Consider the following 72,089-nt stretch of genomic DNA (forward strand, 5'->3'; position numbering starts at 1 on the left):
GACCCGCCAATTCCAATGAGCTTTCGCACCTGGGAATTGTATGAATATCCGATGCTACCTGCTACAACGAAACATGTATGGTCTGTTAAGACATCGACACAGCTGGAGAAACCTCGATATGTAATCTTGGCATTTCAAACAGGTCGGAAGAATAATAAACGGCAGAATGCAAGTAATTTTGATCATTGCAACGTGAGCGATGTGAAATTATACCTCAATTCACAATGTTATCCTTATGGCAATATGAATCTAAATATAGCACAAAATCAGTATGCATTGCTCTATGACATGTATACAAATTTTCAATCGATGTACTATAATAAGGAGGCTGAGCCGTGGCTGACGAAAGCAAATTTTTTGACATATGCTCCTCTCATAGTCATTGACTGCTCAAAGCAAAATGATTCTCTCAAGTCTGGACCTGTCGATGTACGTCTCGAATTTGAAATGAAGGAAAATGTGCCAGCGTCAACGTGTGCATACTGCCTCATACTGCATGATCGTATCGTCGAATACACTCCCTTGAGTGGTGGGGTAAAAAAATTAGTATAAGATCATTGTTACGAGTTGACTAAACATCAGTCGCGATGGACTTTATCGTGGATCTACAAGGTTTCAAGGGACCCACCAACGACTTTATCCTCAAAGAAATATCAATTGTTCGTGCTAACGACAAAAATGCTGAACCTCTTACATTATTCTTCGAATCGCCATATGCATGGCATACTCTACCAGCTAAATATAAGACAATGAACAAATGGTTGGAACGAAACTATCATGGAATATCATGGGACTATGGAAATCTACCATATGATACAACAAAAGTTATAATTCAAACCACCTTACAACGAGCCCGAGTAATATATGTGAAAGGATGTGAAAAATCTTTGTGGCTGAAAAGTTTGTTGGATCTATCAACGGAGATTATCGATTTAGAGACTCTGGACTGTCCATCGCTGCAGAAGTTGCCAAAAGTTCACGTCAATTGTCCCCACCACCACCACCACCACCACCACCGCCGAAATGAAAATTCAAAATATAACTGTGCGAATGAAAATGTGAAATCTCTAAGGAATTGGTTATATGTATATCTAACATTATGTGAACGTGGGATTCTTCAATGAAAAATAAAACATTTTTTTCCGATGATAATATGTGACTTTTCTTCGTTTTTATTATCAACTCCCTTCTCATCAGCGTAGCATACAATATTATGATTATTAAGATTATTCACAACGATGATACACTTCTTCTCCTGTTTTCACTCTGAAGATTTTGCAATATGTTTAAACTCAATTTTACTCCACTTGTCGGCAAATGTTTCCATATAGAGTTCCCTTGAACGAGCTGCCTCCAACAATTGATTGAATCCCTCCACATCCTGGTCAAAAGCCTCGGCAAGTCGTCCAGGTAGAAAGACTGAGAACTCGCCTCCGATGTCAGCGACGTATCGTTTGCCAAATTTGGTTTTCACCGATCGAATATTGTGGATTGGATAATCTGTTTTAACTTCAAGCTCGATCAACTTCTTCCACGGTAGATTCTCCAATGTGGCAACTTTGTTCAGAGATTTGAAGTCCATTTTCTTTTTTTTTTCGAAGAGTTAAAAAGATTGTGAGCGAGAGTGAGATTAACGTCCAACTCGGAGCTGATGTACAGGCTGAATGACAAAGCTCTCGATTCCCTTTTTCATTTTCAAAATCATCCATTTCCGCTCCCCCTCCACCTTCTCGATGCGCAGGTTCAAACATATCACCAAACTTCCACCTCCACATCTCGCACCCATCGTTATCATAATACGGCTCGGGAAAACAGGTTTTTTCCACTTTCTTGGATTTTCTTCTTTGTCTCCATTTATATACTTTTCCCTACAAAGATATTGACTTGAGCTCAGTTAGACTCTTCACTCTCTTCTCTACATTTTCTACAATTTCGACGTAGAGGTGCAGGACCATCTATATGATTGCCCACCGAATTGGTATTCCAATGTTCATAGCATCGACGAAAAAATTTAATTTCACTGTCAGATTTGTAATATTCCGGCAAACGCTCCCACAATATGTCGGTAAAGTCGCTGAAATATTTCTTAAACATTGTTGGCGATATTATTTGAAGTTCTTCAGACGATATTTCACTAGGATCTCGAATGCGATAAACCACATATATATTCATAAGTTCTTCCATCATGTAACACTTTTCACAATTGCGACGTATAGGCCATGGAGCATCAATATGAGTTCGTACCCATGGAGGATTAAAATGATCTTGACACCAATGATATGACTGCACCTCACTATCATTTTGCAAATGTTCAGGCAATCGATCCCACAGAACGGGAATATATTTATTATAATATTTTACAAGCAAAGCCTTGGGAATCCATTCAAGTTCATTTTTTGTCAGTAACCACGGCTCTTTTGACGGATGGACTGCATACATACTTGCACATCTATCCATTTTGAAATCTACTTTGGAAATGATTATTCTATGAAAAAAACGATACATAAAATGCATTTTCTATTCATTCATACTGATCTATCCATCCCTCTCTTACACTTACCATCTTTCTAACTATCCCTCTCTTTTTCACACCTCCCTTCCCCCTCCCGCCGAACCTACAGACAGGTCAACTGAACGCACGGGGACCCTCGGTTGCGGGGGGGGAACACGCTATAGTAAGAGAGCTATGGGGATTCTGGATCAAGTGGAGGGGCCGAGGGGGGAAGCGGTGCGGGGGGACCCCGCGCCGCTTCCCCCCTCGCCTCCACTTGGTCCAGAATCCCCATAGCTCTCTTACTAACGTTACTGCGTGGAAGGTTCCAGCGCTTAATACCTCATTACATCAGAAGTTAACTCGAGATTTTCGAAATACTTGAGCGGAGAATATTTTAATCAATTAACGCGAAGACCAAATGAATGGTGAGTTCGGTAGTCAAGTCGAGCCACGCAAAACTGCCGTACGAAAGAATAAGCACAGGAAGTATCGGCCACAATCTCGCTCGATACTTTGGCCCCGTGCCAGACTACAACGGCCAAAAAGAAAACTCTACAAAAACCGGAACTATATTCCGAAACTCAAAAGGACTCGATTTAACTAGCGAACTCGATGGAGAAAGAGAAGTGGACTTACCGAGGAACACGCTCGACGCACCAGGACCAAAGAGCTCGACTTCGGGAGGGCTCGGATGCGGACTCGCCGGGACGGTGTTCGGAAAAAGACTCATGGTGCGTGCGAGCGGTCCTCGCGATTCGGCGTTGTCCCCACCACGGGGCCCACGCACTGCAGCGCTCACGCGCTAGGCGCGAACCCGAGCGCGAACTCTGGGTTCGCGCTTTCGCGCGGGATTTTCAAACGAGGAGTGCGTCAGAGCCATAATTGCTGCTACGCCTGTCGCACGATCGGATAAAATACTTACTCCTCCACTGCTCTCACCTCTCCCGCTCACTTGAAACACCCCTCACTACTAGATAACCGTGATCCGGGTGTCTTTCCTCTTGGGGATCCGGCGGGCAGCTCCGGGAGGCTGAGGGGAGGCCTCCCTCACGATTCCTGACGTTTAGGATGCGTGGTGAGCCCACAAAACAACCACCAGGTAAAACAGCACCTCACCTCCGGAAAACTCACCCAGATCCCACCTGACGAGGCGCCGGTTCCCGCGGACTTTGACACCCGAATCTACGGTATTGCGGGCGGTGCAACTCGGGGTTGCTACGGCGGGAAATACACGGGCGGCGTTCATAAAATGGCCAATGCCAGCGTGTTCTTTCAACCGCCCGCAGGTCGAGATTGTTTTTCGGTGCTCGTAGACGGTGTGGGAAGAATGGTTCTTGCGAGCGAGATCGGCTCGAACAGTCGGAGAGCAAGCCGACTAGTATTCATTGCTAGGCCCCTGTGGCAGCGACAACACCAACTCGTTCCAATATCGAACTCCACTGTCAACACGAAACGTCATTAACACTCAAAATAGGCAAACTAAAATTCTCTCTCTCTACCGTGCACTCGGAGGTAAAAGGTAGTCACAGAAGGTAAGTAACGCTCGGTCGGTAATATAGGCGCATTCTAAACTAAACTTAAGAGTTACGTGGCGCTGACTCTCACTCCGAACATCGCCCGACGAGTCGAGGGGCGTCAAAATGGGCCGTAAACCCGGTCCACTGGTCGACAACGTCCGTACGAGTGGCGGGGCAGAAATGTCACGTCACAGTTGAAAAATAGAAAAAAACAGATAAAAGTTGTGAATATCACAAGTTAAAAATTGGTCAGCACGTGTGAAAATATCCATTAAAAAGTGGGAAATTAAAAAAATATCAAAATGGTTCGAAAAGAGTGCTGCACGTAATTCAAGTGGTAACTTTTTTCAATTCATTCGAAAACACTTGGCCTCGAATTGATATAATAAATTTTATCGCTGCACGTAGATTGGATGAAATTTTTTTCAATTGATTTAGCTGTTCGAATCGAATAAAAAGAATGAGGCATCGGTTTCCAAAATGACTTCGAGCGCGATTTTTCGGATTTTTTTTTACTTGTTATTTGATTCTTTTGACACTTTAATAAATAGATACAGATTAGTTTTTTTTTAAATATAATGTTTTTTGAAGATTTACGAATTTTTTTCTATTTGTTCTGTATTTTTTTTTATAAAATAATTTTTTTTACAATTGATAAAAATAATCTTTTTCGAGTTTTTTTATGGATCGAATTATCAGCAAACAAGAGACCAACAATGTACTTGTCCGAGCCTTTTTTTCCTAGGGGAAGTTTATGGTTTGATATCACGTCTTTTTTCTCAAAAGTTCCTTATTTACGTTCAAACAACTACAGGATTTTAGTGTAAATTTCTATGAATTATTTCTGATTTTCGGCTTATAACGTTGGTTTTCACGAAAAAAGATCTAAATTTCGTTAAAATTGTACTGGAAATATTTCGTCACAGGTCAGTCCTCAGACTTTGGCGATTTTTTTCCTTGTACTCTAATATGTTATGCTTTTTGAGAACCCAAGAGCACGGTGGAAGGCGAGTAGCGGTCCGAGATCTGATTTTCGGCTCATAACGTTAGAAAAAAGAAAGGAAAAGAGGAGAGATAGATCAAATTCAAGACACAACAAATCCAACAGAATTGGCCATTTTTAAATGTCGCTTTTGCATTCTGAATCTGGACATTTTCCTATCATCCAAAACGTGCCGCCGATGAAATATATTTCCAAAGTTCGCAAGTGGCCGCTGAGATCCAATTATCTACAGTTTGATAGTTGCCGAAAAAAGGCACCCGGAATCTCACTTAATTTAACAGAGCAACGGAATTCAAAGACGTTCAAGGTACCTGCATTGGTTGTGGAAGAAAACAATTTCATTTCAGGATAATTTCGAAATAATTTGAGAAATTCAGAAAATTAGCATAAAATTTAGGAAAAGGAAAATTAAATTAATTAGTAAAGCTGAAGACTTTTGTGATGAATTTTTGAAATTACAAGTTACGGTTGGAGTAAAAAACTGAAATGATTGGCACACATGCTGCGACATAAAAATATGAAAGTTTGAAGGTATTCGCTTCCTACCGCAGTAATACAAACTTCAATACTATTTGAAAAGAAACACTTTAAAACTTACTAAACAAAGTTCCATTCCATATTACTATAATCAAAGATAGGGAGTGATACTAACACATATGCTTATCCACAGTTTCATCGGTTCACTTGACCACGGTTGTTGAAAGTGGATTCATCACTGAACATAACGTATCGAAAAAAGTCCCTGGATCGCTCGATTTGTCTCAACGCCCACCGACAAAACGCCACCCTTCGCAACGGATCTGGATTAGGAGTGTCTTGGTGGAATTGTAGTCGGTACGGGTGAAGTTTCGCACCTCTTAATACACGGTGCACTGTCGATTTGGGAAACCCCAGTCGTTCCGAGATCACTTTGGCACTCAAATGAGGATCAATTGCTATCATGGCTAAAATAGCCATGTTTCGGGCTTCATGCAATCCGCCAAAATTATTGACGTTCGCTGCTCAAGGACTCGGATTGTCTGCCGTGATGGGTGACGACGATCAGGATATTCACGTCGATACAAATTTTCAGCTCGGAAGTAATTGCCCCGACACCTCCTTAAAATAAGGAGCATATCAACGATTTCGTTGGGACTGAAATCAGCCATTGTTGCTAATTTTCAGAATTTTCCTCTAATTTAAGAACTTTTAAAAATTTCGAGAATCAAGAATTTTTCTCTGATTTCAGAACCTTTACACATTTTCGATTTCGTCTCTTGCTAATGGCTGTGGAGTCAGAAGATAAACGTTTCAATTAATTTTTCATCCGTGGGCGATCACAATGACTTTTAAAATAAGAAATTCTTCCCTGATTTACAACTCAAAAGTAGGCGTAAGTCTCGCTTGCGTGTACTTATCTTTAAGCGTAAGCCTCGCTTGCGTGTACACTGTACTTATTTTTAAGCGTAAGCCTCGCTTACGATTAAAGGTAAGTTCACTTTGTAAGAGATTAAAGAAAACATCATTGACAGTACTGACGTAGTCTGACTTTGCGTAGTTCTCTTACTTTAGAGTTTTAAATCAGAGAAGAATTTTTTATTTTAGAAGTCATTGTGATCGCCCACGGATGAAAAATTGATTGAAACGTTTATCTTCTGACTCCGCAGCCATTAGCAAGAGACGGAATCAAAAATTTGTAAAGGTTCTGAAATCAGAGAAAAATTCTTGATTCTCGAAATTTTTAAAAGTTCTTAAATTAGAGAAAAATTCTGAAAATTAGCAACAATGGCTGATTTCAGTCCCAACGAAATCGTTGATATGCTCTTTACACGCAAACGCACTTGCACTTGGTACGTTAAAGATCTCTTCGCGGTACATCCTGGATATCTCTAAAATAGTTGAAAATGATGTTCTTACTTGAAAAATATGAACTTAATCAAAAAAATTTTTCAACAAAAGTTTTTGGTTTTGCGCTGAAAAATTTTTTGGTGATGAAAAAAAGTTATGTTTCCATTCGAAAAAAACATGTCGGCCATTCTAACGCCGCCATTTTGAATTTTGGATCCACAAACCAATTTTTATCATACGTCCCCCTTCAACCCCTAAAAGATTTGTTGCACATAATATTTGATCCGAGCAATATTTTCCGAGAAAAGTCAGGTGTAAGATTAAAATGGGACACCCTGTATATTTATCCACAGGAATTTCAAAGTTTGCAGGTATCTGCTGCGATTCAATATGTATCTGCGCTATGAGTTTGGAAGACAGCAATTTAAATCCATCCATAAATGAGCAACTGAAGACTTTTCTAATGATTTTTTCACTTCATATTTATGTTACAGTGAGAGTCAAAAAGTAAAATTAATGGCATAGTATATAAATTTTATGGTTTGCAAATTTTTGCTGTATTTCAATGATCCATTTCTGTAGTATTATAGTGAAAAGTTGTTAAAACTCATGATGTTACATTAAAATGACATAGCGCACATAACATTCAGAAATTCTGTAGGTTTCCATGGATGTTGGTAGACATTATACTTAATCACATCCAAAACTAAGTAACTGGTGACTTATCGTAATGAATCTTTTCACCAATAATTCCACATTTGCAGTTTGCAGAATAGAAATACTCAACATACGTCATTTCATCAGTATTGTTGTCAAAATTTGTGTTTACCTACCGCATTCGGGAGATCCAATTTTTCATATTATCAGCAAAAAAAAGCATCCAAAGACTTTTTGGAACAAGTTTCAGAATTTATTACTCGACAGACCAGGTGGAAAAAGAATAACTACACTTAAATCAAGACCAGAAACTGTTCTGAGAATCTGATGTACAAAATGTGCGATTGATGATCATAGTTGGAAACCTCTTGAATCACGTTACCACAATCAGCATGAAAAAGTAGTAGAAAATCATAGGACACATATTAACGACGCTGAAGTTTCCAACGTTGGAATCGAACGAAATGAATGAAAAAAACTTTTTAATTTACCAATTTTTTATTTCACGAATCATTGGTGCAGCTTGTAAAACTACGAATCGAAAATTTAGCAGGGAACAAAATAGGAGAATTACTGGAATTATTGGAAAGTTTTTTCGATCATATCGTTGAACTCCAACTTTGGAAACTTCAGCGTCATCACATATTAGGCAACCAATTTATAATATGTATCGATCCGCTGCAAACCAATGGAGTCAAAACAAAGGATCGGAATGAGCAGAGCCAAACTCAATAGGAAGTAAACTATGGGAATATTAAAAATTAAAGATGACACAAGAAATAAATTAGAAAACATTTATTCAATTGGAGTTTCTCACATTATACTAACCATTCCGTTCGCTCTTGTATTATTAGTTATCAACCATAATGTTTCACATCGCAAAAAGAAAATTTGACGTTGTAGGTTGACGACGAACGTTTTACCTCACAACGTCCAGACCTATTTTTGATAAACTGATTTGCCTTATTTATATTATTCACTAACTATGCGAACGTTTGTTACATTTGTTGAGCACTTCGTAACGTTGTTACGTCCCAGGAGGGAGGATTAGTTGGGGTCACACAGTCGCCGATTTAGAGAAGCAGAGTGTACGTTGAGTACATCTGCCAGTGAGTCTTCTTTGGGACTTGTGCAAGGCCCGAGAAAATATCCTATATTTTCGGGTATACGTGACCTTTTTATTGAGGTTGTACCCGCGAATTGGAAGGATTTTCCAATTGTTGAGCGGTGTCGAAGGCTTCTTAAATACATGCTGATTGTGATATTTTGTTTACTACAAAATATGTCGATGAATTTATTGATTGAAGTTTACACTTATTTACACTATATACGATTCATGATGAATATTATAACTTTAGGAGTTAGTGATTTAACTGAAGAGTTTGAGTTTTTGGGTTAGTTTTCAGTCTTGATATTCTGAAGGTTCGCTGCTAACTGACTACAATTAGAGTTTTTTGAGTAGATCGGAGTTAAAGGATAAGATGCATTTTTTGGGGGTTGAATGCTCTAGAGGAGAGTCATTTTCTGTGGTTTTTTAGTTTGGATTGGATAATATATGATTAGGTGGGTGAGCTGACTTGGTGATTGGATTTGAATATGGGGGAGACTTTTCCGGAGATATCATTGGAGGAAAAGTCGCGCGAGGTTTTCTCGGAATTAGGGAAAGTGTGTTAAGCGGAGTTTCTGGGATCTGCACGTGTTGCACTTGAGATAAGAGCGTGTGTTTTCGGGACTCGTGGGAAACACGAGTTTTGAAACGCGGCTCTGGAATTTTGTGTGGATTTAAGAAACGTTGCATTGATAATAAATTCAAGGATAAGGAATCGGTTTTGGAATATTTATTTGTGATTTTCCGTGCTCGTCTTGTAGGATTATTTATGGCGCCGGAATGTCGGGGAGAGTCTAGGGCACGCGTTATGCGTGTTTAAAGAATGGACAGTTGAGGAAAAAAATATGTACGAGCGCCGGGTGTCTCGCAGGATGTCTCTGTTTACAATCTATGTATTTGTTAGAGATGGTCTGGGTATGCTCTGTGTTTAAATATATTCTCGAATAAGAACTATGTATCGACAAATGATGATAAAGGTTAGAAATATGCTTGTGATAGCGATTGAGTTAAAGAGAAAAAGTGAGGGGCGTTTAGCGTAATGCTAGGACGTAACCACGTCAAACCCCGACGGGTTCGTTACCACACAGCTATATCAAAGAGAACTCGTATATATAACCTACATTATTACACATGATATATAATCACGCAACTGACGATATAATTACACTGGACAATAATATTCCACGCACTCTGGTTTAATTAAAAGATTATCTCAATTGACACTTATTTCCAATCAAACGAAATAATGAAATATTGAAAAGTTTCGTTGACATATGCATCGTGCATTTTTCATATTCTTTTTCACACACAGATCACAAACTACATTTACGCGGCCGCATTAATACCGGTTCAGTTATACTACAAGTTTAAAAAAAATAAATACTAAGATGCTCTCCGTTAAATGACGAAAATTATTTTTATGTATCCCGCAAGCACTTCATAACATCATAACCCCAAACGTCAACATGACGTGAAACTTCGGCTGGTGACTTCCGAGCTCTCGAGCTCCTTGGCTTTCCGCCAATCTTCCTTGCTCTTTTTATTGAATGTCATTGGCCCAGAAATTTTCTCACCCTTCATTGGTTGCAACAAAATTTCTCTCACCGAGGATGTTGATCATGGGGGTCAAGGAGCCCATGTTTGTAGCGGTCGTAGTACGCGTATACAGATACGTCAAATCCTGAATGTGTTAGTAACTTTTGCATAATCTTAAGCCCGTGCAAAGTTTTTTCTCAGAAATTACGACACCGATTATACTGATTTTGGGTTCATTCGACAGAGAACTTCTTAATTAGCTGAAAGTTCAACTTTCAAAGTCTTACATAACTCATGAGCTTCGCAATTAAAGAAAATCATAAGCCAATTTTACCCCCACCACCGCGAATCGTTTTATTCAGAGAAAGTATAGTCTCGGCGAGAGCCTCAGGCCAGCAGACGGCAGGGCTGTCAATGTACTTGTCCCGAGACTCTACCGAGTCTCTTGGTCTACAAATAATAAAAAGTATACATGAAATATACGATTTGGATATGGATTATAAATCCCTAGGGGAAAAAAGGTTGGGACAAGTACATCGATGGTGTCGTGTTAGCTGATAATTCCATCCATAAAAAAAACTTGGGAACCATTCTTCTTATTTGGTTCGAACAGCTAAATCAATTGAAAAAATTCTATCTCATTTACGTGCAGCATTAAAATTTATTATATCAATTCGAGGCCAAGTATTTTCTAATGATATAAAAAAAGTTACCACTTAAATTACGTGCAGCACTAAAATTTATATGATATCAATCGGTGGACAAGTATTTTATTAGTAACTCCAAATTTTGACATTATTAAATTGTTCTATGAGTGAGGAAAGAGTATTTATACATACTTTCATAATACTGGTTACAACCAGTGTTTTGGAAAGGTCAGACAATGAGAACACTTTTGCTGGCGATGATATGGTTATTTGAGTTCAGCAACAGTAACGAAAATCGATTTGAAGGAACAAAAAACGGCAAAAATTGTTAACTTTCCAATTCAAAATGCAAATACTGAAGATTTTGATTTAATTTTACGAAATAAATGCCAGATTCTGAAAGAGCATCCTAAAAAACCCCCTATTTCAGATTTTGGAGAATTTTTCTTTTCTTCCGTAGTTAAAAATACTTACTTGAAATTGTGTGTCCAAAATTATTGTTTTGCGCTTTAATTAGGTTAGTATGGTGATGCTATACAACATTTTAAGGGTAGGAGTATTGGAAATTTTTTCCGTGTAGCAAAATGCTTGTGAAATAATTTCTGAAAATTTCAAGATTTTCCAAACGGATTGAGGCCCACAGTAAAATCGTGACCACAAACGTAGAAAAATTCCATGTATTATAAACGAAAAACTTCAACCCCCGTGGTTGAGGGTTAAGCATTGATTGAAAAATCTCAAAACATTGCAGCATTACTTTTTATGTATTTCGAACCGGTTTAGGGGGCAGAAAGGTCAAAATAAATTTTGACCCTAAATATAATGACCATTCTGATATACACACATATACACACGCGGACATATTTTATTTCGAACTTAAATTTTACTTTGTTGGAATTGAAGTTAAAATTCTCCGTTATGATCAATTTAATATTTTTAATGGAAAAAAATTCACCAATGCAAAACGAAAAAAAATATTGATTGCCTCAGTTTCGAATTGCCAATAGAAATTTTGTAATCAAGCACTTTCGAATAATCTGTCATGTATTTACAGATTATGCGTTTATACTGCCTTTCTATACTTTTGTAGTCCCTTGCTCTCCTTCGACATTCCTGTTTTGGGTTATTTTATACCATCAATCCGAATGTTGTTGACAATTTTCGATTTGTCTCCATTACATATAACACTGTTGAATTCCTCGGCCTTTATTTCTCTTTTTTTTTCTTCACTTTTTTTCACCACTTTTACCAAAGCATTGTCCTGCATTTATCTATTTTCTACAGAATCGGCAAAATTGGTACAGTGTCGGTGAACTATCAAATTCCCGATCTTTATAACCTTATCTAGTTAGCATTTCTAACATACCATACGTCATATCATAACGAAAATATATAGGTATTGTAACGTACACACTTATCCATACGCACGATCCAGTGGAGCACGCGTGCGGGAGAGAGAGAAACAGCATCCCGAAACCCGGATAAAACTGGATTTCGGCCGAGTCATCGACGCTTCGCGTCGAAGCGCCCATCCATCTCACGTACGCGAGCGAGAGGAAAAACAAAACCAGATAAATCTGGATTATTAGGCTTGAATCAGAGGTGTATAAAAGGCGGACGAAATCACTCAAATGGATCCATTCTTACAAACCATTCCGAACTATCCAGTTCTCCTCTCTGCCTTGTCAGAGTTTCAGCATCGCGTCTGAAGCTCGACACCCAAGGGCCTCCGAATTCCTCTAGAGTGCTCGGTGACCGTATTGCACGATCGCCAAGCGAAGTCCTCTCCTGTTTAGGCCCCCTTCTTCTCGTACCAACATTGCGTTGACGCGTAAGAAGACTCCTAACGAAACAGAGATCATTCCCTGTTTCCCCGGATTGAGGTTTCCACTTTATGAAATCCACAGGCACGTTGAAATATTTCCCTCTTGTACTGGTACAGCGTCCAGCGCATTTGTAAAGTATTTCAACATAACTTAAGTATAAACACGCCTAGAGGATTCGAATTGGCGAGCCTGAGCACCTCGTCTCTGAGAAGACCTCGGCATAGTCATACTAACAAATGAAACGACTCGATTTCGGTCCCCTATGAAAATTTATAATTCAATTCTTTTGGTTTCTCGAAAGAGAATTTAGCCGTGACGGATCGGCGATAATCCGTCAAGCATATAACAAAAAAACATATAATTCAATCTCTTTTAGTTAATTCGTTTTCTGATAAGTTCGAAATTCTTCTTTGTATCTTCAAAAAAAAAATAATAAACAGCCAATGATGAACTGATCCAGGTCATTGTCACCCCTCGAAGGATCATAATCTGAGGCAAACAAAAAAAAAGGAGAACAAATAATCAATCCAAACCCCAGAAATAAGTATCTCGTGTTTTCCCCCGTCTGAGACAAAATAGAGTCCAGCACACGAACCAAACTCCCAATCTAGAGTAACATAGAAAATCATTTCTTTTGAAACAAAAGAAATCGAAACGTTTCAGTATATACTTGTGTTACAGACCGGGATATCGGTGAACTGTCAAATTCGCGATCTTTATAACCTCATCATCTATCAGCATAAACAACACACCATACGTTATACGTCATGAAAATATACAGGGTGTCCCATTTTAATCTTACACCTGGCTTTTCTCGGAAAATATTGCTCGGATCAAATATTGTGTGGAACAAAACTTTTAGGGGCTGAAGGGGGACGTATGATAAAAATTGGTTTGTGGATCCAAAATTCAAAATGGCGGCGTTAGAATGGCCGACATGTTTTTTTCGAATGGAAACATAACTTTTTTCCATCACCAAAAAATTTTTCAGCGCAAAACCAACAACTTTTGTTGGAAAAATTTTTTGATTAAGTTCATATTTATCAAGTAAGAACATCATTTTCAACTATTTCAAAGGTATCCAGGATGTACCGCGAAGAGATCTTTAACGTACCAAGTGCAAGTGCGTTTGCGTGTAAGGAGCATATCAACGATTTCGTTGGGACTGAAATCAGCCATTGTTGCTAATTTTCAGAATTTTCCTCTCATTTAAGAACTTTTAAAAATTTCGAGAATCAAGAATTTTTCTCTGATTTCAGAACCTTTACAAACTTTCGATTTCGTCTCTTGCTAATGCCTGCGGAGTCAGAAGATAAACGTTTCAATCAATTTTTCATCCGTGGGCGATCACAATGACTTCTAAAATAAAAAATTCTTCTCTGATTTAAAACTCTAAAGTAAGAGCACTACGCAAAGTCAGACTATGTCAGTACTACCAATGATGTTTTCTTTAATCTCTTACAAAGTGAACTTACCTTTAATCGTAAGCGAGGCTTACGCTTAAAGATAAGTACACGCAAGCGAGGCTTTCGCTTAAAGATAAGTTCACGTAAGCGAGACTTACGCCTACTTTTGAGTTGTAAATCAGAGAAGAATTTTTTATTTCAGAAGTCGTTGTGATCGCCCACGGATGAAAAATTAATTGAAACGTTTATCTTCTGACTCCGCAGCCATTAGCAAGAGACGAAATCGAAAATTTGTAAAGGTTCTGAAATCAGAGAAAAATTCTTGATTCTCGAAATTTTTAAAAGTTCTTAAATAAGAGGAATATTCTGAAAATTAGCAACAATGGCTGATTTCAGTCCCAACGAAATCATTGATATGCTCCTTATTTTAGGGAGGTGTCGGGGCAATTACTTCCGAGCTGAAAATTTGTATCGACGTGAATATCCTGATCGTCGTCACCCATCACGACAGACAATCCGAACCCTTGAGCAGCGAGCGAGGGCAGGTCGGATGATCCGCCACCGTCGACATTTCCCAAACTTCAATAATTTTGGTGGATTGCATGAAGCCCGAAACATGGCTATTTTAGCCATGATAGCAATTGATTCTCATTTGAGTGCCAAAGTGATCTCGGAACGACTGGGGATTTCCAAATCGACAGTGCACCGTGTATTGAGAGGTGCGAAACTTCACCCGTACCGACTACAATTCCACCAAGACACTCCTAATCCAGATCCGTTGCGAAGGGTGGCGTTTTGTCGGTGGGCCCCTGACGGTTCAGCAACCCTTCAATAGGGTCGTAAATGTTCAAAAAACGACCTCGTTTATAGAGGGTTGTACAACCCGAGCGCACTTCTGTTGGGGGTTGTCGACCCTCAGATTAGACGGTAGTCGACTTCTCCGCAAGCTCACTCGGCGGTCGTCAACTCTCCGTCTGGATGGTGTACGACTGCTCTTGGGCTTCTCGATCGCCGGTCATCAACCCTCTCGACGCAGGGTTGACAACTGCTCTTGGGCTTCTCGATCGCCGGTCATCAACCCTCTCGACGCAGGGTTGACAACTGCTCTTGGGCTTCTTGATCGCCGGTCATCAACCCTCTCGACGCAGGGTTGACAACTGCTCTTGGGCTTCTCGATCGCCGGTCATCAACCCTCTCGACGCAGGGTTGACAACTGCTCTTGGGCTTCTCGATTGCCGGTCATCAACCCTCTCGACGCAGGGTTGACAACTCCTCGTGGGCTTCTCGATCGCCGGTCATCATCCCTCTTGACGCAGGGTTGACAACTTCTCGTGGGCTTCTCGATCGCCGGTCATCAACCTTCTCGACGCAGGGTTGACAGCTTCTCGTGGGATTCTCAATCGTGGCTTATTAAACCGTCTGTTCATGGAGTTATTTTTGACTGCACTTCTTTTTCTGGGGGAACCATATTAATTACATTAGGGTTTTCAGAAACCTGATGTAATCTTTGGTGCCTGATGTTTTGGAAAGGTTGTGAACGACATAGTTTTCGAATGGAATATATACTATTCGAAGCACATGGCATATTCGGTATTCGATTCCAACGCAAATCATTGCGAAACTGCTAGTACACCTTCTAATCTAGAATGAAATACATTCTTACAAATATTTATACGTACTATAACAGGTATTTTTATTCGTATTACAAACATTTATTATGTAATTAATTTGGTAAAGGCAGATCTTCAAGCCATTGAATATTTACTCGCACAAATCGTCGATAGTCATGCTTCTTTGTTTTCTAATATTCAAAGTATTGTACTTGTATTTTTTGTTTAATGGCGAGTGTTACCAGATACTCAAACTGTAATGAAAATTATAGAAGAATTTCGAAGTATATAAAATGTAGTTATGGAACAAATGGTTTCAAGTTATATTACTCGTAAAATTGATTGGCTTTGGTACTTAATATTGGTTTCGCCAATACGAAACTGTTCGAGCACAATTACCATTTCCATTACGATTACCATTGATATTATATGAGTTTTATGGTCACTTAAAGATATTTGTACCAATTTTAAACCTTTTTCGACACTTCTATGGTACCAACAACAAAAAAAAATATTCTATTCACGTCTCTGCTTCGTATTGAATCTTTTGATTTAATCTGTTTCCCATATGTTTGTCATTTTAACACCATACATTTGATTACTCACTTTAATTACAATAGCAGGTGTAAATTTGTTTTCAGTTGTCATAAAATCTACTGTTGATTCAACCAACTCGTGTAAATGACCCGCTCCGCAATTATTCCCAGTACTTTTGAAATAAGTAACGAATGCGCCATTTGTCGCCAAGTTATTGTGATTTACAAAACTAGCAATTGTATCAATTCTAGCGAAAAATCCCTGAATTGTAAATATGTACTTGTCACAATTTAGCGTTCTTCTATTATCACCTTCTTCGCTAACGCAAGTCAGACCTCGCATTGTTGCTTTTTTATATGTATTCAATTTTCCGTCATAACATGTTAGGTTTTTCTTTATCATAATGTCCCCTTCTATAGCAGAAGGTTCACGGACAATGGGATTCCCAAGTCCTTCAAAGTTTTTATAATGTCGATACTCCTCGTAAGGCGACTCTTTTTTTTTTATACCGATATTTAAAATATCTTCTATCATCTGCTTATCCTCTGGGTCTACGGGGATCGCGTCGTTACCGATATTGCGTATATAATCTTTCAACAAATAGAAATTCATGATTTGCAATTGACGACCGACTGGGCTGTTTAACGATAACATTATTTGTCGGTTGTAATCTTCATATATAAAAGCACTATGGGTCCAGAGTGGGCCCCAGTTAGTAACGCAATCTGGAACGTGCCTGAGAATATGTAAGTTGTACGTCATGTTTTTCAATCCCATTAATACTTCATAGTCTTCTACGAAAAATTCTATCAGAATTCGAGCCTTGCTGATTTGTTGCATATCAACAGATTCATCATTTAAAATGTGCGCTGCTTCGGACAAGTAGCAAAATAAACGAAAATATTCATCATCGATTAAATCTACTAGACATGGGACACTATAATATAAAACCCAATTCCGCCATTCATTCGCCTTCCACACATTGCAATTTTCAATCCCTCGCGGTTTTCTCGCAATTTTGCTTGGTGTTCGTATCCTTGTGAGCCGTTCGTTAATAAGCTTTTCTAAACTATCTTTGCTGCGAACGTACCAGGGATCGGTTGTTTTAGCATTAAGTATTAGTAGCGTAAATTTTTTTCCTACGCCGAGCCACATGTTATGCATTGAATCGATAACTACCCCTTTATGAAGGTCAAATTCTGGGAGGTATCTAAGAATACTGTTTCCAATAAATCCCCGGACCCTGTTCTTACTATTCATCGCTGCTTCCATATCAGCACGCATTTCTCCATCCGTACGAAGTTCGAATTGCCCAGCTGGGTATACCCAATCAAGTTTATGCTCACAACTTCGTCCTTTCATGTAACAAATGGGACACCCGAATTTACCATTAAATCTCGTCATATTTAGAACACTGCTTCGCGCAACGGAATCGACACAACAGATTGTTGTTATGAATTTACTCCAAACCGTATCAACTCCGTTTGGTTTCCACGCAATACCGGTATTGTACAACACGTGCAGCTGTTCAACAAGGGGTCTCATGAACGCGTTTAAATCAGGGTGTTTACCATCCACATAAACTCCCGCCAATATCATAAAACGTTTACGTGCATGTGGCGGAAGTTCATTTATGGAAAGGAGAATTGGCCAGGCACTGACTCTCGAGGATTTCGCGACCTGACACCCGTCGGTATTGATGGTCAATGAAAAATTCCATTTGTTACATAAGAAACGTCCTGGTTTTTGCATGTCTTTGTACATAATTCCATCGTATATATCCTCTATTCCGTCATGATACTTTTTTTTACGATTTTGCGGATATCTAAGAAGTTGAACGAAATCGGGAATCGAGAAAATTCTTGTCATTTGTTCTATCAAATTTAGTATGACAAAGAATCCTACCGTTTTCAACGGTTTCTCCGGCCCTGAAGTTTTACAGAAACAATCTTTTACTGGTGTTTTTCTCCTTCCGATTATGTCAAGACATTTTCGACAATACAAGTGACGGGTTTGGAAAATATCTTCATTCCTTCCTAACCTCCTCCACATTGCCCGTTTTGACTTTGGTATGGTGTTACTTAGTAATATCTTTCCAATATATTTCAATAATGTTATTATCGTTATCAGATTTAGGCAGTGTCGTACAGCTATTGCAATTATGCACATAAGAATAGAATCCTCGCGGACGTTATTCTTTAACTTCACTATTTTTCCTCGTTTTACTGACAATGGCGTCGCTTCAGCGTGGCAATTTTCATTCACATCAACATCACTGTTCTCATCGACATTTTCAACATTGTATTGGTTATTTTGATCCCTATCGCTTTCATCGTCCGAGCTATCATCGGTTACTTCGAACAAACCCGTTTCATCTTGGCTCTCTTCGCTTTCGATGTCATTATCGTTATTAGCAACATTACTATTGAAATTACCTAAATAACGTTTTTCGAATTCATTTCTACCGCCATTCATTACTTGACATGTTTCATCGTTATCACTATCCTCGTTAGTACTAGACTCTACATCGCTCCTATACATTTCATTGATATTTTCTTCTTCGTCGCTCAGGTGATTGTCGTTATTTTTGCTCTTCGACAAATTTTTGTCGCGACTATTCTGTAGCTCCTTGATCGTTTCACCGATTCCGGATATTTTTTGCGTCGTTCGTGTTGATGAAACCTTTACTGGCTGTTTATCGCTCACTTGTACCTTAAAACAAACATTTTTCAATCTCGACAATATTTTCAAAATTTCCAACATTTGCCTCATTATTGCGTATTATGAATCTGTAGTAGGAGTACTTGATAGGACAGGATATTTCGCAGTGGAATAAAAGACATGTGGTTGGTTGTAAAGTTCAACCAAAAGTAGAAGCTTTATTACGTATTCGATCGATAGATCGTGCTATCCGATAGATCGATTGTCTTTTAACAACAAATAATACGCGGAAGTTTCGATTTGAGTTTACTCTCTTAACAATATTTTCAGTAAGTAAAACTAAGTATTAAAATTTTCAATTTTCAACTACAAAATATTTTTAAAAACATGAATTCCAAAAGTAAACAAATGGAACTTAAAAAAAATGGAAATTCAAAAGAAAAAAATCTCATCGCATTAAAATTTTTACTCTTTAAATTGATGAATCGAACTTGTCAAAAAATAATCGAAATCGTCACTATTGCTTACAGCCAAAAATCAAAAGCTTCGTTTAATGCTTTTGCCTGCATTGGTTGGTATTACCAACCATATATCATTATTCGTTGCGGTTAATCTGAGTTCTGACTGCAAACAAAAACTTAACGTGCATGGTTAAGTATAAAAGCTCGGTGAAGAACTGTCTCGTTGTTCTTACCAACAGTTGACACATGCACACGCAAAGTAGTAGCATGTCGCAATGCATTGAAAAAAGAACCATCGTTAACCGTGTTACATTTCTGCATATATAATCTTTTATCCATTATCTATCCTGCAGTCGTTTCCTTCTACATATATCTTTAATACCCTGGATTATTCTCTCCATTCATCGTTTATCCTTAAATTTACATTCCCAGCCACCGAACTAAAACTTACTCCCAAAGTTTAATGTTTCACTCGATCTCTTTCCTCTATTCAATCAAAATATACACCTGTATTGTGTTTCCATAGCAAACAAAAATCCTGTTTACGCAGCTTAGAATCGTTCGTCTAAATTATAAAAATAATGGGTTATAAGACTTTTAATTAGAGCAAGAAGACGTTGTCAAATAGATGCAAAAGTTGTCAAGCATATCGGATTATGAACAAAAAAATTATAAAAGAATTAAAATTGGACGTTAAAAATCTTCACCACGTAAAATACAAAGAAAGAACATTACAAAAACAAATTGAGTCCAAAAAAATTAGAATGAAAGTGAAATTCCAAAATTTGAGTTGAAAAAACCACTAATACTGTAAAAAACGCACAATGGGAATCCAAGGACATATCACGATATCTGTAGTACTGACCTAATCGCTACCGTGACTCTTAATCATTCTCTCCGTAAAACGAAAAAATGTGTTTTTTACACTAATTAAAAAATAAAATACCAAATCTGAGTTTAAAATACGACTAAAACAATAATAAATGCACGATGGCGATGGAAAAAACACATCGGTGAGCTCTTAGATCACGATCACGATACAAAAGTCGGAAGAAAAATATCTAATTATATAGTCGTGTATTATCCACGAACATATATCATGATATCTGTAGCAATAGCCTCATATCATCCGTCATTATGTAGCATGTAGAAATGTTGAATGAAAGAAATATTAGTATACAGTCAAGTACTACGGACATATACGTTACAGAACCAGAATATACCTAGAGTCGCTAAAACACATATAAAATTAAAGCTGTGTGCGAAAAATACACAATTTTTTGATGAAGTTAAAGACTAAATAATGAATAACTTTTGAATGCGTTAAATTATAAAATTGCAAGAGGTTGCAATCGATAGAAAAAAAACAAATATGTAAACTCGCGATATCCTCTAAACTTGTGTTATTATTTTTCAATTAAGCAAAGAAATTTTGAAAACTATCGGAAATACGATGGCTCCTGTAAATTCTCTGGGACCGACTAGCTTAAACATGAATGTACGTGTTTTAAGTCACTATCGCGGCTCTAGATCGATTCGATATTTTCCCAGGCTCCTCTACTTAACCATGTACGCCAAGTTTTCGTATTGGTATTGCAGTTCAACACCGGTCCAGAACCGTCAGAACTTCGATCAACCGTAATAATAAATAACAATACACGTCAGTAATACCAACCAATGCAGGCATTAATTAAAAGCTCCTGATTTTTTATTGCAAACGATATTTACGATTTCGATTATTTTTCGGCAAGTTTGATTCATCAATTTGAAGAGTAAAAATTTAACATGCGACGTAAATTTTCTTTTCCATTTCCAATATTTTTTTAAAATTCAATTTGTTTACTTTTGGAATTCATTTCGTTTTTTAATCTTTAAATGATGAGTCTGGTCGAAATATCGACCACTAGCTTGGTCCACTCTACTTGAAAAATTCATCAATATTAAGCACAAATTTTATGAAAAAAAAAGGGTTGATTCCAATATAAAAATTTGCCTCATTAAAAGGTTAATATTTTGCAAATTAAGTTACGAACTTTTGATACTTGGTAATTTTTATTTTTTAAAAGAATTCCTATATATATCACTTTTGTTTGGAGAATAAAACATTTGGACTTCATGAAGAGTTTTTAACTGGAGTCGCGAATATTTAGTACCAAGTGTTGCTCATAATTTTTGAAAGTTTGTTTACGGATATCATTTATTTTCGAAGAAAAAACTAACATAGTATTTCGGATTTGACTTGATGAAGAATAAAAAAACAAAGCGAAACCATTGATGAACGAAAAATCAAGGGTAGTGAAAAGTACGCTATAAAACAATGTTGTAATGACAGTCTCTTGAAATTGAATTTTTCTCAAATCGTTGCACTTTAGTTCACTAAATTATCATATCTTAAGATAGGCTGAACAGATTCGCTTGCAACAAGGACCAATAGAAAGAAAAAAATATTTAAAAAATCGATACAAGTAGATTTTGCTGAAATAGTTTGTCCGTGAGGGCCGTTTGAAAATTTGATGACATCACAAAATTTTTAACAATTTTTTATTTTCGTATCTTACCGGTATCAATTGATATTGGGGATATTCTGCCTCCATAGGAAATCTTTGGCACGTACTGAAAAACAGTTCCTCATAAGCCTTTCTCTTCATCTGCACTGTTCTGTGACTTCGGTACGCGACTTCTCTTATCGTCCTTACCTCCATCGTCACGATACTTTATTCTGAGTTTATGCGACAATTTCAAGGTACTTTCAAAAATTTTTATCTGGAGAAAAATATAAAAATTGATAATATTATGACATACTCTCACTACCAATCATTCTATTCAATATCATCATCCGTATGAACAAAAAACCTGAAATACAGCATGAATGCTATAAAATAACTAGAGACAAGCACATTGGTCATTTGAGCAGTCACCTGTAAAATCATGGAAATCAGTAGTAGTAAATAATGATAAATATAATTAATAGAATTTGACACATTTCCTAATTAAATGTTTTTGAGTATTTATTTTGATTCTCTGACATAAAAACATTGAGGCATGATTTTTGTAATTATGAGACATAATTGTTATTAAAAAAAAAATTTGGGGTTATAGATTAACGAACGGATTTTTTCCGCAACTGAGTATGATATAAATCATTTTCATTTCCGTATAATTTTGTCATATGAATCCAATCCTCAGGACTCATTTTACTAAACTTCGAAATAACTCCAAGAACTCGCACATCCACACTGTTTAACGTCTTAATGATTCCGCTCTACATCGGGACGTTAAATTCTGGAGTGTTGAAAATGAAAATAGCGTGGAACTAATATTTTTTTTCAAATATCAACCTACTCGGAATAAAACGTGCAGCAGGATTTTTACCAATTGAACAACGGATAGATCGCGTTAATTATCACTGCTGTCACAGAAATTGGGAGAATCTGGGAATTCCGGGTTCCAGAAACCTGGCGGAGTTGAATATCGCGGATTGAAGTTGGATCTGTGACGAGAACACTTGTCTTTACGTTTTTGAATTTCGATATCTGATAAATCCAAATTTGCATAGTACTGAAATCAATAATATAAAAAAAAAAAATTAATATTCGAAAATGATTCTAATATTTTTTTATGAAAAAAAGTAAAAATTACTAACCTTTTCACACTGTGCACAGTCCCAACCACGCAATTTGTTCTTTTTTGCCACATTTCGCTTGACACCTTTGCGAGCATATTGTGAACTGTTTTTTATTTTTTGCGGTGAGCTGTTTGATGCTGAGATATTTCTGATCAAATTACGAAAGTTTACAGATAAATTTTCGGAATTTTTGTTAGATGTTCTTCTGAAAGGTCGAACTCTATCAGAATTTCCACGAGGATCTGTGACTTTTGAACAGCCATTCCGAGGCGGTTTGTCCTTCAAATCGTATCTGAGAACATCAATTTCGGTTGGTGTGAAAAAAGTCGCATCTATGGAATCTTTGAAAGGAACGCGTTGTGAAGTTTTCAAGTTGCTGGGAACGGGATGTTTTTTTCTTATCTTTCCAAGATTCTGCTCTTTATCCGTTCGTAAAGATGAGTCATCTACAGCTGTGTATTCCGTACAAGTGTTCACAAAATCCTGGGAATACATCAAAATATCATCATCTTCGTCGTCGAACAGTGAGGGAGAAGTTTCGTCAATTTGACTTGCAGTTGGAATGACGATAATAGAATCCTCCTTTTTTAAAGTGACAGCGTCGACCTTTTTTTTAGCCAGACCAAATTTGATCTCTTCATTCGGAGTAGAAGTCGACCGTTGATCCTGCCTCGTTGAATTTAGAAATTTATTTTTCTTATTTCGTTTTTCAATTTGATCGAAAGTTTGTTTTTTCGACAAATAATTCTCGTCGAATAAATTGCCCAAATTGTAATCAAGATCACGTTCTGTTGTCAAGTCTTTTTTCCGGCAGTGATGAGATTTTGGCAGCGATGAAGAATTAAAGCATGTTAAATTTTTTTCCACAAGCGGTTTCCTAGCCTCATTCTTTGCCGATGTTTCCTTGTTTTCAAATTTTTTAAGTAAATTTGAAGTTATAGATTCCAAATCTTTGTACGCTTTTTTTATTGTTCGAGTTCGTTGTTGTGCTTCTGGAAATAAGATTAGTTGTCATCACAAAACATTTTTTATAGTTGAGTCACACTTGAGAGTTCTTACGTTTGAAAGCGTTCCGAATAACTTCAAAAGCTTCTGAAACTTTGTTGTCTTCATCGTCAAGAAGTTCATCAGTGAGAAATTCGATGTAAGGCAATTGTACATTTTGTACATTCGAAGGAAACATTATGAAGTCTCGCTTGTTTTTTGTCTTCTTTCACAGACAAAAAAAACATCCTATTATTCAGCGGACCTTAACTCAATTCAACAAATTTCAATTTTGCCCCACGGAATTGGCAACAAGAGATTAACACTTAATCTTTTGTCAAATATTTACGAATTATTAAAGAATCTCAACGATTATTTGCTCTCTTGCGTCTAATAAATATTAAATAAACTAAATAATTGGATGGTCAAAACATTAAAATTTTTCTATTCAAAATAAAATGCTGCACTTGATGATAAGTATTTCCTCAAAAAAAAATATAATGTCCGTTTTCTTTAACATTAATCTGAGTTTAAGCTAGTTAATCCAAGTGTTAAATACCGTTTATACGCATTTTGATACGCGTATTTACAATATAGGGCGTTACTTATTTGCCAGAACAAGGTGGCCATACACCTTCAATAATATTGCACAATATAGATGATTGAACAATATTATTCAACGTGTAAGGGTAGTATTGAAACATTCGTCAATGATTAAACAGATGTTTAAGCAAATTTAAATTGAACGCGTCCAATACATCATATAACATTATTGTGCAATATTATTGAAAGGGTCGTCGTTTTTATCAAATCAAATCCAAATCGTTTTTACGATTTTGGATTTGGGAAACGTGAAATATTTCGAAATTTAAAAAAACGGGCCAATTTTACACGTATTTTTTATTTTTATTTAACTAATCAAAACAAATATGTGACGACAAACCTCGATTTTTATACGACGATATCTAGAGTCGCCGTAGCGACTCAAAAAATTACACGCTTTTCAACACACACATTTTAACACTTCTATTTACTACTGCAGACATTACTGAATCAGAAAAAAGCGCCGTGTAAGCGTAGTCATAACCGTTTTTACGATTTTGAATTTGGTAAATAGGAAATATCTTAGAATTAAAAAAAAATGGCTAAATTTACACGGATTTTTTATTTCCATTTTTATATAACCAATCTAAACAAATATATGACGACAAACCTCGATTTTTATCCAACAATATCTTGAGTCACGGTAGTGACTCAAAAAAGATCCAAAATTCGTCGGTCCAGTTCACAGGAGGTACACATTCACTTCGTTGAAATTTTTGGATTCGTCTCACAGTTTCGCTTAATAAGACTTTACAAAGCGTTCACAAAACAGACGAGGAGAATTGAAGTCATTCATTTTAAAAATAATTTTATTGAGCCTCACACTTATTCTATAGCTTGTCTGAGAAACAACTACCTAATATACTGCTCGCAAAAAATTGAATAAACAACACAAGTTGTCTTGACAACACGTATACGCACAAGATCTAAGAGAATATGCATGGCTTACTTCAATAGGAATCAACTCCTGTTCACTGTTTTATCCAACGTGGTTTAGAGTGGTAACTCGCTTAACCAACAGATAAAATGAACACCCACCATGGCACGATCATAGTGGAGATTATAAGTGTACTATGTATATTTGAATTATGAGATCCCTGAATCTCTGTCATCTTTACCGGTGACGCTGTTACGATTCTACATTGATCTATTACAAAACGAATAAGTTCGTAATGAATGATTTATGTGAAAATCCTTCAATTTATGGTAGTGTGAATGAGACATACGGATATGATATGGAAGCGGCATTCAATTAACTTTCTCATAATAAGTTTCATTTTATAGTTTATATCGTACTTACATGTTGCGATTGTGAAAGGCAATATTGCGTTATGCATCACGGAAATGGTAACTGCAGTTTCGAATCGTGCGCAGTAATTTGATTACACATGAACACAGAGTCTCAAGCATATATAACAATCGCAATATATTGCTAGGTTATTACCGATCTTTGAAATAAATTTCGCGGAACAACGCTGGAGAAAAAGTGATCGATAAACTTTCCGGTAAAATCTATCTGACAGATAGTTAACTGACAGTTAGATAGTCAATTGAAACAAAATCCGCACGTTCAATAAAATTGACAGCCATTCCCATCAATATTTTCGTGCCAGCAAATATTATTGAAGGTGTGTAGTGTTCTTAAGTTGGAGGAAATAACCAAAGGCGATATGGAGAAAATGTCGACTAATGATGAGAATATAAATATCGTGGACGGTCAACCAAAAAGTGCAAATATACATGTAAGTACTTCTGAATACTAGTGATAAGTCAAACTGGAAAAAAAAATTTAGTCTCGCTCTAATGATATAAGGATGAAACATGTAGATAATAATTTAAAAAACTCTGTAATGAAAAATGTTGAGATGCTTCAAAAGTTATATGATGATAGGAACTAAGATCCTCTTATCTTTTGAACGCGATGATCGTGTTATTGAATAAAAACTATGAAGTTTATCAACGTAGTTAGATATGTAATCAAAAAACCATATTGCGTGTAAGTTAAAAAATACTCCGCTCTTAACATTTCAGGAACTAGTGGTCAACAAAAATAAGGAATACGTAATAGAATACATCGACAGAGAAGGGTGCAATGGAATAACAGCCCGGGCGAATGAGATATTCTTACAAGATGCTAAAAGTAAAAAAATTTCAAGAGGTACAGACGAAACGATTGAAAAATACTTCCGAAACCCGATGAACCAGCACTCTCTTAGAATTCGTCAACCGAATGAAAGCAATCAGGAAAAAGGCGGATATGAAAGGATTCGCGTGATAAAGTGTCTTGGTGAGTGAGAAATGTATATTATATTGATATAATAAAATACATAATGACTATGGTGGAAATATTGAAAACATCTCCTGGAGGATAGATCTGTATCGCCTGATGTACTATAGATTCACAGGAAAATGAAAACGAAAATGGGAATACCTTCGAGCGTGCTAGGCGAATTCCTAAGAAGAAACCTCTAGAGGAGTCCCCAGTGATCAAGTATAGTCCAGCACTGATATCTGTCAATGAAAAAACCACTCGGAACAATGACGAAGAATTATCGAGATCGGGATTGAGGAAGAAATGCCTTCAAAAAGACGTAAGTTATGAAACAATCTACAACGGGTATTACAAAAAAAAATGAGAAAAGTGATATGGCTTAGTCTAAAAAAAATTACGCGATGCTGAAATTTGCAACATTGGAGACCAACGAAATTAACGAAAAAAACATATATGATTCACCATTTTTTTATTTCACGAATCATTGATATGAACTGAGTAACTATGAATTCCAAATTAGGTAGGTAACAGAATTGGAGAATTACTGGAATTGTTAGAGAGATTTTTCAGATCATTTCTTTGGACTTCAACGTTGCAAACTTCAGTGTCATAAAACTACAGCATCTGAGGCGATTTTCATTTAACTTGTTGCAAGCATAACTTTGGGGAAATACTGCTGTTTAGAAGTTTGCTATGACGCACATGAAATTTTCGAAAAGAGGCATCAACAATTTGGATCTTATTATGATATCCGCATGTTTTGCCAACGGAGATAATTATGTTTCAGTACATTTAAGTTAAGAGTAAAGCTCAGTGACATACTCGTAATATAAAAATGTTATCGACCGTTGCATCAACTCAGTGCAAAATAAAAACGTCAGAAGGATCAAAATTTCATGTCAATAACACTATTATTTTCAGAACACGCGTAAAACCTTGAAAAAAACGTCAATCCTTACACAAAAACAACTGACCTATGACTTTACAGAAATATTACCGGTAAAGATAAAATAAAATCTATTTAAAGTGCAATGGAAATGGAAATAGATGTAACAATTAACATAATTTGTATTCATTCCGTAGATAAACAAGGAGAACCGCCAGGCCTTAAAATTACAACGTCATTCAGTCCACGATGAACGGAGTCAGGATGACGAGAGTATGGAAGAGGTTTGTTGATGGAAACATACCCGCTGGTATGATGTTTCATACGTTAGATAGACGAAACCGCCTAAACCGTTTTTACAGGAAAACTGTGTAATTTAAAGGAACCGTTGGCTCCTCGTAAATGGAAAAAAATTTTGAGAATTGCATCTTCATCTGACGACGACGATGACAGTAATGACGACAATAATACAAACGAAACCAATGTAAGTGTAACTAAAGGATGATGTGGAGACCGTACATGTTCAACAATTATTGAAATGCGCATATCATCACTGCATTGAGATAATCACTAATATTATCTCCGATAATTTAATGGCCATTCCGAAGAACGGGAAACAACGTAAATATGTGTTTTAATTTTGAAATTGTACAGATACCAATTTACTGCGAAAAAAAAGCAGATGATATCGTCAATGGAAGGGAGGGACGAGAAACCAGTATGGAAGACCAAATATTCAATGAGGCAAACCGTGACTTGAATCACCTCAATGAAAAAGTTTTATCAATCCACGATGATGGACACGCATTGAAAAAGCATAATTCTGTAAGTGAAACGTAATTTTTACTTTTAGAAAGTATTTCCACAGGCATTATCGTTACAGTATAGTAATAAAAAATAATGCTATTCTATAAATAATACAAATGTATCAATATTTCAATTCGATATCTATTTTCATTTAGCAATTCAATATTCAACATAGTCAAAATACTTTCATATATAAAAAATTCGAATTGAAAATGAAGAAAAATACTAATGTAGAGAATCGTCAGTTGAAGTGAGTGTATAAATATTAAATAACCTGTTTTTGTAATCCATTATCACTCGCAATGCAGAACTAATCATGCCAATAATCACAAATAAATAAGTGCAAGGAAATAATATGTTGAGAGCTGACGTGTTCTTGTAAATCTTGGAACCAATCAACAGATACCGGTAGACGAAACACCATTCGAGTATGACAAGGTTCAAAAAACCAGGTTGACATTCGCTGTGGAAAGTCAAAAAGCTATTGAAGACAACGATAATCCCAATGATGGGAACGGTTACTATAAAGCGATGCGTGAGAAGGAAATCTTAATGGAAAAACTTGACGATGTAAGTAGAGTGATATCGGAAAATCATTACGTACGTAGTAGGAGTTGACGAGATTTCAAAATTAATGAAGAATGGAATAATATAGGAGAATAGAGTTAAGCATATGATGATTAATGTTGAATTAATATCGAAATCAAAAAAGCAGGTTCATGTCGTGGCGTCCACAAACGAGGTCCAAAATATAATAGGCGGAAGAATACACGTAGAGTTGAAAGAGTATACGGAACTCACAAACGCAAATATGAGAGTTACCGATAAGAGCGCTGGCGAGACGGCAGTCAGGGATGAATGTGACAACATTGAAAACGACATCGAGACTCAATTGCAACGCGTAAGAAAGAATATTTGTAATTACGGCCAAAAAATTACGATATCAGGTGAACCTTGAAGTAGATTGGTTATGAAAAAGAAAATTAGAAAGCGCAAATTATCTACATCAAAATACAATCGGTAGCTAATTACCGTAGCGTACGAATAGTCAAAAATTGTCAATAAATTGAAATAAAAATAAAAATTGATGTGAAGGGATTTTAAAAATAGAAAAGAAATCTTATAATATGCACGAAAGGTTAATAAAAGGTTAAATAACAATAATAATGAGTTTGAGGTACTTAACGAAACAGATTCACGAAGATGTTTCAACGGTAGCTCCCATTAAAAAACCAACTGTTACTGAAACAAGAATATTACGCAAGGGTGAAAGCGTACTCATGATGAGCCAAAGACAGTATGCGACAACGAATTCCTGTATGGCTAATGAAAAGGTATACTGTTATATCAGCTTCGAGCTCTGAAATTGTAAAACGTTAACGATTTAACAAATTTAAAGGTAGCAGTAAAAGCTTATGAAACTCCGATCCGGAAAGGAGGCCCGCGAAGATTCAAATTAGAATTCCCAATGGACCCATCGCGGAATTCTGTGGGAACAGACTGTAATGTTAATCAAAATGTAAACTATTAAACCATAATAATGTATGATTAAAATTATTTGGTAAGATTGAATATGAATATGTATGAACAAAAATGATGATTTGCAGAAAGATAAATCTCTACGTCGGGAGGCTCGAGAAATTACGACTTGGTGCAACGAGTCAAGCAGTGGTGAGGAACAAACGGAATCGAATAGAAACGTAATAACCTCGGTACAGCAAGTGATTCAAACAATGGGTTCAAATAAACAAATGAGCGAGGAACGGACGAATAAAAATTGCAGATTACCTCGAGACAAAAAAACAAAAACGAAAGCTAAATTGAAAAACAAGGAATGCGACGGAAAAAGATACTTGGGTAAAAAGGAGGTAATAAATAAAAGCAATTGTACAAAATATAGTAAAGTCATGAGAATATTCGTCTTTCCTTCATTGTACATGTTGGAATCCGATAAAGGATGAATTATACCAAGATCGACGTTATGAAATAAAATTGAACACATTTGAATTAATTGAAAATTAGTAAATTTGTAGGAAGAAGATTTGTATGACTTAATTGATGATGACAGAGAGACCCAGAATGCATCGATATCGTATGATAAAACTACGATCGTCAAAGAAATTGTACCGAAAGTAGCATCGATGGAAAAAAAAGTACGCAACAAAAAAATTGTCTCAAAGGTAAAAATGAAATTGAGGAGGTCCTTACAGTGCTTCGGAATGGATACACAGCATATGTGTATGGGGACCCTGTGTACGGACATCTGAATCATTCAACAATGTCACTTTGCTCGATAAATGTGTGGTAATCCGTTGAAAATAATGTATCGCAAACATGTATATGCACAGGACAAAAATTTTTACGACGAATTTGATCCTAAAGAGGGGACATCAAAATCATGTCCATCGACATCATGTCGAAACGCAAACGACCATAATATAATTGAATGTAGAGGGTTACCGATGGAAACCGGGAATACACAAAGGACAATTATCGTCAAAAAGGTAAAATTGAATATAAGAAGGTTTATAAATAAGGTAGAATAGAATAGGAAAAATTACAAGTGACGTCTGGAAAGTTTAATAATGCCGCAGTGGTCTAATCAACGTAAGATCGTTGAATAATGATATTAGTACAATGGTTTATTTCAACAGTAACTGCTTGTGCAAAACGACATACACGTTTTATATAGTGAATAACAATGAATCGATTAGTATGAGATTAATATATGCATACTTGTTTCCACGTAAAAGAAAGCAAGGAGCACAGGCAACACCGGTAAAAATGAAACTACCCTAAAATCATTAAAGACTCTCACGGAGACTGCCGAATACGATTCTGAGTGTACAGAGGAACAAGAGGATGATGGTTGTTGTGGTAATCGTGCACGTACGGGCAAAAACTTATGTAAGGTGGAGGAGGTAAAACAGCATTGAAAAACATTCATAATATCTACAAATTATTGTCAAACATTTTATTTGAGACCCACAATCAACGTTGTGTTTGCGACGAGTATTATTTTGTAACATATAATTTACTTTATAGTTGATTCAAGTAACAACGAATATTGGAAAAATGTTGAAATCAATCCGAAAAGATATGATAGCAGAACAAATAAAAACAAAGAAGGCTCCTCATGTAGAACCTTTAGTGGATCTAAGTACGGTACGAAATAATGAGAATGTCGAATTAGTACGCGGAATAGTTTTCAAACAATCGGTATTGATAAAAGCTTGCGGAGCTGTTAATTTGCGCCGAAGATTGAACTATTTGATAGACAATTATTGGACGGCAGAAGAACAGAAAAAATTGGTACTGTCGAATAATAAGATGACTAAACGAAAAGGACAAATAAAAATTCCTGAGAAAATAATTAAGGGACTCATTGGTAAGTATTTATAAACCTAAAATACGACATGAATGCTGTAAAAAATAAAAAAACTAGAGACCAGTACATTTATTCAACAAAATAAAAAAAAAAATAACTGGAAGCAAAAAATTGCAACCGCAAAAAATATAAAGACAGAACATCACAAAAACAAATTGAGACTAGAAAAATGAAGATCATAAAAATTTAAATAAAAACACCAAACGAAAAAAAAATTATAAACCAAAAAATGTAAACTTAAAAAAATTTGGCCGTTGTAATAGGCCATTTTTTTTAGCTCACATTATCTAATCTTATACTCATAGATTCATCAAGTACAACGGTTAAATTTTTCTCAGTTTCAATTTTTTAGTTTATTTTCTTTTTCATTTTTGATCAATATCGAAAATGTGTGGAAAAAAAGCATAATTTTGGGATAAAATTTGCATAAATAATTGAATCTTTTGAATACATTAAGCTAAAGCGAGGTGGATGGGAAGAAAAAATATTTAAAATAGTGTACTTGTAATATAAACTATGAACTTCTGTAATTATTTTTTTCATTAAGAAAAGAAAATTTTAAACCAATTGGATAAACGATCGCGCCACCATCGGTAGTTCGGATCGCCAATTTGATGAAAGAATTGTGTCAAATTTTTTTTCAAAATATTTGAAAGTTTCTAAATACCATTTCATATAAATAGAGGCTATTTTGAATAATTTTTTATAGAAACTATTTAAAATATCGAAACAGATGTATGCTTTACCCTTCAACAAACGAAGGAAATTCCGACTGATGGTTTTACAAGCCATGAAGATGGAAGGAAGTTCCTAGCTGCTAAATTGAAGGGCAATCGACATAACCAAAAAAGGAAAGGGAATAACCATTTGAAAAACCAACAGCAATGTGAAGAGCCAAACGTGGCTGAAGAGAATTTTGCATCAGATGACGATTCAGCTAGCGAATAACCAAAATGGACCAAAATGGCAAATTTAAAATTTATTATCAAAACTTATTGTAATTTAAGTTACAAAGATGACTAATTTTCTAATAAATAGGTACGTTAATTTTCTAACATATAAGTACATTTATTTATAAACCACATTTCATGACGGGTGATAATTTAAGATTTATTCCGAATCGCATCGTGTCATTTGTTCTTACTATTTAGGAGTAGAACGGAAACCATCGAAATGGTTGTTCTTCAAAAATCTACAAAAGTTGACATATATATGGGGCATTCCACACCAAACCACAGAACCCGTGACCATCACCTTTTTTGATTTTTTTAAATTTGTTTCATATTTCTGTTTTCTATTTTGAAATCTGTTTTCATATTTAAAAAATTTTTTAATTATGAAACTAAGATTAAATACCAACAAAATTACCTGCTATTATTTTTTAATATCTATGTTTTCGAATAAATTATGAGCATTTCAAAAAAGTTTTAGTAAAATTTTATAAAGATCAAATTTATTATATGGGTTGAGATAAAGGTCCGAAAAAAAATTCCAAAGAGCTTTCTCTGGTTGGTACTACCAGATAAACAAATTAAAAAAAAAAGGGTGATGGTCATGGGCTCGGTGATTTGATGTGGAATGCCTCATACTCTTCTGATATCAGATAATTTATCGAAACCAATCGATTATATTCAATATCAACATAATTTTAACACGTAAATTTGACAGTTTTGTTTTTAAATAACACCTTATGGTATAGTAGTATTGGATAACTCTCGTAATTGAACGATAAATCCGTAGATCCATGATACAATGTTTTGATTTTAAGAGGATGGATCAGTCGGTATATCGCAACCGTGAGTGCGAGAGAGATAGCTGCAAATTTCGAAATCAAAATTCTTTGACACAGTTTGACCGATTGAAAAAAAGGCTCTGTCAGTCGATTTCTGCCATCGTTCTGCGTAGGCTGACAGAGCCTTTTTTTAATCGGTCAAACCGTGTCAGAGAATTTCAATTTCAAAAATTCCAAGTGAGGTTAGTCGACTGATCCATACTCTTAAGAAAACAGACAACCGAGAACATCAACGACTTATTCTAGTACGATTTCTAAGCGATGTTTATGTGTGTATGAGTCATTCCATGTCAATTCAACGAAGTTGCGACGGTGACCTTTTTCGATTCTTTTTATTTTTTAATATGTTTATATACATGTTACAAGAAGTCTTCAGCTAAATTTTTAGCTCGTTATCTCCACCCATTTTCGAGTAATCGATTTTTGCTTAAAAAATGTATATCTCTGATTACAATTATCATAATGTCACTTAATACTGGTCATTTTTCAAAATTTTCAACTTTTCTAAATAAAAATTAAAAAAACGGAAAAATAATTTTTCTCAATGCTTTTTCGGCTATTCTTAGTCGAAAAATTGGTTTTTCGTTCAATGGGACACTTTCGATTTTCTTCAAGAAAAATTCACAAAATTCTGTATTAGAAAACAAAATTTTTGAGCCTTATTGCAAGATGGGCTTCAAATAATTTCTCGTAAAAAAAATTAAAAAACTTTTTTTTCTGTAATTTTGATTTATTTTTTTTTAAGATCACGGAATTCCTTCAATCACTCTCAAAATATTGAAGGAATTCCATGATCTTAAAAAAAAATAAATCGAAATCACAGAAAAAAAAGTTTTTTAATTTTTTTTACGAGAAATTATTTGAAGCCCATCTTGCAATAAGGCTCAAAAATTTTGTTTTTTAACACAGAATTTTGTGAATTTTTCTTGAAGAAAATCGAAATTGTCCCATTGAACGAAAAACCAATTTTTCGACTAAAAATAGCCGAGAAAGCATTGAGAAAAATTATTTTTCCGTTTTTTTAATTTTTATTTAGAAAAGTTGAAAATTTTGAAAAATGACCCGTATTAAGTGATATTATGATAATTGTAATCAGAGATATACATTTTTTAAGCAAAAATCGATGACTCGAAAATGGGTGGAGATAACGAGCTAAAAATTTAGCTGAAGGCTTCTTGTAACATGTATATAAACATATTAAAAAATAAAAAGAATCGAAAAAGGTCACCGCCACAACATCGTTGAATTGACATGAAATGATCCATAGGGGAGGGTGGAGCACGACGGCCCTCCGAAAAGCCTCTAATTTAGGGGACCGTCGTGCCCCACCCTCCCCTATAAATTTTAGAAAATAAAATCAATGGCTTGAGAATCTCTCTGTATCAAATGAATGTACCAGTACAATTTGAAAACAATAAAAATCCCAAGAGACTTGGTGAAAAACGACAAAATAATTTTATCCACACATGCGCCGAAAGTTCAACTTTTCAAAATCGGAAGGTTGAATTTTCGGTGCATATGTGATGATAGTATACATTCCACGGGACTGAAATTAGACCACCTCTAACCGGGTACCCTCGTCTTTGGCTCGAGTGACGATTCTGCTGCGGTTTGAAGTTGTCTACTTTGCCTCCTCGAGTACATAATATACTATTATATATATATTTATAATTATATATATATATCACTGCACATATAAATATTTGTAAGAATGTATTTCATTCTAGATTAGAAGGTGTACTAGCAGTTTCGCAATGATTTGCGTTGGAATCGAATACCGAATATGCCATGTGCTTCGAATAGTATATATTCCATTCGAAAACTATGTCGTTCAGAACCTTTCCAAAACATCAGGCACCAAAGATTACATCAGGTTTCTGAAAACCCTAATGTAATTAATATGGTTCCCCCAGAAAAATAAGTGCAGTCAAAAATAACTCCATGAACAGACGGTTTAATAAGCCACGATTGAGAAGCCCAAGAGCAGTTGTCAACCCTGCGTCGAGAGGGTTGATGACCGGCGATCGAGAAGCCCAAGAGCAGTTGTCAACCCTGCGTCGAGAGGGTTGATGACCGGCGATCGAGAAGCCCAAGAGCAGTTGTCAACCCTGCGTCGAGAGGGTTGATGACCGGTGATCGAGAAGCCCAAGAGCAGTTGTCAACCCTGCGTCGAGAGGGTTGATGACCGGCGATCGAGAAGCCCAAGAGCAGTTGTCAACCCTGCGTCGAGAGGGTTGATGACCGGCGATCGAGAAGCCCAAGAGCAGTCGTACACCATCCAGACGGAGAGTTGACGACCGCCGAGTGAGCTTGCGGAGAAGTCGACTACCGTCTAATCTGAGGGTCGACAACCCCCAACAGAAGTGCGCTCGGGTTGTACAACCCTCTATAAACGAGGTCGTTTTTTGAACATTTACGACCCATCGGGTCGACAACCCTTCAATTGAAGGGTCGCTGAGTTGTCAGGGTAAAAACTACTGGGCGGTATTTTTTCAGAACCTTTTCGATATGTTATGTTCAGTGATGTATCCACTTTCAATAACCGTGGTCAAGTGAACCGATGGAACTTTCGGTATTGGTCTGATCAGAATCCACATTGGTTGAGACAGATCGATCACCAGCATCGATGGAGTTTGAACGTATGGTGTGGTATTGTGAACGGGCAATTAATAGGTCCCCATTTTTTCGAAGGAAATGTGAACTCTGTCCGTTACCTTGATTTTCTACCAAATGAACTGCCTCTTTTGCTAGAAGATCTGGATTTGGAAACACGTCAACAGATGTGATTTCAGCAAGACGGTGCACCCGCTCACTGGGCTCATGTTGTTCGAAATCATTTGGATACAACATTTGGTCAACGGTGGATTGGTCGAGACGGTCCTGTAAATTGGCCTCCAAGGTCACCAGATCTTACGTCTCCTGATTTCTTCTTGTGGGGGTACTTAAAAGACGCTGTCTACCGTCAAGTTCCAACAACACGAGAGAACATGAAGGAGCGGATAAGAGCTGCCTGCCGTGCGATCCCGAGAGATGTTCTCCTACGCACAGTTGATGGTTTTGAGAGAAGAGTTCAGGCATGTTTAAACATGAATGGAGGGATCTTTGAACATCTCTAGGGAGGGATCAGAGTACACTCACAAGGAGGGTTTGGAGTCCGAAAATACTACGGTAGTGACGAACCGCAGAGACCTAATCCTTGTGAGCTCGTATCTATGGGCCTAAAGGCATTACATGCCTTTCTTTTTTAAAAAAGTTGAAAAATAAAATGAAAATAAAAAAAAACACACACATGCACCTCCACGTATGCACGCATATGCAGACGCACACGCAAACGCACTTGCACTTGGTACGTTAAAGATCTCTTCGCGGTGCATCCTAGATACCTCTAAAATAGTTGAAAATGATGTTTTCACTTAAAAAATACGAACTTAATCAAAAAATTTTTCCAACAAAAGTTGTTGGTTTTGCGCTGAAAAATTTTTTGGTGATGAAAAAAAGTTATGTTTCCATTCGAAAAAAACATGTCGGCCATTCTAACGCCGCCATTTTGAATTTTGGATACACAAACCAATTTTTATCAAACGTCCCCCTTCAACTCCTAAAAGTTTTGTTCCACACAATATTTGATCCGAGCAATATTTTCCGAGAGAAGTCAGGTGTAAGATTAAAATGGGACACCCTGTATAGTGTAACGGTACGTCTTTGGTCAGAATGCACCGCCACGCGTAGATACGAGCTTCTTATAAAATAAAGGAGCAGGCATGAAAGAAAAACAAAAGCGAGAGGAAAGATCTGTGAGAAATCAAAAGTTTTATTCAAGAAATGACTTCGTCGCTATTTCGTGATTAATTTACAAAAGAGAATCTTGGTTTTTAGTACTTTCGGTATTTTTCTTTTAGTCCAAAAAAAAGGGAACAATGATCGCACGCAGATGACTTGATTTCGCAATCGACTTCCCAATTACAGAAAACTTTTGAGCAATTAACTTTCGCAAATAAGGGCTCAAGTCTCGCCAATAGAGAATTGGCTTTCGCAAATAAAGAATTTTGTTTCGTAAATAAACTTCGCAAACAAAGATTTAACTTTCGCAATTAACGGATTTTGGTTACGCAATTAGGCTTCGCAGTTAAAGAATTTTCGTTTCGGAAATAAAGAGTTAACTCTGGTAGTTACAGATTTAAATTTCGTAAATGAAGAGGTAAATTTCGCAAATACGGAGTTTTGTTTCGCAAATAATGAAATAAATTTCGCAAATACTGAATTTTTGTTTCGCAATTTAAAGAAAAAGAATTAACTTTCGCAATTACAGAGTTAAGTTTCGCAAATAAAGAATTAAATTTCGCAATGACCAGATTTTGTTTCGTAAATGAAGCAATAAAGAATTAAATTTCTCAAATACTAAATTTTGTTTCGCAAATTAAGGAATAAAGAATTAAATTTCTCAAATACTAAATTTTGTTTCAAAAATTAAGGAATCCATAAAAAAAAACTTGGAAACCGATGCCTCATTTTTCTTATTTGATTCGAACAGCTAAATCAATTGAAAAAAATTCCATCTAATTTACCTGCAGCATTAAAATTTATTATATCAATTCCAGGCCAAGTATTTTCTAATGAACTGAAAAAAGTTACCACTTGAATTACGTGCAGCACTAAAATTTATGATATCAATCGGTGAACAAGTATTTTATTAGTAACTCCAAATTTTAACATTATTAATATTAAATTGTTCTAAGAAGCTTTTAAATCCAAAAAAAATCACATGAAAGCTAGTCATTTGTTACTCTATGGTAGCAGAGACTTATAAGAAAATCGATTTTTCTCAGACTTTCAGGATCCTTTGGTATTATTCACAAAATTCAACGTCGATTGGATCGATACAAATTATGTTTAAATATGTGTTAAAAGTACTTGTCCGGCCCATCACTATTTATTGAATAAAAAATCAATCATAAAAAACGAAATTGTACAGCAGAATCTGGTTAAAAATTTGATGAAATGCGATTCATTATTACTTTAACGTTCTTAATATTAATATAGGTTAGTTCTTATTCCGAATGGAATTCGTTCGCTGGAAGAATAAGTGGGAAGTAAAAATTGCCGCTATTGAATATAAACTGGAGAGTTATTTTGGAAGCTAGAACATATATATTATGTACAATTTTTTTCATTTATCGATGCACAATAATATCCCTTGTATATTGCGAAACAATTTGTTTCCGTTTTTTATTAAATTAGTGCAATTAAGTAACAATTACTTGAAGATCATTCTCTCAATTCCCTCTGCATGAATACTTGTGACTCATCAGTTCTAGACAAGCCCTGATTTTTATTTGGATAAACAATTTGAACGGAAAGTGATGGGCCGGACAAGTACTTTTAACACATATTTGAACATAATTTGGATCGATCCAATCGACGTCGAATTTTGTGAATAATACCAGAGGATCCTGAAAGTCTGAGAAGAATCGATTTTCTTATAAGTCTCTGCCACCATAGAGTAACAAATGACTAGCTTTCATGTCATTTTTTTTCGATTTAAAAGCTTCTTAGAACAATTTAATAATGTCAAAATTTGGAGTTACTAATAAAATACTTATCCACCGATTGATAGAATAAATTTTAATGCTGCACGTAAATTAGATGGAATTTTTTTCAATTCATTTAGCTGTTCGAATCAAATAAGAAGAATGAGGCATCGGTTTCGAAAATGATTTCAAGCACGATTTTTCGGTTTTTTATTTTTTACTTGATATTTGATTCTTTTGACACTTTAATTAATAGATATAGATTAGTTATTTTTAAAGATAATGTTTTTTCAAGATTTGAGAAATTTTTTTCGAATTGTTCTGTATTTATTTTGTAAAATAATTTTTTTTACAATTAAAAAAAAAATTTTTTTTCAAGTTTTTTTTATGGATGGAATTATCAGCAAACGAGGGACCTTCAATGTACTTGTCCCAACCTTTTTTTTCCTAGTGGTACCACTATTTTTAATAAAATAAATAGATATTGAACACTTTATTAGATGAAAATTATTTTTTTCACCCCGCACTTCGTAATTTCGGAAATCCGTTTGTTATAACATCAAAAACTGACAGCTGACTGATGGCATTGTATATATAGGTATATATTCATAAACTTTATTCCGCTGGAACGGTACAGTGAGTGTCCTGACCAATCACAACTCATTATTTCTGTAGCCGGGATCCCGGGACCCGAGCTTCCATAGAAATGGGTTATAGCTGGCATCAAGAGGCCTTTGATGGTGTTCTGTACAGAAACGGTAAATCCATAAATGTGTTAGTAACTTTTGCATAATCTTGAGCCTGTGCAAAGTTTTTTCTCAGCATTTACGCTACTGATCGTGTTGGTTTCATGCTCATTCGAAAGGGATTTTAAAAATTAGTCTCCAAACCAATTTTTGCTTTATATAACATCTCCTGAGCTCTGCAATTTTAGAAAATGACATGCCAGTTTTACCCCCACCACCGCGAATCGTTTTATTCAGAGATAATATAGTCTCGGCGAGCCTCGGGCCAGCAGACGACAGAGCTGTCAATGTACTTGTCCCGAGACTCTACCGAGTCTTTTGATAAAGAGTTAAAATACGCAAATACTAAATTTTGTTTCGCAAATTAGAGAATTTATGATCTCAAAAAAAACGAGGTACGTCTTAAATTATTGCCTTAAACGTGGCACCTACCAACCGCAATTCAATCCACCCAGGAATCTTAAGGCAGAACGAACCCGAACTGCCCCCGCCCTTCTGGCATGAAGGGAAGGATTCCCCCAAGAATCTTGTGACCGAACGGAGCCGAACGGTCACCGCCCTCTTGGCAGGAAAAGGATGGGTAATCTGGCAGAAATCTTGGTCCAGAACGAAATCGAACTGTCCCCGCCCTTCTGGTCAGATCGGTGCCCCAGAGTGGAAATCTTGAACCCAAACGGAGCCGAATGGGGCCTGCCCTTCCAAACTGAGTCGGTGGTGATCTACGTTTTGCAAAGCGGATTCTGAGTTGCGCAGTCAGAATCGGCTGGTGAATTGCGTAAGCGGATTTGAGTTGCTCAATCTACAGATCGGCGTGCGTAAGCGAGTCAAGCGTGATGAGGGCAAGACTGGCTACTGAGACTTGCTTTCGATACCTTTATATACTCGGCTGATACAACAACGCGAAATAATCATAATAAAGTGGCGGACTTCGTGATATTTCTGATTCGCTCGCTTATTATAGTCTCAAACCTTTATTGCGTTTTAAAATTTCTAATTGGCCAATTTTATCATCGGTGTGTTTCATTATTGGTTGCTTAATCGCGACCAATCGTAAATTTTTATTTAGATGAACTGCGCTTGTGCTAGAACTCACAATCGCCAATTGGAACTGTGTGATTTTCTCATTCGTACTTCGAGAAATTCGCCTATTGGCTGAATTTTTTGATTGGCTCTTGCGAGCCTGGTCGCAACAGCGCGCGAAACCTATTTAAATTTGAAATAATTGCTTCGAAATGATTTGATAAATTTTTCTTATGTTTTCAAATGAATTTGCTCTGAAATTGCCACAGGTTAGTCCGCACAGAAATTCCTTATACATTTCAGTCTTTTGTCGTTACAGAGAGCTGAATTATTTAATGAGATTTAGAGAAATTGATTTTTCTTGTGATCGACGTGACACGGGTCGATAAACGAGCCCGTACGCTGGCGCCTCTCTCTGAGTGATACGCGGACCGCTAGTTGCCGTGTCGGTACGGCCGCAGGTTTTGTTATCGAGCGGTATCGTTCGTCTCAATAGGTATATACTTGAATTATGGCACCAGAAAAACAATATATAGATATATAAAATGTATTATGGCATCAGATTTGTCACTAAATAAAACAAATAAACATCAAAAATGTGTGCGAAAATCCGAGACCATTTTATGATGCAATTAAAAAATAAATAATTAATATCTCTTCAACGCATTAAGCTACAGAGTTCGAAGAGATCACAATCGAAAGAAAAAAAATAAAAAATATGTCAACATATCATCTTGTCCGGAATGCTATAATTAATTAATTATTGAAGAAACAAATTTTGAAAATTTTCGAAAACAATTGGAAACGCTATCGCTCTGGTAAAGAGTCTCTGGCAGCAACTCGTCATATATCAAGAGACGCGGTAGCGGCTCGACGCCAAGTATTAAATATAAATGTACTTGTCTCAGAGTCGCTGCCGCGACTCTAGATATTGATATATTTGTTATTAGATAAGTGAAACGCAATTCATTATAAGTTTCATTCATCATAATAAGTCATTATAAGTTGTTGAATCTTCACAAAAATTATAAGAAAACGAGAATTGTCTGTGATGGATTGTTGTGAAGTCGTTAACTTTTTGATCTTATCACTTCTGGAATTGAAGTACGTTCTTGGAATAAAAATTCGGTTTACTTTTGTTCGTATTGAAATTGTGTATATCCTTTGTTTCCTACCCACAATTTGTTGAGATATTAATCGAGTTGAGGGAACAAATAGCATCAAAAAGTATGAAAACATGACAGAAAAATTAATAATTGAATAATAATATAATTGTTATTTTCTACAATAATAAAAGAAACGAATACAGGTTATAAGGTACGTATGAGCATCATGTCATTGGAAATTAACAAAATATTCTCACAAGGGATCGAACCCTCGACTTTCTACGTATGATTATAGTCCTCCACGCTGCTATGGGCATTGATCAGTTCTAGATGTTAGAAAATGGCACATGCTTATCAGGGCTCAGGGCTGCTTGATATAATACAAATTCATAAAGTAGAAAATTGTAATTTTCAATTATTGTTCATATTTATCGATACTGAAATAATACTAAGGGTCCTAAGTATAAATAAGTGAGTTATAGATGTTATTTTGAAATCTTGAAATTCCGAAGCTGAAACAATAGCGAATTCTGGAGATTTTCAGCTCACCTTACATTTGGAGATTTCTAGAGAATTTCGAAGATCAGTATTGCGACATTCGTTACGCTCGAGTTGGCAACCCTGCAGAAGCTCCGGTAGCCAGTCTGGTCTCGAATCTCGCCACGTAAAACTCGCCAATAGAAACGAGAATAAAGAAACATAAATTCTTTTTGGCTCATCTCAAAATAGCTCGAAAAACAAAGAGCAAAATAACATCGCTAAAACACCACTCAGAACTCAATAAAATAACACCTTCCTCTCTCACGCTAAGAGGGCCGGGTTCATTCGATTTCGTTTGAACTCAAGATTCTTAGGTGACAGTTTCCAATCTATCCAGGAGGGCCGGGACAGTTCGATTCCGTTCTGTCTCAAGATTCCTGGTAGATTTCCAATCCTTTCTCTATCCAAGAGGGCCGTGGCCGTTCGATTTCGTTCGGTCACAAGATTCTTGGGTAAGACTCTTTCCACGCCAGAGGGGCCGGGACAGTTCGGCTTCGTTCTGTCTCAAGATCTCTGGGTGGATTCTTTTCCATCAACGAATCACTGCTTTCTGGGTGGCGATTAAATTCATTAAAAATTATTAAAACCAAGCAAGTTTCTTTATTTTCAAGCGAGAAAATTTCAAATCAGTTATTATTCTTCAAATTGAGCTAATAAAAAATTATAAAAAGCGAAATCACTCACTAAAAATCATTAATTTGGATTATATCGAGCCTTTAAGAGTGGAAAAGTAAATAAAATTGACTCGTTACACTCTTTTGCATTATATAGAATCATAAAAGTGAGTTCATAAAATTGTAGCTCAATTACCAAATTATCAAATAAAATTAATTGAAAATTTATCAAGACAAGCGTTGGCGAGAGGATAGTTGTCACAATTGCGGAAAATATCGAAAAATTAGATTATTGCGAAATTTTAATAAAAATCAAGTATTATCAAAAAAAATACCGGAAACAAAATTTTCATGCAAAACAAAATTCATTCATTTTTGTAATTTGATCTGGGAATATTGAAAATTCAATAAATAATTTGTTATTTTCAATTTAATTTGATCGCACTTTTGTTTTTCTTTCATGCCCGCTCTTCTTTATCATAGAATTGCTCGAATCCACGCGTTACGGTGTGCACTGGCACAAACGTACCGTTACAATTAGTAATTTTGTTGGAAAATTGGTAATCTCACTGAAAAACGACCACGATAAGAATATCCTTGTCGATTTTTCCCCGTTTATATCTTCTTCAGATCGGCCGTTTATTCGTATATAGTTAACAATTTCATTGCGATTAGAAAAAAAACGCTGTCTGTGAGGATATCTTCTCTCTGTGAGGATGTGAGGATAACATTCGATATTGGTCGACATTATATGAAACACAATTAAGATTTTCGTACTTCATCATATACGTTTTTAATGGAAGAAATTATGGCTCAACTTTTTTAATGAGCATTTTTCGATAATACGCAATCCAAAAAAAGTAATCATTTATTTTATTTTGAAACATTTCTGACTGCTGGAAACCGACGAAGTTTTTTCCGAAAACCTGAATGCACGTTGATGTGGGCTCAAAAGATTTACTGTTGTATTGGTTACTTACTGTCATTTTGGTTACTTTAAGTGGGCATTCTGAAGGGAACTGATTTAAAAGTATGCTTATGAACTTATTTCTTTATAAAGTAATATTCTGTAAATGAACTAGAATAAAAATTATAAAATACTTTTTGAATTTTCAGTCATACCAAAGATTCTCTTTCATCTGGGCCGAGGATAGAAGTGAGCAAGTAAAACAGTTTGTCAATCTTGAACCAATTTCACAAGAGATTAAAGAAAAAATGGCGGAGTACGAAAATTTGACACTGGCAGTGAAACGTCTTCCGACTCGCCACAGAATTGGACCAATAGAAATCGATATGGGTATGAATGCATTCGAATCACTTGATGTCTCCACATCATATTAAAAATAGCAAATAATAATCAATAAGTGATAATTTTTTCGCAAAATAATTTTTCATACATACTCCGATAGAACAAACAGTGCGGTATGCCAGCCATCAGAGTTTCCCAACCAAAATAGTTTTACAACACCGTAAAAAAGTCATCTATATAACAGTCATTAAGGCAGTTCTCCCAAACAGTCATTAAGGTTCCCAAACAGTCATTAAGGCAGTTTTCCCAAACAGTCATTAAGGTTCCCAAACAGTCATTAAGGCAGTTTTCCCAAACAGTCATTAAGGCTCCCAAACAGTCATTAAGGTTCCCAAACGGTCGGTAATAAAGATGGCCGCCCAAACCCAAACGGTCGGTAATAAAGATGGCTGCCCAAACCCAAACGGTCGGTAATAAAGATGGCCACCCAAACCCAAACGGTCGGTAATAAAGATGGCATCCCAAACACAAACAAACCCAAACAAACCCAAATAAACCCAAGCAGCCCCAAACAAACCCAAACATGTGATCGATCTGAGCTCGAACCCAAACAAACCCAAACATGTGATCGATCTGAGCTCGAACCCAAACAAACCCAAACATGTGATCGAAATCCAAACAAACCCAGACAGTCGTTAAGGCAGTTTCCCAAACCCAAACAGTCATTAAGGTTCCCAAACAGTCATTAAGGCAGTTTTCCCAAACAGTCATTAAGGCAGTTTTCCCAAACATTCATTAAGGTTCCCAAACAGTCATTAAGGCAGTTTTCCCAAACAGTCATTAAGGTTCCCAAACGGTCGGTAATAAAGATGGCCCACCAAACCCAAACGGTCGGTAATAAAGATGGCATCCCAAATACAAACAAACCCAAACAAACCCAAATAAACCCAAGCAGCCCCAAACAAACCCAAACATGTGATCGAAATCCAAACAAACCCAGACAGTCGTTAAGGCAGTTTCCCAAACCCAAACAGTCATTAAGGTTCCCAAACAGTCATTAAGGCAGTTTTCCCAAACAGTCATTAAGGTTCCCAAACAGTCATTAAGGAAGTTTTCCCAAACATTCATTAAGGTTCCCAAACAGTCATTAAGGCAGTTTTCCCAAACCGTCATTAAGGCTCCCAAACAGTCATTAAGGTTCCCAAACAGTCATTAAGGTTCCCGAACAGTCATTAAGGTTCCCAAACGGTCGATAATAAAGATGGCCGCCCAAACCCAAACGGTCGGTAATAAAGATGTCTGCCCAAACCCAAACGGTCGGTAATAAAGATGGCCGCCCAAACCCAAACAAACCCAAACAAACCCAAACAGCGCCAAACAAACCCAAACATGTAATCTAACTGAGCTCAAACCCAAACAATCCCAAACAAACCCAAACAAACGAACCCAAACATGTAATCGAACTGAGCTCAAACCCAAACAAACCCAAGCGGTCGGTAATAAAGATGGCCGCCCAAACCCAAACGGTCGGAAATAAAGATTGCCGCGCAAACCCAAGCAAACCCAAACAAACCCAAATAAACCCAAGCAGCCCCAAACAAACCCAAACATGTGATCGAACTGAGCTCAAACCCAAACAACCCCAAACATCGAACTGAGCTCAAACCCAAACAGTCGGTAATAAAGATGGCCGCCTAAACCCAAACGGTCGGTAATAAAAATAGCCGCCCAAACCCAAACAAACCCAAACATGTAATCGAATTGAGCTCAACCCCAAACAGCCCCGTGACAGTGGGTACTATTCCTATAGCAGAAGATTATTCCGGTGTTGTCCGTGATTTCTAGTTTTATTAGAGTCCACTTCGTGGCGCTAGTAATCGTGTGCTCGGTCTTTCTCGCGCATGCGCGTTACATTCTTGCCATTTTCGACCTCTCGACGCTCTCGACATATTCGGTATTTTCGAAGTAAATAATAAATACGGAGTTGGAGTAATTCAGTGAGCATTCGGAGTTTCAGTTTAATTCGGAAGTTTAAATCAGCATTCAGAGTTTAAGACTATAATATTATTCAGACATTTGAAGTGTCTAATAAAACTGCAGAGTTCAATGTTTTTGTTTACCGTCGTCGCCTTCCCTTTCAAGTGGATTGACAACGATAACAATTATTGAGCTCCTCTACTGCTACTGTTAATTTTTATATTTTTATATTATGCCGGCTTGTATAGTCCCTGGTTGTACCTCAGGTTATAAATCGAATCCGGAGAAGGTTCATTTTTTCACTATCCCTAAGAACCCGGAAAGTGAACAGTTATGGAAAAGTGCTGTGCGACGAAAAGGGAATTTGGGAAAAATTGGTAAAGCAGTATGCGAGAAACATTTCCACAAGAGTGACATTGTTTGGGAACGGCAATTTCTGAGTCCTGATGGAAAAGTTCTTGGAGTGGTGAGTTTGATCATTCTTTTTTGGCTATAAAGCTGAATTTTCATTTCTTTAATGTAATATTCGAATGTCAAAATAAAATTTCAGGGGAAATACAAAGTTCCTCGCTTAAAAAAAGGATGCGTTCCATCACTTTTTCCATGGGTGGAGACTGTGGAAACAGAGCAGCAGCTGCAGTCTCAGAACGAGCTGACAGAAAATGAAACCGATGCTGTAAAAAGTTTCTCTGTCATTAATTCTGGTGTTCCGATATCCCTTCAGAGTCAAGCCTTAAAAGATGCAGAAGTCATTGCTCCTGTAAACGAAGATCGTTTCGCTGAAAATGCCAATCTGTTGACCGAGAGAGATGAGGTTCCTCTGCCGGAAAACATTGCAAACTCACCAGTAAAAACACAACAGAACAGCACAGAGACTTTTAGTTTCTCCAAACTTCAACGAACCCCAGTATCTCTCCCTTCAGGGTGGATGAGATATGAAAGTGGTTTTGCAGGAAAAAAAATGATATTTTTTTTCGTAAACGAAACTCTTCAAATCGATGAATCGTTTCAAATGTTTCCATCAAAAAGCGTTATGATTCAAGAAGATATGTCCATACAGACAAGAGTTTTCGGTCAGGTACTCAATCTCAGAGACTTCGATTTGCCTCACCAAGTATTCGATATGAATACACAACAAAATTTGTTGCTATCGATCCATCGTTTCAATGTGTGCCCGGGTATTATTCAGGCTTCAGTAAATTCGGTATCTCCACAAACCGATCTGAATCATAACAATTTGAATAAGGATAATTCTGGTACATGGCGTCATGCGAATTGCTCTCTTTTACTTCGCACTCACAAAATTTGCAAGCGTTGCGTGACATTTAAAAATACGCTTAAAAGGAAATGCCGTAGATTTGCTCAAGTTGGTTTAGACGCTCAGCCAAAAAAAGTTCTTGGGTTGAAACAACAAAAACAGCAATTGTCACAACTACGGACCAAGTATCGCTCAGCTTTACGAGCAAAACGGATTGCTCGAGAGAAAATAAAATCTTTGCGATTGGAAGTTCTCCTTACGCATCGAAAAATGGCACAGTGCAACAGTCAAGACCTCGAAGAACATGCGAAAAATGGGGACATCCCCCAAAACCAACTTCACGTCCTGCATCAAATCATTGACGCTGCAAAGCACAAGAATTTGAAAGGCCGAAATTATTCCGAGCAATGGATGTTGCTATGCATGCTTCTCCATATGAGATCACCATCGTGCTACGAGTTTTTGCGTTCGAATGACATCCTACCTCTTCCCAGTATGAGAACCGTTCGAAGGTAAATTAAAATTCGTAATAATGAAATTTTATTTTACTAAAAAATTTATTCATTTATCTACAATAGTATAAATAATTCATGATTTGAGTACTTTGAGTACGTTAACATATTCATAATAACGATATATTTTTTAAAAAAATACAATATCAATATTTAAAAAGAAATTATATATATTTTTATAGTTGTTATGGAGACTATTCGTAGAAATATTCATTTCCACATACAGCTGAAAATATTTTTCATGTTTTCAGATATCTATCCAAAATTAAATCATCTTGCGGATTCGATTCGGAGTTTTTCGAAGTGCTTGGATTAGCGCTAAATAAAAAAAATGAAATGGAACGACACGGTATCCTCTTATTGGACGAAATATCAACTCGAGAAAGTGTCGGTGTTGACACGAAAAATTTGACTTACACAGGATTAATCGATTTTGGCGGAGAGGGTTGCAAATCGGAAAATTTCACAGAAAAAGCTAATCACGGATTAGTTTTGATGTTTCAATCTTTGAGTAATGATTCGTGTCAACCGATTGCCGTTTTTGCATCGAGAGGACCCGTAAAGGGTGAAGTCTTGGCGCAGCTCATCGTAAAAGCGATTATTAAGCTGGAGAAAATTGGTGCAAAAATCCATGGAGTAATCAGCGATGGTGCGAGTCCAAACAGAAAATGTTGGTCTGAACTTGGCGTATGTGGCGAAAAAGGGAAGCTTCGGAATTATTTCGATCACCCTGTTGAGCCGGGTCGAAAAATCTTCATGTTTTCTGATACGCCACACCTTATTAAAACGATCCGAAATCGTCTATATAATAAAAGATCCTTACAGGTCAATCATTGATATTTGCAACCGATGTTTCCCTCAAATCGATCGATATTTTATGAATGCTATATTTAACAGATGGATCCTTCAGGGCCGCTTATCAAGTGGGAACACATTGAAATTCTCCTCAAGAAAGATCGAGAGAGTGCTGGCCCTGGGCAAGCTTTGGTTTGCCCCAAGCTTACCTCCAATCACGTCGAATTAAACAATTCCCTCAAAATGCGAGTACGACTAGCTGTTCAGGTAACTACTTTATATTACGATCATGGACCTGTTGTTACTTCTGTACATTAAAAAAAAAAATAAATTATATTCCAAATAGGTTTTCAGCAATTCGGTTGCCGCGGGCTTACGCTTTTTCGAAAAGTTCGTTCCAGAGCTTCACGGTTGCGAGGCTACAGCATCATTTTGCAAATGGATAAACGACACTTTTGATGCTCTCAATAGGAAAAATCCAATCGAAGGAGTCCAACCGAGTAATGTTGACTTTAAGGCAAGTAAACTGTACCAATGCTCGCAAGAGTGAAAATAACAGGGTTGTTTTGTATCCAGCTAAGTGTTAATGAAGATTTGTGTACGGCTCTTACTTTAATAGATTATTAAAGATGCACTACGAACGTTAGATGCTTGGGAAACAGAAGTCGAAAATGGGAATTTATCGAAAGATGTATTCTTGACAAAGCAGACTGCGGAGGGTCTGCGAGTAACTTTGCAGTCGACATTGGATCTTGTCGAGTATCTAACACAGCGCTGCAATTTCCCTTATGTGTTGACAGGCTTCGTGAATCAGGATGCACTGGAGGTTTGTTTGCAAAGAGCTATGGAGTTTATGATTTTTCGTATAAATTAAACTTTCTATAATTTTATAGTGCTGGTTATGCTTCATTTTACAGCATTTTTAATCTACTTTTAAATATTTTGCATGAAAACTTTGGAGGTAATTGAATGAGAATCAAAGGAATTAATACTATATTCAAATTACTTTCAAATTAAATAATTTAAGATTAAAATTATATGGTGATTAGATAAAACTTTCTATTGTGTCCTCTTCTTTAGACCTCACAAGAACGGTTTTCCTAAACTATTTTTTTGCTCTTCACTATTCTATTTTCACTATTCTTTAGGACTTTCTGTTTTTGCTTCTGTTTTTTGATTTTATATTATGCATATGCGCTTGGTTTTGAATTTTCCACTGCAGAAATTTTTTGGCACGGTAAGACAAGCGGGTGGTTCCAATGATCATCCTTCGACACCAACGTTCCTGAGTATCTATAAGATCCTATCCATGTATAACGTTTTGAAACCACCGAGGACTGGCAATTGTTCAGTAACTACTAAAAAGTCTACTGAGCCTTTGGTGACACTTGCGGATCTCAAAACGATATACAATAATCCCAATACTGCCACAGATGTGTCAAAGGTTGTCAAAGGAAAATTGGAGCATATTATCGCGCACGATGAATGGGAGCTTGAGGACATAATTCATATTACGGAACACACGTATAACATGCCAGTAGTTACTGATTGTGTCATGTATTGCTTTACAGTGGACCTGACAAAGCGAATTTGCAATACTATCTCATGTTTGCAATGTAAAAACGCTTTATTAACTTCTGAGATCAATGGTATCGTTCTCCCGGAAGCTGTACTAAATAATTGGCAACAACGAGGTGCCTGGGTTCATCCAAACACCCATTTGTACCGCTTCGTGCATTTTTTGGAGAAATCTTTTCAAGCTCACTGTCAATCTGCGAATGTGTTCGACAACATTCTGGAAGATGTCTTCAATTTTAAAGGTCTTTCCTTCCCATGTGCTCTGCACGGTCCGGACATTATTTTTCAAATTGTTCAAACTTTTGTTAGAACTCGAATGCAACAGTATTGCACTCGAATAAACGCCGAACAAAAAAAAAATAATCAGTTGAGGAAAAAAACCTCAAAATTTTGTACAACATAAGAAATACCCAATATGTATTAAAGAGAAAAGGAAGACAATTTTATTAAAAAATTAAATATATACATATATGAATATGTGAAATTTCACAATTATTAAAGAAATATATATTTTTTTGCACACTTATAACCATGAATTTATTTTTTGCATTTATTCGAAAAACGACACCACGTACACGTATTTCCCGCACCTATCTATAAAAAAACATTTCTAGATGAATAAATTTCACCTGTATAACTTCACTTGGATAAACATTTATAATAATCGCATAAATCCAAATGATCAAAATATGAACACGCAACGTAGATGTTCGATCGCAGGAGCAGCAGACTGCAGACGGAGCAGACGGAGCCGACGGAGCAAACGGAGTAAACCGAGCAGACGACTACTAGCGCCACAAATGGTAGCGAATGGAAATAAAAGCGACGGACATTACGAGAACCATGTCTGACAAACTGTGACAGGGGGCTGACCCCAAACAAACCCAGACAGTCGTTAAGGCAGTTTCCCAAACCCAAACAGTCATTAAGGCAGTTTTCCCAAACCCAAACATCGAACTGAGCTCAAACCCAAACTGAGCTCAAACATTCAAAGTCCCGCGCGCCGATAGATGGCGATCTGGCTAGTGGAGATCTCGTGTGCGGAGTCACGGCTGACCGAGCATATAAGTCAGCGAGTAGCGCTTGGATTTCGTGGAGCGTCTATGGTAAGTATATCCCATAATAATACTCTCATGTACCTTTTTGTTCTTTTACAGGTGTGGTGGCCACGAGTGGGCCCCTCGCTTGGCCGAGGTCAGTTATAAAGATGGCCGCTCTACGAATCGGTGGTCCGGTCGACTGGATAGTCTGCTCCACCCGTCGCTAAAACAGATTCCTCGGTGGGAGATTTTAACCCTGTAGTTTTGGCGGGAAATTTGAACGGTGTAGTTTTGGCGGGAGATTCGAACGCTGTATTTTTGGCGGGACATTTAAACTCTGTAGTTTTGGCTGGGAAATTCAAACTCTGTATTTTTGGCGGGACGTTGAACTCTGTTATTTTGGTGGGGAGATTCGAACGCTACGTTTTTGGCGGGGCATTTGACCTCTATAGTTTTGGCGGGAGATTCGAACGCTATAGTTTTGGCGGGAAATTTGAACGGTATAGTTTTGGCGGGAGATTTGAACTGTGTAGTTTTGGCGGGAAATTTGAACTGTGTAGTTTTGGCGGGGGAGATCCGAACGCTGTATTTTTGACGCGACTTTCGAACCCCGTTATTTTGGTGGGGGAGATTCGTTCGATATGTTTTTGGCAGGGCATTTGACCTCTATAGTTTTGGCGGGAGATTCGAACGTTATAGTTTTGGCGGGAAATTTGAACGGTATAGTTTTGGCGGGAGATTCGAATGCTATAGTTCTGGCGGGAAATTCAAATGTTTTGGCGGGAACTCGAACTGTCAGTCACTAAAATTTTTTACTCTGTTGTTTCGGCAGGAGATTCAAATGTTTTGACGGGGGGTCCGAACTATCAGTAACTAAAACCCCAGACTGTTGGAGGATGAGCGGATACAAACGAGTCGAGACTAAAAGTGCTCGAACGATCTTAGCGGTGATGACTTAACTATCGGAATATGCAGACCCGTGCGCGTCTCCAGCCAGCGTCCTGCATTACCGACTGCCTCTAGGGGAAACCCCGAATCCGTACGGGATATCCCGGAGACGCTAGGGGCGGACGCTGGGGCACTGTTCTGAACTAGTCTCTCTGTCTATCCAAGATCCTAATTACGCGCCTCAGGATAGACAACTATCAGGATAGTTGAGGTTAGTCAGCTGTCACTGAGGTTAGTCAGCGAGGTTAGGATAGTCAGCTGTCACGATAGTTGAGGTTAGGATAGTTGAGGTTAGTCATCGATCATAATAGTTGTGGTTAGGATAGTTGAGCTTAGGATAGTCACAATAGTTGAGGTTAGTCAGCTGTCACAACAGCTTCGGATAGCCAACTGTCAGGTTAGAATAGGCACGAGCGGGAAATTCAAAGTGCAGGCTATTTGTCGTCAATGGCCCACCAAAGGGCAGAATCCCATTGGCGGAGACACGAACCCACCGTCGGAATGGTCTAACGCGTGGTGGGGGTTCGGCTATCGGGAATGCAGATTCCACACCCCCCCTCCCGATTGAGCTGTGGCGAACACTGCAGCGGGAGATTCGAAGTACTGGCGATCAGGTCAAAATAACCAGTTGGGCGAGGATAGTCAACCATTTGGATAGTCAGCGATCAGAATAGACAGCTATCAAGATGGCCGATTAACGATCAGGGATAGCCAACCAACTGTCGCCTACCGAACGAATCCTATTGGTGGACAGCGAACCCAGATCCCCATTGGTGGACGGCGAACCCACATCCCATTGGTGAATTGGCGAATCCCATTGATGGACGGCGAATCCCATTGGTTGACCATCAGAATAGTTGTAGTCACGTGGTGGGGACAGTCGGAATACTCAGGTGGACTTCCCCCACCCGATTCCACACCCCCCACCCGATAGAGCCAACTGTGGAGACGCTCCTGCGGCGCGATCAGGTTAGCCAATTATGAGAGTAGCTGGAATACTCAATCGGCAACCATCTGGATAGTCAGCGATAAAGATGTCCAAACACAGATGTTCGAACGGTGGGAATATCAGGGATGAGGATAGCCAACTGTCGCCTACCGAACGAATCCCATTGGTAGACAGCGTCTCCAGAGCAGAATGGACAGCCAACTATCGCGATAATCGAGGTTAGGATCGGGGTCGCGAGCAGTTCCACTCATCTGCTGCGCAAGCATACGAGAGATAGCCGGGAGGAGAAATTCGAGCATAGCGCCATTGCTGTCTGGATAGTTGATTGGCGATCACCCTCTGAGTGGTGACTCTTTTCCGGTGCTGCCAGAATAACCGAGTGTCAGCATAGTTTGCGAACTAACGTTGAAGTCAACTATCGGAATAGTTGACTATCGGAATAGTTGGAGTTAACTATTGGAATAGTTGAAGTGAACTATCGGAATAGTTAAGAAACGGACCGTGAAAGCGCGCCTGACCGGTTTTGGTATAAATATTGAAACGGCACTCCCTTTTTAAATAAAGAAAATATGACGTTTGAACTTCGCGCCACGCGAGCTCGTACTCAGCCGCTCGACGCGACTCTCCGTGGCTCGGCGTAAAGGCTATTGCTTAAATAAGAAAAACTCTTTTCTCTCGTAATTACTTTCATTTTATGTTTTAAATGACACAATTAATTTCATTTTGATACGAGGCAAGATTCAATTAAACAAAACAAGTTAAAAAGTCGGTGTCAAAAGCAATTGAGAGCGTCCAGAGAAAACTTGTCCAGAAAACTCCAATAGCGTGCTGGCTCCAACAGAAATGACCAGTCACGAGCGAGCATTTGGTTCCAGGGGAAATAATGATCGAAAGTGATCATAATTTATTAATTTAACGTTGATTAAAAGAAAAACTTGCTTTATTTAAGCTTTAAAATACAAAATACAATTTTTGTTCGCTAAAAGCAGTTGATTTTATACGAAAATCATTTATTTTACAAAAGCGAGGGAAAACAGCCTCTAGTTTGTCCAATTACAGCTCGAGCGGGAATTGGAGAACCAATCCCAGAATTTAGCAATCGAAACTCTGGTTCGAGATTAATTTCTAAGCGAATCAAAGTCCAAGTTATTTTTAGAGTGAATTATCATCATTATTCCTTTGTTCAAACGAGTATAAAAGGCCGTGCGGAGCAACCACGGCAGCTCATTCTTGAATCAGCTCTCGCTTTAGTACAGAGGTAGTGACTCTGGAAATCAGCTCCAACAAACCAACCAACCCAAATACTCCAAATTTCACGCCAAGAGGGAGGGGACTGAGCGATTCCGTTCAGGCCAAAGATTCGAGGGTGAAATTCCTTTCCGATCACGCCGAGAGGGAGGGGACTGAGCGATTCCGTTCAGGCCAAAGATTCGAGGGTGATAACCTATCCATTCCTTATTGAGAGGGAGGGGACCCTGCGATTCCGTGGGGTCTGAAGATTCTCAATTCGGTTCCTTCTATTCCTATGCTAAAGAGGGAGGGGACGGTGCGACTCCGTACGGTCTGCAGATTCTTGGCATAGGACTATTTTCACAAATTTCCCCTTAAAAATTATTTTGTTGGAAGCAATAGTAATCTATTTCGAAAGCATAAGCTCCACTACTCTCTTTGAAGCGAGGGCTGTTTCCCACAGACGAATCATTCTAAATGTTTGATCAAACTAAAAATTAATTAGATTGTCAAGCAGAGTTTAATCAATCTCAGTTGATTTGTATCGAGCCAGTCCACAAACATCATTTAAAATTATATAGAATCAGAATTAATCAGATTGATCAAATTTGCGAAAGAGGAATTAATTTCTGAGCTCACAGATCAGAACTTATAAAAATTTAACAAAAGAGAGCAGAAATAACTATAATTGGACAAGTTTCTTGACATTAGGGAAAGAAAGCGTAAATTGGACAAGTTTATTGATACTAGGGAAATATTTTCGTTTACCCCCGAGACACCAACGATTTGCATCACATTTTCATTTGTTCAACAAAACTATTTTGAATAAACACGATTATTATATTCTTTAAACACAAATTCTCATTCTTTCGTTCATTTCATGCCTGCTCCTAAATTTTAGTAGCTCGAAAACACGCGTAGCGGGTGACGTCTAAAAAGCGTACCGTTACAACTTGGCGCCCAACGTGGGGCAGGCATTGCAAAAGGACGTGAGAATTTAGAAATTTTTTCTCTTCTTTTCTTTGAAAAATTACTTGAGTTCTTGAAATGGCCGATACAAACAAAATAGAGGAAGTTATCACGGATTCTGGATTCCAGAACCCAAAAACAGAAGCTCAAACACATGATTTCACAACCACGCTTCCGCCTCCCGGAGCGGGTAATATTTTTAATGAGTCAAGGGGCATTTTCGCTGACAATTTAGATGAGAAAAGTGATAAAGAAGAAAACCGCTTGGACGAATTTGGCACGCCAAAATCGGACCGTGGACAACCAAAATTTGGAGAAGCCAACAACCAATTATTGGTCAGTTTGATGGAGGCAATGCAGGAGATCAAGTCGCAGGTCTCAAGTATGGCGAATGAGATCGCCAAAAATAACCAGGCCTATACCGAATTAAGGGCCGAATTTTCGGAAAGATTTACCGTCATGCAGGCTAAAATTACATCCGACGTACATCAGATATACGAACCAATCAAACGCCATGTGACGGGTCTCACAAGAATCGTCCAAGAGAACGAGGCAAAAAGCGCCGTGGTCGAGGTGAGCATGGCTCAAATGCAGTTAGACATGAATGCGATACGAAAAAGAGTCGAGAATCTTGAGAACACGAACAAATTCAGCAGCCCAAAGACCGAAAGCACACGCATTGTTCCAAAGCCGACAGAGGAAATTTCCGATGACGCAGGAAATGAATCAGATAACGATGAGACGGAAAATGAAAATCCTCGAGGACAAACTTTTCGGAACGAAACAGCATTGCATCCCAGCAAAATAAAAATCAAAGCTCCTACGTACAACGGGTCAAGCGATAAAAGGCCTATCAAATTTATTAAAGAATTTAGACAATATTGCGAGGTTACAAACCCTACTGTCACCGAAATGAAGTATTTGCTCGGTCAGTGCCTCGAAAAATCCGCTAAAGAATGGTGGGAAGTGGTTGAAGAAAAGGTCGACAGTTTCGAGGACGTCGAGACAAGGTTTATAAACCGTTTCTGGAGTCACGACGTGCAGAGAAAGGTACGAAAGGACCTGGAATTCGGGAAATATCCCGAGAAACCAGGAAAATTAACTAAGGTGGAATATGCGACAAGGATTTTTGGAACGGCTAGGGATTTAATTCCGCCCCCAAGTGATTCAGATATCATTGCTTCCCTTTCGCAGCACTTTACCGAGGAGATAAGAGCCACGATCATAAGTAGGGGATTCGAAACCCTTGAGCAGCTGATCGAGTTCTTAGAAAAACTCGATCAAAGCGGGCCGGTGAACACGGGCATGGAAGAGCAGAGGGCTCACAATCAGAAAAACCCAAATGGTAACGATAAACACGAACCACGCCCGTTTAAAATGCCACCGTTAATTAATTGGAGCAATCAAGGGGGTAACCAGAACAACAACAATCGAGGAAATCAGAACTGGCAGCAAAACAACAATAACAATTGGAATCGAAGCAACAATGGAGGTCATAATCGAGGATATCAGAATGGTTACAATCCACCGCCTCGCAACTTTAATCAGAATTACCAACAAAATTATGGTTATCAACGGCCGAACAATGGGGACTCCAATGGACAGAATGGAAACAACCGTCCCAGTTACAATTATCAACAAAATCGCAATTGGGGACCACCGCAACAAACTCAGGGACCACCACAAAACAATGTACGGTACCAGCTACCTCCGAACAACAATGCTCGGCAACAACAACCGATTCAAGCCATAGAGGCGACAATCGAAACAAAAGTTGAACCTCAGCCAAGCACTTCAAGGGCGGGAAACGCATAAGCGTTGTACCCGTACTCAAAAGAAATCGTCAAAATAAAAATCAAAATAGAAATGTGCGAGGTACAACGAAAAATCGAAATAATGACGTGTACAAGATGCAAAATGTAACAAAATGGTACCTCAATGGCGAGAAACGGTTAAATCGTGTTAATGAGTTCCCCATTAATACAATCTTCACGGATACCCGTGAATTCTTGTTAGGGGAGGAAATAAATGGGGAGGCAGTTCCGATTATAGAATGCCCCGAAATTTACGCGAAAATTGAAGGGATTCCGGTAACTGCACTTATAGATTCTGGTTCTAAAGTGACTACGATTTCGGAGGAATTCTATTTGGAAAATAAAGAAGTTTTAAAAAATTGTCCTCTTTTGCCAGTGACAGGAGTTACGGTAAAAGGGGCAATAAAAGGAAAAATGACAAAGATAAAGCATCAGATTATGGCTGTAACAGAGATCGGAAAAATAAAGACTTTCGTAAAATATTTAATAGTGCCTGGCTTAATAAGGGATGTGTTGCTGGGGGTAGATGCCCTTCAACCTTTAAAAAGTTTAATAGACCTGGGAGAGATGTCTCTCCAGGTCAAATACAATGAAGTCATTGAAATAATTCCCGCGGTGGGGAAAATTGAAAAAGAAAAAAGTGTAGAATTCAAAATGGGAGAAAAAGAGAGTAATGTAGTTGTTAAAGAAGAGATAAAGGGTAAAAATGAGAATGAAGTTAAAGAAGAAAATGAAGGAGTAAAAAAAGAAATTAAAAATGAAGAAGTTACTGATGAAGATGAAGTTAAGGAGAATGTCGTTAAAAAAGAAGACAGTGAAGTAATGGAGGGAGAATTAAAAAAGGAAATTAAAGATGAAGAAGTCGTGGGAGAAATTAAAAATAAAGTAAATGAGGAAGTTAAAGGTGATGAAACGATTGTTGAGGGAGAAATAATAGAAAAAGAAATCAAAAAAGAAAAAGAGAGTATGGTTGAAAGGGGAGAAGTTACGTCGGAGATTGAAGAAGTTATTGAAAAAGGGGAAATTAATGAAAAATGGGGATTAAAAGAAAATGATTACAAAGAATTATTGAGAAGTAAAACTATTAAGCCAGTGCAAAGTTTAAAGAAAATTATCACTCAGCCAGTACATAATCTGATGTGCAATCAAGAAAATAATGAAGTCACAATAGAAGAAATTAACGAAATCGTAGACCACACAGAACTCTCCGAAAGAGAAAAAGAAATCCATAGGCAGGTTATATGGAATAGAAGGAACGTTTTTCGAAAAAGTACAGGTAGAATCGCGGTTTACGAACACGAGCTAAATATTACGACGGATAAACCGATCGTTGCTCATGCTTACGAGGTTCCACTAATGCATCGAGAAAAAGTGGACAAAGAAATTGAGAAATTATTAGATTATGGGATTATTCAAAGGTCGAACAGTCCGTGGATCAATCCAATCATTCCAGTCATAAAAAAAGATGGGTCCGTTAGGTTGTGTTTGGACGCGAGAAAATTAAATCAGGTTATGGAGGACGATCACGAGTCAGTGCCCAATATCGAAGAAGTTTTTCAAAAATGTCACACAGCTAAAGTCATGACCACGCTTGATCTAACGAATAGCTTTTGGCAAATTCCGTTGCATCCGAACTCAATGAAGTACACAGCCTTTAGATATCGTGGAAAAGTGTACGAATTTACTGTCACTCCATTTGGATTAAAAACGAGTACTGCATCATTGTTAAGAGCTTTAGATATTATTTTACACGGTCTAGGCGACCACGTGATTAATTTTGTAGACGATCTATTGTGCATCTCAACAAGCTTCGAAGAGCATATGCAACAATTAGATGAACTTTTAGACCGATTAGAAAAACACGGTATGACAATCAAACTAAAAAAGGCCAGATTTTTCAGGAAAGAAGTAGAATTTTTAGGCCATATTCTAACAACTGAAGGTATTAAACCTCAGCCGGAAAAGATACAGGCAATACACGATTTTCCTGCGCCGCGAAACTTAAAACAGCTTAGAGGTTTCCTTGGTTTGATTAATTATTATACAAAGTTCACAAAAGAACACGCGAAAGAAACAATTCCTCTTTTGAAACTGCTGCGAAAAGAAACAAAATGGGAATGGGATAAAGAAAAACAAGTAGCATTTCAGAAAATAAAAGATTTATTCGTGAATAACGTTTTGCTTAAACATCCTGATCCGACTAAAGAGTACATTTTGCAAACAGATGCAAGTAATTATGCATTGGGGGGCACTTTAGCTCAACGCGACGATAACGGAGATTTAGGGGTTGTAATGTTTGCAAGTAGGACGCTAAAAGGGCCTGAATTAGCATACACGACTACTGAAAAAGAATTGTTGGCAATAGTGTGGTCGCTAAAAAAATTGAGAACTTATTTGCTAGGATCAAAAATTAGAGTCGTCACAGATCACCAAGCAATCACTTTTTTAAAAAATAGTCAGCTACTTAGTGAGCGTCTAACTCGATGGATTTTGGCAATCCAGGATTACGATATCCAATTTGAATACTGTCCCGGTACAAGGAATGTTGTAGCCGACGTCCTAAGTCGTTTAAATCCTCCGGATGCGGGGGGCAGAAAAGGAAAAGAACTCGTCATAAATACGATGCTCGCGACCAAACCATCTAGGGAACTAGAAAACATGATTAAACACATGGGAGATTGGCAGATGAGGGACGAAAGAATTCGGGAAATGAGAGAAAAGATTGAAGATAAACCAGACGATAAATTTCAGTTAATCAATAATATTTTATTGAGAACAGATTCAAGTAAAATCGTGTTACCGCGTGAAATCTTCCAACGCCTAGTATCTGAAACACACGAAATGTACGGTCACATAGGGGCAAAGAAAGTTTGGAAAATTGTAAATGAGGATTTTACTTACCCGAGAATGTATCGCGGCATTAGACAAATTCTCGCATCATGCGATTCGTGCCAAAGAAACAAGGTTCCGAATCAGCATTCATATGCGGCACAGCAAAACATCATTCCGGAAGGACCCGGAGATATCGTTTCAATCGATTTTTTTTGGTCCTTTGCCAGCCTCACAAGGCGGAATGAAACACATCCTCGTTACGATCGATGTCTTTTCAAAATTTGTAGCTCTCTATCCATTGAAAGCTGCAACAGCGCCAGCTACAATTAATAAAATGTTCAATTATTACATTCCGGAAAATGGAAAACCCAGAAAATTACAATTCGATCACGGAACACAGTTCACGTCGCGATTATGGCTACAAAAATTAGCTAGTGAAGGAATACAGCCAGTTTTCTCGTCAATTAGACATCCTCAAGGAAATGTAGTAGAAAGGGTAAACCGAGAGATAGGTAGATTTTTTAGAACATTCCTAACTGACAAGCACACTGATTGGCTAAAATGGGTCAAGGTTATTGAGGATTGTATTAATGAAACTCACCACGACACTACAGAAATGACGCCAATTGAGATACACAAAAATATAAAACCCCAAAGAATATGGAAAAATTGGATTCAAATCGATAAAGAAGAAAATGAACAAGGAGATGAAATTGAAGAAAAATTAATGCTGGCGCGAGAAAGGATTACAAGAAAAGGAAGAAAAAGAGCTGAAAAGTTCGATCAAAGACATAAACTAATAGAATTTCAAGTTGGAGATCTTGTGTTAGCAAAAGCATGCAACGTGAGTGATCCAATGAACAAAAAGATGGCAAAGTTCTTTTCTATTTACGAAGGACCGTATAGAATCAAAAAACAAATAGCAGCTGCTACTTACATTCTCGAAAACACGAACACCGATGTGGAGAGGGGAATGTACCACGCTGCCAACCTGAAAAAATACAAAAGTTAAATAAACAAACAATAAATTCCTGATTTTCATTTATTACTTACTGGCTGGACGAATTCCTGGAGGAACCTGTAAAAAGAAAGGACAAAAGTAAAGTTTTTATTTTATGTGTACAAAGAAACAAGAATTATGCATACTTACCAAGAGGGATACGTCGCCCAGCTAACCTGAAAAGAAAAATAAATAAATGGATAAATAAACAATAAACAAATTTATGATTTTCATTTAATACTTACCCGCAGGGGATACAATCCAAAGGGAACCTGAAAAAAAAAGGAAAACAAAGAAATTATATTTTTAGTTATCCTCTAAATTGGAGATAAGAATCATGCGTACTTACCTAGAAGAATGTCTCACACGGTGACCCTGAAAAATAAAACATAAAAATTAAACAAATAATAAAAAAGACTATCAATTTGAGTTAATACTTACCGTTGGGGAACGAATTCCTGACGAAAACCTGAAAAGAGAAAAAAAAAATGGTATTATGATTTAAACAACTAAAAGATAAAAAAATTTTATGTTTACTTACCAGAATGGTTACTCCACACACGACGAGGACCATCAATTTTATGAAAAACCTGAAAATAAGAAAAAAAATTAATAAAATCGAAAATAAACTAAAAAATCCACCACTTGCCTTACAATTTTATGGAAAATCTGAAAAACATAAAAAAAAATCAATAAAATCGAAAATAAAATAAAAATTTAAATAACTACCCATAACTACCATAACATAATTCAACATAAACGGGAGAGTAACAATAAAAAGGAGAGGAATGGAAACTGGACAAGAAAGAGCAGCAAACTTCGTGGCGCTCGGAAAAAAGGGCCGCGCCGGCTGACTTCACCCATGTAGAAAAGGGCGGTGCAGCAGACAGAGAACGGGGAATCCGGTGATCTTGAACAAAAATTGAATCACCGAACAAGAATCCGGGAATGGAAGATAAAAGCTAAAATCTCCGAAGAGTGAGGACAAAAGAGACACGCTCTCGAGTACTGTGCGGATTTTCAGCGAAAGGAAGGAATTAAATCACTAAATTAAAGGTAAAAAAAATGAAATGAATAAATAATAGAAGACCAGGCACTCAAATAAAGTTGTTGAATTAGGAAAAATGGAGGTATCAACCCAGACGAGGAGTCAGGTAGCCAAATTGCATTTTGCCCAACAAACAGGCGTTGGAGGGGAGTGGGACGGTCTACAAGCTTCAGGAGTAGAAAAGGAAGTAGAACGGGTGAGGAGAGAGATTGGAATAGGCGAGGACGAAACGGGGGAGAGGGCAAGAAAAAGAAAAAATATACAGAATTCCGACACCCAAACCCCCATGATGAAGCATAAAGGAACACAAACATCCATATGGCGATTAAAGAACATTGACATGGAGAAAAAGAAAGAATCAAGCCGCCAAAGTGTTCTAGACCTTATTCGCAGATATACACCCATACAATGCGTAAGAAAGGAAACCTCAGTGCCAGCTAACCTTTCGCCAATAAGAGAAATGCCGATGAAGGAAATAGAAGAAAGAAGAAAGGAAGAAGCAAGAAGAAGAAAGAAATATAAAGAAGAAATAGAGGAAGATGAAGAAGAATGGACCCGGTGGAAAGTAGGGGAATTTCACTGGAAAAAAAGGACGCCGAGCCCAGTCGAAGCGAAACAAAACAAAAAGGAAGAAGTCGGGAAGAAAATTATGAGGGAAAAGAAAAAAGAACAGTTAATCAACGAGAAAGGGTTAATTAAAGAAGAGCAGGAGAAGGCAAAGGAGAATGCGAATACAGAAGGATCGAAAAGAGAAAATAATGACACAAAAATACAAGCAAAGAGTTTAAAGACACTGAAAGACAAAAACTGGCTCAATGATGAAGTAATAAACGCCTACTTCGAACTAATAGCGAAACGAGCCAATCAAAACCCTGACAAATGCAAAAAAGTGTACTGTATGAACACTTTCTTCTTCCCTCGTCTACAAAGCGGAGGATATGAGGCAGTCCGGAGGTGGACAAAAAAAATAAAAATTTTTTCCTTCGATCTGATCCTGGTGCCGATTCATCTTGGTAACCACTGGTGCCTGGCAACCATTGACATGAAAGACAGCAAAATAAAATATTACGACAGTCTATTCGGCGAAAATATAGACTGTTTGACCAGGCTTTTCGACTATATCACTTGCAAAGCTGCGGAAGAAGAATGTACAAATTGGCAACCCGAAATGTGGAATTTCGTCTTCAAAAAGAAAATTCCCAAACAAAGAAATGGCTACGACTGCGGCGTTTTTGTCTGTCTATTTGCGGAACATGAGGCGGCCGAGAAAAGAATCAACTTCACGCAAAAAGATACAAAAGAAAAGAGAATGGAAATTGCTCAAGCGATTGCAAATGGCAGAATATAAGAATTAGATCAGAAAGAGTGAAACGAATACCAAATTTAGTTTTGTTATTATACTGCGACATCCAGACACCTTTCTTTGTCATGGAAAAAAAAAGGGAGAGAGATTTTATTTTGTGATCACTTGACCATAGGAAAATCCTTTTTTTTTGTTGTTTGTTTGTTTATTACCAAAGGACAAAGTGTTTTTGTTAAAAGCCAAATGTGATATTTTTTTTTTATACAAGTTTTTACAAAATGACGAGCAGATTTTGTTTATATTTTGATTATTCACGATTAAATGGTACACAATAAACATGTTTATAGACATTGCAAATCCTTGGTGTTTGTTTGTGATTCTCCATGCCCTAAAATCAAAAAGCGAATATTTAAAAATAATTACTAACAATGAGCTACTATACATAAAAATAGAAAAACACTACTTACCTGCGAAATGTCCAATGTCCGAGAGCCTGAAAAGCAGAAAAATAACAATTAAAAACATCGAAAAGAATATTTTTTTTTTATATACGAAAATAGAATCATTTACTTACCTAAGATTTTTTTTTACCTGGAACCAAGAAATCTGAAAAAGAAAAAGAAATTGATTAGAAAAACCCAAAAAATCATACTCACCTGAAATTTAGAAATAAGAATAGTACTTACCTGGAACTCTCGCCTCTGCAGACCTGAAAGAAAAATAAAAAGAAAATTAATAGACAGAAAATAAAATAAAATGCTTGAAAAATTCTTACTTACCGATGAAGCTCACCTCGTAGAACCTAGAATCTGAAAAATAAAAAAATAAAAGAATTCAAAAACCAAATTAGAAAACTTGAATTGAAAAGAATCACTCACCTAAAATCACATCACTTGCCTAAAAGCCCAAAAAAGAAAGAAAAAACCATGAAAGTCGAGTAAAACCTGAAAAGAAAGAACAAATTATTAAAAGAAAATCGAATACTAACCCAAAAATAAAGAAAAGAGAAAAGAAATGAGATGATTGTTAAAACCTGAAAAATAAGAGAAAAAGAGAAAGAAGTTTTGAGTGTCGTACTTACCAGAGAGACCTGTAAAATAAAAGAAAAGAGAAAATTGAGAAATAGCAAATTTAGAATCATCCCCACCCCAAAAGTCATCGGAGAACATCATTAGAGAGGGCGCCACGGGACGAGAAGTGGGGGAACATCGAGTCGTATAAATCGAGCTCCCTCGGGTCGAGAATCACCATTCCACACCGAGACGAGCTACCGTCAACATCGATCCAGAGACCCATCGCCATCTTACAAATCAAAATGAGTCAACACATGATCCCGGGAGTTCCCAATCCAACTTCGTGGCCATCAACCTGGGAAGGCAACCTTGAGGTCATAATATTGGACTTCGTGAACCCTACAAATTTGACTTTCACCACTCCGGCGAAAAATCTGGAATTAAAAGATTTTGAAGAGGAGTTGGGCGATTTCATAGCTCACCAACGACCGAGCCCACTTGTAAACATCGAAACAGGCAAATTATACGCCTTAATGAATAAAAACATCGCATATCGAGCCAAAGTCCTCGAAATTGACGAGGACGAGGCCACAGTGAGATTAATCGACAGAGGGGTAAAATTAATGACTCCTGTCGACGATTTAAGGCGCATTCCGCACGAATTTGCGTGCGCCCCGTGCTTTTCAACCAAAGCGTTTATATCTGACGTCAAACCATACGTCGGAGAGCAATGGGAAGAGACCCTGTGCTTGCATTATCAAAACAAGCTGGTCGAAAAAACGGCATACGTGTCGATCATCGGAGAGCATCGAACCATTGGGGGCTTTGAAATCGAGCTATACATCAGTTCTTATCGAGTCAAGCTGAGTGAAAGTCTCGTGAGAAATCTTTTCGCGAAACGGGGCATCTACAGGCTCAGTTTAAGGGACGATATTCCATGGGCATCTCTTCGACAAGTTCAACAACTTTTCAATGAACAAAATGGCGAGGTAGAAGAAGGATTCGATGCTGAACAAGCTCACCAGAGGCTTCGAGAACATCTTGAACACCTTGATGCTGAGGATGAATTCAGACAAATGCTGGAAGACGAACCAGAGGGATAAAAACAGTCGAACATCGAGACATCGAACCCCTGCCCCGTCCTCCAATTTAGAACAAAAATCATTTCGCTGTTCTCAATTCTTTTTGTCCTGGGGGGCGTTGAAACGGCACTCCCTTTTTAAATAAAGAAAATATGACGTTTGAACTTCGCGCCACGCGAGCTCGTACTCAGCCGCTCGACGCGACTCTCCGTGGCTCGGCGTAAAGGCTATTGCTTAAATAAGAAAAACTCTTTTCTCTCGTAATTACTTTCATTTTATGTTTTAAATGACACAATTAATTTCATTTTGATACGAGGCAAGATTCAATTAAACAAAACAAGTTAAAAAGTCGGTGTCAAAAGCAATTGAGAGCGTCCAGAGAAAACTTGTCCAGAAAACTCCAATAGCGTGCTGGCTTCAACAGAAATGACCAGTCACGAGCGAGCATTTGGTTCCAGGGGAAATAATGATCGAAAGTGATCATAATTTATTAATTTAACGTTGATTAAAAGAAAAACTTGCTTTATTTAAGCTTTAAAATACAAAATACAATTTTTGTTCGCTAAAAGCAGTTGATTTTATACGAAAATCATTTATTTTACAAAAGCGAGGGAAAACAGCCTCTAGTTTGTCCAATTACAGCTCGAGCGGGAATTGGAGAACCAATCCCAGAATTTAGCAATCGAAACTCTGGTTCGAGATTAATTTCTAAGCGAATCAAAGTCCAAGTTATTTTTAGAGTGAATTATCATCATTATTCCTTTGTTCAAACGAGTATAAAAGGCCGTGCGGAGCAACCACGGCAGCTCATTCTTGAATCAGCTCTCGCTTTAGTACAGAGGTAGTGACTCTGGAAATCAGCTCCAACAAACCAACCAACCCAAATACTCCAAATTTCACGCCAAGAGGGAGGGGACTGAGCGATTCCGTTCAGGCCAAAGATTCGAGGGTGAAATTCCTTTCCGATCACGCCGAGAGGGAGGGGACTGAGCGATTCCGTTCAGGCCAAAGATTCGAGGGTGATAACCTATCCATTCCTTATTGAGAGGGAGGGGACCCTGCGATTCCGTGGGGTCTGAAGATTCTCAATTCGGTTCCTTCTATTCCTATGCTAAAGAGGGAGGGGACGGTGCGACTCCGTACGGTCTGCAGATTCTTGGCATAGGACTATTTTCACAAATTTCCCCTTAAAAATTATTTTGTTGGAAGCAATAGTAATCTATTTCGAAAGCATAAGCTCCACTACTCTCTTTGAAGCGAGGGCTGTTTCCCACAGACGAATCATTCTAAATGTTTGATCAAACTAAAAATTAATTAGATTGTCAAGCAGAGTTTAATCAATCTCAGTTGATTTGTATCGAGCCAGTCCACAAACATCATTTAAAATTATATAGAATCAGAATTAATCAGATTGATCAAATTTGCGAAAGAGGAATTAATTTCTGAGCTCACAGATCAGAACTTATAAAAATTTAACAAAAGAGAGCAGAAATAACTATAATTGGACAAGTTTCTTGACATTAGGGAAAGAAAGCGTAAATTGGACAAGTTTATTGATACTAGGGAAATATTTTCGTTTACCCCCGAGACACCAACGATTTGCATCACATTTTCATTTGTTCAACAAAACTATTTTGAATAAACACGATTATTATATTCTTTAAACACAAATTCTCATTCTTTCGTTCATTTCATGCCTGCTCCTAAATTTTAGTAGCTCGAAAACACGCGTAGCGGGTGACGTCTAAAAAGCGTACCGTTACAATATACCGGGCACTGCGTGACTTTACGCAGTTTATCATGGTTGGTCGAAGCGACGAGTTCCGTCGTATAAAGCGAACACTCAGCCAGCTGGAAAAAATAAGAGAAGCTGTTAAACGCAAGTACATGATCCAGATGGCGGATAAACAATCAAGGGAGAGAACTCTCACCGAAACTTTCAAACCAATCGTCGAGCCGCTCGAACGTCTTGTTAATGCAAGTAAGGAGCCTAATGAGATGGAAAATTCTTTCAAAACTGCCTACTACGATGCGGAAGAGTGGTCGGAGCCGGCTGAATGGCCCGCAACCAAACAGAGTCCCACAGTCATGGCTTCAACGACACGAGGCTCGCAGCGAATATTCGCCTAAACTCAGCCCACACAGTTCCGCTGATCCATGCGGGCAGAGTTCTGCAGCAGCTGATCCAGGCGATGACGTGCTGGAGGAAGAAGTACCGGCGGTCAGCAAATATCTTCACGTGCTCAACACGAACTGAAGAAGTATCTCGACACGACTTACGGAGTTCGAAAACTGCCGGACGGTGGATCAATGATCGGAGACTCATCGATTCGTTTCGAGAAGGGGAGCGTCATCGTGGGTGACAAGAAGTATCAATCGAGCACCGGCTTGTTCGAACTGCTCTTCCGAAAGGAGCCTGACTCTCGTCTCGTTAGCGCGGAGGACCTACGGAACGATCCTGCAAAGCACGAGCGCTTACAAGAAACACTACAGTCCGGACGAGGATATACGCAAGCAAAACAGCAGCAAGTACAAAGACTACGTGGCACCCTACGTAGAGCAGAAGACTGGTGGTGCCTTGCCACGATACAAGTTCGCGCAAAGGGACACGCGAATGGATTACGTGTACTGGGACGATCCGAACGAGTTGGTCGATCGACTGCGTCTGCTGCTAGCCGAGGGATCGGCCGACGTCGACGAGATCGCCTCGATCATCGAGGAGTTACGCGAGTCCGGTCACATAGCAACAATATGAATTACCAAACACAAAGCGGTCCAGTATGTTCTACGAGCCTAACATGTATCTCGATTTTTCAATAAATGAATATTTTGTCGGTTGTACAATCCGCTGAAACCTAATGCGTTCAACATTTCCGATACTTAACTCCAATTATTCCAATAGTTAACTCCAACTATTCTGATAGTCAACTTCAACTATTCCAATAGTTAACTCCAACTATTCTGATAGTCAACTTCAACTATTCCAATAGTTAACTCCAACTATTCTGATAGTCAACTTCAACTATTCCGATAGTTCACTTTAACGTTAGGTCGCTGGGTTTTTCACCACTGGGATTTCCTTCAACGGGATTTAACTTTCGGTTAGGGTCAGCCAACACTCGGCTGCCCTGATCGCTGACTAGGCTGATAGTTGGCTATCTTGACAGTCGGCTATCCTGACACTCGGCTATCCTGGCAGCACCGGAAAAGAGTCACCACTCAGAGGGTGATCGCCAATCAACTATCCAGACAGCAATGGCGCTATGCTCGAATTTCTCCTCCCGGCTATCTCTCGTTCGCTTGCGCAGCAGATGAGTGGAACTGCTCGCGACCCCGATCCTAACCTCGATTATCGCGATAGTTGGCTGTCCATTCTGCTCTGGAGACGCTGTCTACCAATGGGATTCGTTCGGTAGGCGACAGTTGGCTATCCTCATCCCTGATATTCCCACCGTTCGAACATCTGCGTTTGGACATCTTTATCGCTGACTATCCAGATGGTTGCCGATTGAGTATTCCAGCTACTCTCATAATTGGCTAACCTGATCGCGCCGCAGGAGCGTCTCCACAGTTGGCTCTATCGGGTGGGGGGTGTGGAATCGGGTGGGGGAAGTCCACCTGAGTATTCCGACTGTCCCTACCACGTGACTGCAACTATTCTGATGGTCAACCAATGGGATTCGCCGTCCACCAATGGGATTCGCCAATCCACCAATAGGATGTGGGTTCGCCGTCCACCAATGGGGATCTGGGTTCGCTGTCCACCAATAGGATTCGTTCGGTAGGCGACAGTTGGTTGGCTATCCCTGATCGTTAATCGGCCATCTTGATAGCTGTCTATTCTGATCGCTGACTATCCAAATGGTTGACTATCCTCGCCCAACTGGTTATTTTGACCTGATCGCCAGTACTTTGAATCTCCCGCTGCAGTGTTCGCCACAGCTCTATCGGGAGGGGGGGTGTGGAATCTGCATTCCCGATAGCCGAACCCCCACCACGCGTTAGACCATTCCGACGGTGGGTTCGTGTCTCCGCCAATGGGACGCTGTCCGGGTCTCCGCCAACCAGATTCTGTTCGTGTCTCCGCCAATGGGATTCTACCCTTTGGTGGGCCATTGACGACAAACAGCCTGCACTTTGAATTTCCCGCTCGTGCCTATTCTAACCTGACAGTTGGCTATCCTAACCTGTTGTGACAGCTGACTAACCTCAACTATTGTGACTATCCTAAGCTCAACTATCCTAACCTCAACTATTATGACCGATGACTAACCTCAACTATCCTGACCTCAACTATCGTCACAGCTGACTATCCTAATCTCGCTGACTAACCTCAGTGACAGCTGACTAACCTCAACTATCGTGACAGCTGACTAACCTCAACTATCGTGACAGCTGACTAACCTCAACTATCCTGATAGTTGTCTGTCCTGAGGCGCGTAATTAGGATCTCGGATAGACAGAGAGACTAGTTCAGAACAGTGCCCCAGCGTCCGCCCCTAGCGTCTCCGGGATATCCCGTGCGGATTCGGGGTTTTCCCTAGAGGCAGTCGGTAATGCAGGACGCTGGCTGGAGACGCGCACGGGTCTGCATATTCCGATAGTTAAGTCATCACCGCTAAGATCGTTCGAGCACTTTTAGTCTCGACTCGTTTGTATCCGCTCATCCTCCAGCAGTCTGGGGTTTTAGTTACTGATAGTTCGGACCCCCGTCAAAACACTTGAATCTCCCGCCGAAACAACAGAGTAAAAAATTTTAGTGACTGACAGTTCGAGTTCCCGCCAAAACATTTGAATTTCCCGCCAAAACTATAGCATTCGAATGTCCCGCCAAAACTATACAGTTCAAATTTCCCGTCAAAACTATAGCGTTCAAATCTCCCGCCAAAAACATATCGAACGAATCTCCCCCACCAAAATAACAGGGTTCAAAAGTCCCGCCAAAAATACAGCGTTCGGATCTTCCCCGCCAAAATTACACAGTTCAAACGTCCCGCCAAAACTACACAGTTCAAATCTCTCGCCAAAACTATAGAGGTCAAATGCCCCGCCAAAAACGTAGCGTTCGAATCTCCCCACCAAAATAACAGAGTTCAACGTCCCGCCAAAAATACAGAGTTTGAATTTCCCAGCCAAAACTACAGAGTTTCAATGTCCCGCCAAAAATCCAGCGTTCGAATCTCCCGCCAAAACTACACAGTTCAAAATTCCCGCCAAAACTACAGGGTTAAAATCTCCCACCGAGGAATCTGTTTCAGCGACGGGTAGAGCAGACTATCCAGTCGACCGGACCACCGATTCGTAGAGAGGCCATCTTTATAACTGACCTCGGCCAAGCGAGGGGCCACTCGTGGCCACCACAACTGTAAAAGAACAAAAAGGTACATGGGAGCATTATTATGGGATATACTTACCATAGTCGCTCCACGATATCCAAGCGCTACTCGCTGCCTTATATGCTCGGTCAGCCGTGACTCCGCACACGAGATCTCCACTAGCCAGATCGCCATCTATCGGCGCGCGGGACTTTGAATGTTTGAACTCAGTTTGGGTTTGAGCTTAATTCGATGTTTGGGTTTGGGAAAACTGCCTTAACGACTGTCTGGGTTTGTTCGGGGTTGTTTGGGGTTGAGCTCAATTCGATTACATGTTTGGGTTTGTTTGGGTTTGGGCGGCCATTTTTATTACCGACCGTTTGGGTTTGGGCGGCCATCTTTATTACCGACTGTTTGGGTTTGAGCTCAGTTCGATGTTTGGGGTTGTTTGGGTTTGAGCTCAGTTCGATCACATATTTGGGTTTGTTTGGGTTTGTTCGTGTTTGGGAGGCCATCTTTATTACCGACCGTTTGGGTTTGTTTGGGTTAGAGTGGCTATCTTTATTACCGACTGTTTGGGCGGCCATCTTTATTACTGACCGTTTGGGTTTGGGCGGCCATATTTATTTCCGACCGTTTGGGTTTGGGCGGCCATCTTTATTACCGACCGCTTGGGTTTGTTTGGGTTTGAGCTCAGTTCGATTACATGTTTGGGTTTGTTTGGGTGTGTTTGTTTGGGTTTGTTTGGGTTTGAGCTCAGTTAGATTACATGTTTGGGTTTGTTTGGCGCGGTTTGGGTTTGTTCGGGTTTTTCGGGTTTGGGCGGCCATCTTTATTACCGACTGTTTGGGAACCTTAATGACTGTTTGGGAACCTTAATGACTGTTTGGGTGCCTCAATGAAGGTTTGGGAACCTTAATGACTGTTTGGGAGCCTTAATGACTGTTTGGGAAAACTGCCTTAATGACTGTTTGGG

At 38.1% G+C, this 72,089-nt stretch overlaps 2 protein-coding genes across 2 annotated transcripts; one reads left to right on the forward strand and one right to left on the reverse strand.

Moving 5' to 3' along the window:
* Nucleotides 1–22,686: 22,686 nt before the first annotated feature.
* LOC122411338 (DNA endonuclease RBBP8-like) lies at nt 22,687–23,410 on the reverse strand. The gene is made up of 2 exons (XM_043420082.1): nt 22,934–23,410; nt 22,687–22,848 (listed from the first exon to the last, which is right to left on the reverse strand). Exons 1-2 carry the CDS (start codon nt 23,408–23,410, stop codon nt 22,687–22,689), a joined length of 639 nt encoding a protein of 212 aa, XP_043276017.1.
* Nucleotides 23,411–62,476: 39,066 nt separating this feature from the next.
* Nucleotides 62,477–63,748, forward strand: LOC122411339 (sentrin-specific protease-like). The gene is made up of 2 exons (XM_043420083.1): nt 62,477–62,812; nt 63,029–63,748. Exons 1-2 carry the CDS (start codon nt 62,477–62,479, stop codon nt 63,746–63,748), a joined length of 1,056 nt encoding a protein of 351 aa, XP_043276018.1.
* The last annotated feature ends 8,341 nt before the right edge of the window (nt 63,749–72,089 follow it).

Source organism: Venturia canescens, chromosome 5, assembly GCF_019457755.1.
Source record: "Venturia canescens isolate UGA chromosome 5, ASM1945775v1, whole genome shotgun sequence".
In the NCBI taxonomy this organism is placed as follows: domain Eukaryota; kingdom Metazoa; phylum Arthropoda; class Insecta; order Hymenoptera; family Ichneumonidae; genus Venturia; species Venturia canescens.

Coding starts and splice junctions, on each gene's coding strand:
- LOC122411339 (XM_043420083.1), top strand. CDS start 62,477: ATGGAGGTATCAACCCAGACGAGGAGTCAGGTAGCCAAATTGCATTTT. Junction 62,813..63,028: donor GATATACACCCATACAATGC/GTAAGAAAGGAA, acceptor CAAAACAAAAAG/GAAGAAGTCGGGAAGAAAAT.
- LOC122411338 (XM_043420082.1), bottom strand. CDS start 23,410: ATGTATTCCCAGGATTTTGTGAACACTTGTACGGAATACACAGCTGTA. Junction 22,849..22,933: donor ACTGTGCACAGTGTGAAAAG/GTTAGTAATTTT, acceptor TATTGATTTCAG/TACTATGCAAATTTGGATTT.